Consider the following 69,209-nt stretch of genomic DNA (forward strand, 5'->3'; position numbering starts at 1 on the left):
CCGACTTTCTGGAGGGCGGCATGGGGTGGCTGCGGCTGCTGCCGCTGGTGACACTGAGGCCGACAGCCTCTTCTTCGCCTTTGAGTGGGTGCGCGCCCCCGCCCATATGCCCCCCGTCTGGCCGCCACCCCCATGTGCCCCCCCCTTGCAACTCCGCTTCCCGCCCGTGCCTCCCCTCCTCCCGCTTGCATACCGCCCCGCCGGCCACCCTCCGCCTGTGTTCTCACCCCTGCAACTCCCCTGCCTGTGAACCCCCCTAGCCCAGCTCCCCCCCCCCCGTGCTCCTGCCCACTGTCCCGTGACCTCACCCCCCCACACACACACACTTCCCTCCTCTCTTCTCTTCCCCTGGCTAGGCCTCTGCTCTCCAGAAGTGAAAGGCTATTGGGCAGGGTTTGGATGCATCTGCTCAAACCACTCTCACAAACTCACCGTTCCAAATTATCTAATTGGTTGCATCATAGAGCGTCAAGGTGCCAAAATCAATGAGATCCTCCAGATGTCTGGGGCGTAGATCAAAATTGCTAATCCAGTGGAAAGATCTACTGGCAGGCAGGTTACCATAATCTGCAGCCAGCAGTGGCCTGGCCCAGTATCTAATTAATGTCAGGCGTTCTTCGGAGACTGGTGGAATGGGACGCAGCTAGGACCATGCAAACGCCTCATTACCCCTTTGACTGTTCATCCCCATGCTCTATCTGTGTAGTTTCTACTCAGTCAGATTCCAGGTTTTAACTAGTTTGTAAATTTCTGTTTCTACACTCTTTACCCATCCACTCATGATTTTTTTTTTAATTACACCATTTTAATTCCTTTCTCTGTTCAGCTATTAAAATGCTGAGATTCATAGCTTAGTTTTTTGAGCTTTTCCTGGCTCATGAAGTGTTCTGTTTGTCATGAAATGTAAGAGTGGACTATTAATGCATTTCAGTTTAGTTCTGTAATGTCAGGAATTAAAAAAAAAGATGGACTGGAAGAAAAAAAAACCACTCCCCACCTCCTGGCCCACTGCAACCCTGCTGGGACCCCATCTCTTCCTCTCCTCCCCGCCCATCTTCCTGCTGCCCACCTGGATCCCCATCTCCTGTCTGGCTCTCTAAATAATCTCTCCTCCCTCTACTCTCAGAGCCCTGAACCCTCCCCCCCACACACACACACTTGCCCAGGAACCCCGCCCCCTTGTGCTGTGTTCTGACAACCTCACCCCTGCCTGGGACCCAGGTGATTCTCCCTCCCCCTTTGTCTGAGGAAGGGGAACTCTGGTGCTCCCAGCACCCGTGTCCCCAAGTCCCTTCCTGTCTGGGGCAGGAGAGCTTTACTAAAACTGGAATTGTGATCCCATTTAAATAGGCTTTGTTTTAAATAATATACCTTTAAAATTAAATTAAAAATTGTGATGGCCTACATATATCATAACCTATTTAAATAACTTATGAATTAAATTTACACATTAAATAGAACATGTCTCCTGTCAACTTTTAAAGAAATTCTACCAGTTCATTATAGAATAGTGATAAGAGATACAGCCATGTTAGTTTGGTCTAGCTGAAACAAAACACAGGACTATGCAGCACTTTAAAGACTAACAAGATGGTTTATTAGGTGATGAGCTTTTGTGGGCCAGACCCACTTCCTCAGATTGATCTAATAAACCATCCTGTTAGTCTTTAAAGTGCTGCATAGTCCTGTCTTTTGTTTCTACCAGTTCATTGGCAGTAGCTTCTTCTGTAGGTGAAGAGAGAATGTTTTTATCACTTTGGTTTATTCAGCTAGTTCAATTCAATGATTAGTTCATTCACCCTTGCAAAACTGAGAGTTGACAAAGCAGAAAAACTTGTTTTAATCTTCTCTCAGTAAAAAACTGGTTATGAGCGCATTCTAACATCTTGAAGAACATGATGACTAGATTCGATCTGTTAAATTCACTAAGGATATTTCCTTTGTTTAACAAATGAATTTTAGACGCAAAATGTGTTTGGATACTTTTTTGTTATGTGTCCTTCACATTTAAGGTTGTTTTATTTCATACAAAAATTAAATGCTGATTTTGTTTATTTTGAATTGAATTTCTGTCCAGACAGAAGTAGATGCAAATTGTATGGTTTTTTTCTTTTTAAAGTAGCCACCACTTGGCAAATAATAAATGGGGTAAAACCGGTCTCTTAAGTGTTCCTGTTATACACCATTTTGTAATAGAATAAAAATGTAAAAATTAAGAATCTGATTACATGTAAGTTACACAATTATTTGGGCATTTATTTAGTTGGTAGCTGTACTCAGTGTATTCTCCCGGTTAGTAAATAGAAGCATCAAATTTGGCACAAAGGTTATATTAGTTGTAAATCAACATGTTTTAAAGAATCAATAAGATTCAACCATCCTTTGGGAAAATATTTTAAAAGTATAATTTAAATGATAAATTGCTCATTTAAACCAAGGTTTTCTGCTTGCCCGTTTAAATCATGATTACAATTAGAGATTTAAATCAAAGCTATTTAAATCAATCCACCCTGCTTCAGAGGCTGTTTGGTCCTTCCCTGAAGGAGACAGCACAGGGCTGTGCTCATGGAATAGGTCCTAGGATACTGGGGGTTCTGTTGTCTGGTGCCTGTCTTGTTCTGGACTGTTGCGCTTTGGAGTTAAAACAAAAGTTCTGTGACGGAGCGTGCCCGCCCCGCACGGGAGAGGCAGTCTGGGACGCGCTATGTAGCTGGCCGCCCGGGGTGCTTTCTCCCTGCCCGGGCTGTTCGGCCACCGCGCGCCTGGCCCGACCGAGGAACAGGACGCCCGGCATCAGGGCGGAGCTGCCGGGGTGTCCGGAATGTTGCCGCGGCAGCAGCAAGCGCCGCGGACGCAGGGGCAGGGCCTCCGGGGGCAGATGGGGTCACGGCCCCGGCGGGACTTTTAAAATGGTTCCCACACTAGAGAGAAGGAGGAGGGGAGGAAGAGAGCCTCCTCCTTCACAGGTCCCGGCAACAGGGACGAAAAACCAGGTCCGCAAACTAGAAACCACCCTACCCAACGGACTGAGCGCACCTCCAGCCCACGAGCTTGGGGTAAGGGAGCCGTCCGGGGCCCCGGCCGCGGGGTACCCCCGGGAGTGGCAGGGAAGGTATCAGCCCAGGGCAGAGCCTGGGTGGGCTGGTGGGCTGGCGCGTTACGGTCTTGAACCCCGTCAGCCGGGCAGAGTCTCGTTAGATCCTAGCCCTTAGTGCCCTGGGCTGGGGCCCTTGAGTGGGGGTGGGCCCGGGCCCCCCTTCCCCTCCCTTCATACCAAGGGTGCGGAAAACGAAGACGGGCCACCAAGCGTGAAAGGTGTGGATTTAATTAACTGCGCGCGGGACTGACACGCGGGAAACGTCACAGTGTGGATTTAATTAACTGCGCGCGGGACTGACACGCGGGAAACGTCACAGTGTGGATTTAATTAACTGCTCGCGGGACACGTCACAGTGTGGATTTAATTAACTGCGCGCGGGACAGACACGCGGGAAACGTCACAGTGTGGATTTAATTAACTGCTCGCGGGACAGACACGCGGGAAACGTCACAGTGTGGATTTAATTAACTGCGCGCGGGACAGACACGCGGGAAACGTCACAGTGTGGATTTAATTAACTGCGCGCGGGACTGACGCGGGACACGTCACAGTGTGGATTTAATTAACTGCTCGCGGGACACGTCACAGTGTGGATTTAATTAACTGCTCGTGGGACAGACACGCGGGAAACGTCACAGTGTGGATTTAATTAACTGCTCGCGGGACAGACACGCGGGAAACGTCACAGTTCTCTTAATCCCTTTGAACTGTCTCATTGTATAGTGAGGCTGACTCTTGTCTATGGACACCAAGGCTGTGTCTAGACTGGCAAGTTTTTCCGCAAAAGCAAGTGTTTTTGCAGAAAAACTTGCCATCTGTCTACACTGGCCGCTTGAATTTCCGCAAGAACACTGACTTCCTACTGTCTGAAAGCTTTTGCGCAAAAGGGCCAGTGTAGACAGCTCAGATTTGTTTTGCGCAAAAAGCCCCAATCGCGAAAATGGCCATCGGGGCTTTTTTGCACAAAAGCGCGTCTAGATTGGCACGGACGCTTTTCCACAAAAAGTGCTTTTGCAGAAAAGCGTCCTGCCAATCTAGATGCTCTTTTCCGCAAATGCTTTTAACGGAAAACGTTTCCATTAAAAGCATTTGCAGAAAATCAGGCCAGTCTAGACATAGCCCAAGAGTTGGACAGCCTATGTGTTGGGGTTGGAGTCTGATTATAAGGCGCATCTAGTAATTAAATCCCTTTGAAGAGTGAGGAGTGGGACCGGCACTCCAGCACTAGGTGATGTGAACAGCTGCATGCCTTGGAAGTCTTCAACTGACTTGCTGTGGATGAACCTGCCCTCCCAGTGTCCTCATGTGGGGAGTCCCTGGCGCTCTCCTAGGAGATGAAAATGCCCCAAAGTTTGAGCTTCTCCTGGAGCGCGCCCCCACCTCCCAGGAAGCCGCGCAAGCCGCATTTGCGCGGACACCCTCCCCGGCCAAAAAAAGGGGGGGGGAATGTTTTTGCTCAGGTTGGAAAAAAACCTAGAGCCAGCCCTGTGTGTATGTCAGAGAAATGGCTACGGGGAGCCAATTGTGATGGCAGCTGTTTGTGACATCACACTGGCCCCGCCCCCGGGACTGCGGAATCCTCCAGTAGCCGGTGAGAATTCACGAGTCCATCGACTGCTCCCTGAACCGACATTGACCAGCCCCGCCCCCACCAGCTCTGCTTCCCCTGGCCGGCACCTGTGCCTCAGTTTCCTCCTCTGCAAGCACGTCATCACCTCCCCACCCCTGGATCCGGCACCTGTGCCTCAGTTTCCTCCTCTGGAAGCAGGTCATCACCTCCCTCTCCCCTGGATCCGGCACCTGTGCCTCAGTCTCCTCCTCTGCAAGCAGGTCATCACCTCCCTCTCCCCTGGATCCGGCACCTGTGCCTCAGTTTCCTCCTCTGCAAGCAGGTCATCACCTCCCCACCCCTGGATCCGGCACCTGTGCCTCAGTTTCCTCCTCTGCAAGCAGGTCATCACCTCCCCACCCCTGGATCCGGCACCTGCCTCTCAGTCGCCAGCGGGGCACAGGCTGCAGTTCAGCCCCGCCGGCAACACCCGCTCCCCCAGCCCGCCTCTGCCGCAGGACCAGCCACGGCCCCACCCCCTGAACTGCACTGGCCGGGCACTCCTGCCTGGCTCCTGCCTAACCCTAACCCTTGGGGTGGGAGGGCGGAGGGAGCCGCAGTGGCCTGTGGGAGATGGAGGCCCAGGCAACTACATCTCCCAGCAGCCACTGCGGGGTCAGCAGCACGTGAGAGGGGCAGGGACTGGAGCCTGCTCGCCCAGCGGCCGGTTAGGTGCGTCCTGATTGGGTGGGGAAGGCTTCGGCTAAACTGCCATTTGCTAAATGAGGCGGCGGAAATGGGGGAAGAGGAAGTGACGTTGCCGCGCCGGATGCCTCCTGGGAGTTGTAGTTTCCAGGAAGTGCGCTGCCTTCCCTGTTAAGTTTCTCCCGGGTGCGTCCGGTCCAGAGGTCCCTGCCTAAGCGCGTGGGCTCCGGCTGCTGCGGCCCCGCACCGCCCATGTTTCAACGCGTGGGCGCCCAGACCGGGGGGGGGAGGAGGGAGAGCGAAGGAGCGCCCCCACGCAGCGCGGCCCCGCGGGGGAGTGTCCCTGCTCAATAGGCTTTCTGGGGTGGCTGTTAACTGACTGGTCCGTCCGCGAATGGGCTGTGACTGAGGGGCGTGTCCTCAGGCTAAGGTGGCCAATAGACTGTCCGGGGTTGATCATCAGACACTTCTCTCCGCGAATGGGCTGTGACATAAGGGCGTGTCCTAACACTATGGTGGCCAATAGGCTGTCCGGAACAGATCATAACAGACTGTTGTGTTCGCGAATGGGCTCTGACTGAGGGAGGGGCGTGTCCCGGCTGGGTGCCAGCCAATGGGCTTTCGCAAGAAGCTTTGACAAAGGATTGTGTCGGCCAAAGGGTTGTCAGGAAGGGGCGTGTCCTGTCTCTGGTTCGGCCAATGGGCTCTCCCCAGGAGCCCGAAACGCGCGGCCCTGTCGGCCAATGGGCTCTCCCGAGGAGCCCGTAACGCGCGGCCCTGTCGGCCAATGGGCTCTCCCCAGGAGCCCGAAACGCGCGGCCCTGTCGGCCAATGGGCTCTCCCCAGGAGCCCGAAACGCGCGGCCCTGTCGGCCAATGGGCTCTCCCCAGGACCCCGAAACGCGCGGCCCTGTCGGCCAATGGGCTCTCCCCAGGACCCCGTAACGCGCGGCCCTGTCGGCCAATGGGCTCTCCCCAGGAGCCCGAAACGCGCGGCCCTGTCGGCCAATGGGCTCTCCCCAGGAGCCCGAAACGCGCGGCCCTGTCGGCCAATGGGCTCTCCCCAGGAGCCCGAAACGCGCGGCCCTGTCGGCCAATGGGCTCTCCCCAGGAGCCCGAAACGCGCGGCCCTGTCGGCCAATGGGCTCTCCCCAGGAGCCCGAAACGCGCGGCCCTGTCGGCCAATGGGCTCTCCCCAGGAGCCCGTAACGCGCGGCCCTGTCGGCCAATGGGCTCTCCCGAGGAGCCCGTAACGCGCAGCCTGTCGGCCAATGGGCTCTCCCGAGGAGCCCGTAACGCGCGGCCCTGTCGGCCAATGGGCTCTCCCCAGGACCCCGTAACGCGCGGCCCTGTCGGCCAATGGGCTCTCCCCAGGAGCCCGAAACGCGCAGCCTGTCGGCCAATGGGCTCTCCCCAGGAGCCCGAAACGCGCGGCCCTGTCGGCCAATGGGCTCTCCCCAGGAGCCCGAAACGCGCGGCCCTGTCGGCCAATGGGCTCTCCCCAGGAGCCCGAAACGCGCGGCCCTGTCGGCCAATGGGCTCTCCCCAGGAGCCCGAAACGCGCGGCCCTGTCGGCCAATGGGCTCTCCCCAGGAGCCCGTAACGCGCGGCCCTGTCGGCCAATGGGCTCTCCCCAGGAGCCCGAAACGCGCGGCCCTGTCGGCCAATGGGCTCTCCCCAGGAGCCCGTAACGCGCAGCCTGTCGGCCAATGGGCTCTCCCCAGGAGCCCGTAACGCGCGGCCTGTCGGCCAATGGGCTCTCCCCAGGAGCCCGTAACGCGCGGCCCTGTCGGCCAATGGGCTCTCCCCAGGAGCCCGTAACTAGCGCCCCTGTCGGCCAATGGGCTCTCCCCAGGACCCCGTAACGCGCGGCCCTGTCGGCCAATGGGCTCTCCCCAGGTGCCCGTAACGCGCGGCCCTGTCGGCCAATGGGCTCTCCCCAGGAGCCCGTAACGCGCGGCCCTGTCGGCCAATGGGCTCTCCCCAGGAGCCCGTAACTAGCGCCCCTGTCGGCCAATGGGCTCTCCCCAGGACCCCGTAACGCGCGGCCCTGTCGGCCAATGGGATCTCCCCAGGACCCCGTAACGCGCGGCCCTGTCGGCCAATGGGCTCTCCCCAGGAGCCCGTAACGCGCAGCCTGTCGGCCAATGGGCTCTCCCCCAGGAGCCCGTAACGCGCGGCCCTGTCGGCCAATGGGATCTCCCCAGGACCCCGTAACGCGCAGCCCTGTCGGCCAATGGGCTCTCCCCAGGAGCCCGTAACGCGCAGCCTGTCGGCCAATGGGCTCTCCCCCAGGAGCCCGTAACGCGCGGCCCTGTCGGCCAATGGGCTCTCCCCAGGAGCCCGTAACGCGCGGCCCTGTCGGCCAATGGGCTCTCCCCAGGAGCCCGTAACGCGCGGCCCTGTCGGCCAATGGGCTCTCCCCAGGAGCCCGTAACGCGCGGCCCTGTCGGCCAATGGGCTCTCCCCAGGAGCCCGTAACGCGCGGCCCTGTCGGCCAATGGGCTCTCCCCAGGTGCCGTAACGCGCGGCCCTGTCGGCCAATGGGCTCTCCCCAGGTGCCGTAACGCGCGGCCCTGTCGGCCAATGGGCTCTCCCCAGGTGCCGTAACCCGCGGCCCTGTCGGCCAATGGGCTCTCCCCAGGAGCCCGTAACGCGCAGCCTGTCGGCCAATGGGCTCTCCCCAGGAGCCCGTAACGAGCGCCCCTGTCGGCCAATGGGCTCTCCCCAGGAGCCCGTAACGCGCAGCCTGTCGGCCAATGGGCTCTCCCCAGGAGCCCGTAACGCGCAGCCTGTCGGCCAATGGGCTCTCCCCAGGAGCCCGTAACGCGCAGCCTGTCGGCCAATGGGCTCTCCCCAGGTGCCCGTAATGCGCGGCCCTGTCGGCCAATGGGCTCTCCCCAGGTGCCCGTAACGCGCAGCCTGTCGGCCAATGGGCTCTCCCCAGGTGCCCGTAACGCGCGCCCCTGTCGGCCAATCGGCTCTCCGCAGGTGCCCGTAACGCGCAGCCTGTCGGCCAATGGGCTGTCGCGGGGGCGTTGTCTGACTGGGCGGGCAGCGCCGCCATGGCAGGAAGGTCCGAGGAGCGCGCGGATCCTGGGTCGGAGTGGGAGGCTCCCCGCGCCCGGACCGCCCCGCCCCTTGCTCGCTGGGCCCGGGTCGCACCCGGCCCCGCCGGGGTCCCTCGCGGCAGTGTAGCATGGGCGGGAACCTGCCTGGCGGGGGTCACTGACCCACAGAACAATCAGTGGGAGAGGGGGCACAAGAGTAGCGACCCCCCCGGCGTGCGCCCCCCAGAACGTCTCGCTGGCCTGGTTGGGGGGGGCAGGGGAAGGGAGGTTGAAGCCTTTTCAAGCCAGATTCGCTCCTCTGGGGTCCCGGGGCCGGTGGGTTTTGTGGCCCTGAGGCTCTGGGCGCAGCCACAAAGGAGGGGACCAGTGTGCGGGACGGGCAAGGGGGTGCAGGTGGGTGAGGGTGGGAGGTGGGGGGCAGGAGCAGGCTGGGGTGGGGTGTCTGGCCAGGGGAGGAGGCAGGCATGAGGGAAGGTGTGGGAGCAGGCTGGGGTGGGGTGTCTGGCCAGGGGAGGAGGCGGGCATGAGGGAAGGTGCGGGAGCAGGCTGGGGCTGGGGTGTCTAGCCAGGGGAGGAGGCGGGCATGAGGGAAGGTGCAGGAGCAGGAGCAGGCTGGGGTGGGGTGTCTGGCCAGGACAGGAGGGGGGCATGAGGGAAGGTGCGGGAGCAGGCTGGGGTGGGGTGTCTGGCCAGGGGAGGAGGCGGGCATGAGGGAAGGTGCGGGAGCAGGCTGGGGCTGGGGTGTCTAGCCAGGGGAGGAGGCGGGCATGAGGGAAGGTGCAGGAGCAGGAGCAGGCTGGGGTGGGGTGTCTGGCCAGGACAGGAGGGGGGCATGAGGAAAGGTGCAGGAGCAGGAGCAGGCTGGGGTGGGGTGTCTGGCCAGGACAGGAGGCGGGCATGAGGGAAGGTGCGGGAGCAGGCTGGGGCTGGGGTGTCTAGCCAGGGCAGGAGGCGGGCATGAGGGAAGGTGCGGGAGCAGGCTGGGGCTGGGGTGTCTAGCCAGGGCAGGAGGCGGGCATGAGGGAAGGTGCGGGAGCAGGCTGGGGCTGGGGTGTCTAGCCAGGGCAGGAGGGGGGCATGAGGGAAGGTGCGGGAGCAGGCTGGGGGTGGGGTGTCTGGCCAGGGGAGGAGGCGGGCATGAGGGAAGGTGCAGGAGCAGGCTGGGGGTGGGGTGTCTGGCCAGGGCAGGAGGGGGGCATGAGGGAAGGTGCGGGAGCAGGCTGGGGGTGGGGTGTCTGGCCAGGGGAGGAGGCGGGCATGAGGGAAGGTGCGGGAGCAGGCTGGGGCTGGGGTGTCTAGCCAGGGCAGGAGGCGGGCATGAGGGAAGGTGCGGGAGCAGGCTGGGGCTGGGGTGTCTAGCCAGGGGAGGAGGCGGGCATGAGGGAAGGTGCAGGAGCAGGAGCAGGCTGGGGTGGGGTGTCTGGCCAGGACAGGAGGGGGGCATGAGGGAAGGTGCAGGAGCAGGAGCAGGCTGGGGTGGGGTGTCTGGCCAGGACAGGAGGCGGGCATGAGGGAAGGTGCGGGAGCAGGCTGGGGCTGGGGTGTCTAGCCAGGGCAGGAGGCGGGCATGAGGGAAGGTGCGGGAGCAGGCTGGGGCTGGGGTGTCTAGCCAGGGCAGGAGGCGGGCATGAGGGAAGGTGCGGGAGCAGGCTGGGGCTGGGGTGTCTAGCCAGGGCAGGAGGGGGGCATGAGGGAAGGTGCGGGAGCAGGCTGGGGCTGGGGTGTCTGGCCAGGGGAGGAGGCGGGCATGAGGGAAGGTGCGGGAGCAGGCTGGGGGTGGGGTGTCTGGCCAGGGCAGGAGGGGGGCATGAGGGAAGGTGCGGGAGCAGGCTGGGGGTGTGGTGTCTGGCCAGGGCAGGAGGGGGGCATGAGGGAAGGTGCGGGAGCAGGCTGGGGGTGTGGTGTCTGGCCAGGGCAGGAGGGGGGCATGAGGGAAGGTGCAGGAGCAGGAGCAGGCTGGGGCTGGGGTGTCTAGCCAGGGCAGGAGGCGGGCATGAGGGAAGGTGCGGGAGCAGGCTGGGGCTGGGGTGTCTAGCCAGGGCAGGAGGCGGGCATGAGGGAAGGTGCGGGAGCAGGCTGGGGCTGGGGTGTCTAGCCAGGGCAGGAGGGGGGCATGAGGGAAGGTGCGGGAGCAGGCTGGGGCTGGGGTGTCTGGCCAGGGGAGGAGGCGGGCATGAGGGAAGGTGCGGGAGCAGGCTGGGGGTGGGGTGTCTGGCCAGGGCAGGAGGGGGGCATGAGGGAAGGTGCGGGAGCAGGCTGGGGGTGTGGTGTCTGGCCAGGGCAGGAGGGGGGCATGAGGGAAGGTGCGGGAGCAGGCTGGGGGTGTGGTGTCTGGCCAGGGCAGGAGGGGGGCATGAGGGAAGGTGCGGGAGCAGGCTGGGGGCGGGGTGTCTGGCCAGGGGAGGAGGCGGGCATGAGGGAAGGTGCAGGAGCAGGCTGGGGGTGGGGTGTCTGGCCAGGGGAGGAGGCGGGCATGAGGGAAGGTGCGGGAGCAGGCTGGGGCTGGGGTGTCTAGCCAGGGCAGGAGGCGGGCATGAGGGAAGGTGCGGGAGCAGGCTGGGGCTGGGGTGTCTAGCCAGGGCAGGAGGCGGGCATGAGGGAAGGTGCGGGAGCAGGCTGGGGGTGTGGTGTCTGGCCAGGGCAGGAGGGGGGCATGAGGGAAGGTGCGGGAGCAGGCTGGGGGTGGGGTGTCTGGCCAGGGGAGGAGGCGGGCATGAGGGAAGGTGCCGGAGCAGGCTGGGGGTGGGGTGTCTGGCCAGGGGAGAGAGGCGGGCATGAGGGAAGGTGCGGGAGCAGGCTGGGAGTGGGGTGTCTGGCCAGGGGAGGAGGCGGGCATGAGGGAAGGTGCGGGAGCAGGCTGGGGGTGGGGTGTCTGGCCAGGGGAGGAGGCGGGCATGAGGGAAGGTGCAGGAGCAGGCTGGGGGTGGGGTGTCTGGCCAGGGCAGGAGGGGGGCATGAGGGAAGGTGCGGGAGCAGGCTGGGGGTGGGGTGTCTGGCCAGGGGAGGAGGCGGGCATGAGGGAAGGTGCGGGAGCAGGCTGGGGCTGGGGTGTCTAGCCAGGGCAGGAGGCGGGCATGAGGGAAGGTGCGGGAGCAGGCTGGGGCTGGGGTGTCTAGCCAGGGGAGGAGGCGGGCATGAGGGAAGGTGCAGGAGCAGGAGCAGGCTGGGGTGGGGTGTCTGGCCAGGACAGGAGGGGGGCATGAGGGAAGGTGCAGGAGCAGGAGCAGGCTGGGGTGGGGTGTCTGGCCAGGACAGGAGGCGGGCATGAGGGAAGGTGCGGGAGCAGGCTGGGGCTGGGGTGTCTAGCCAGGGCAGGAGGCGGGCATGAGGGAAGGTGCGGGAGCAGGCTGGGGCTGGGGTGTCTAGCCAGGGCAGGAGGCGGGCATGAGGGAAGGTGCGGGAGCAGGCTGGGGCTGGGGTGTCTAGCCAGGGCAGGAGGGGGGCATGAGGGAAGGTGCGGGAGCAGGCTGGGGCTGGGGTGTCTGGCCAGGGGAGGAGGCGGGCATGAGGGAAGGTGCGGGAGCAGGCTGGGGGTGGGGTGTCTGGCCAGGGCAGGAGGGGGGCATGAGGGAAGGTGCGGGAGCAGGCTGGGGGTGTGGTGTCTGGCCAGGGCAGGAGGGGGGCATGAGGGAAGGTGCGGGAGCAGGCTGGGGGTGGGGTGTCTGGCCAGGGGAGGAGGCGGGCATGAGGGAAGGTGCAGGAGCAGGCTGGGGGTGGGGTGTCTGGCCAGGGGAGGAGGCGGGCATGAGGGAAGGTGCGGGAGCAGGCTGGGGCTGGGGTGTCTAGCCAGGGCAGGAGGCGGGCATGAGGGAAGGTGCGGGAGCAGGCTGGGGCTGGGGTGTCTAGCCAGGGCAGGAGGCGGGCATGAGGGAAGGTGCGGGAGCAGGCTGGGGGTGTGGTGTCTGGCCAGGGCAGGAGGGGGGCATGAGGGAAGGTGCGGGAGCAGGCTGGGGGTGGGGTGTCTGGCCAGGGGAGGAGGCGGGCATGAGGGAAGGTGCCGGAGCAGGCTGGGGGTGGGGTGTCTGGCCAGGGGAGAGAGGCGGGCATGAGGGAAGGTGCGGGAGCAGGCTGGGAGTGGGGTGTCTGGCCAGGGGAGGAGGCGGGCATGAGGGAAGGTGCGGGAGCAGGCTGGGGGTGGGGTGTCTGGCCAGGGGAGAGAGGCGGGCATGAGGGAAGGTGCCAGAGCAGGCTGGGGGTGGTGTGTCTGGCCAGGGCAGAGAGGCGGGCATGAGGGAAGGTGTGGGAGCAGGCTGGGGGTGGGGTGTCTGGCCAGGGCAGGAGGGGGGCATGAGGGAAGGTGCGGGAGCAGGCTGGGGGTGGGGTGTCTGGCCAGGGGAGGAGGCGGGCATGAGGGAAGGTGCCGGAGCAGGCTGGGGGTGGGGTGTCTGGCCAGGGGAGAGAGGCGGGCATGAGGGAAGGTGCGGGAGCAGGCTGGGGTGGGGTGTCTGGCCAGGGCAGGAGGCGGGCATGAGGGAAGGTGCGGGAGCAGGCTGGGGGTGGGGTGTCTGGCCAGGGGAGAGAGGCGGGCATGAGGGAAGGTGCCAGAGCAGGCTGGGGGTGGGGTGTCTGGCCAGGGGAGGAGGCGGGTATGAGGGAAGATGCGAGAGCAGCCTGGGGGTGGGGTGTCTGGCCAGGGGAGAGAAGCGGCCATGAGGGAAGGTGCGGGAGCAGGATGGGGCTGGGGTGTCTGGCCAGGGGAGAGAAGCGGGCATGAGGGAAGGTGTGGGAGCAGGCTGGGGCTGGGGTGTCTGGCCAGGGGAGGAGGCGGGCATGAGGGAAGGTGTGGGAGCAGCCTGGGGCTGGGGTGTCTGGCCAGGGGAGGAGGCGGGCATGAGGGAAGATGCAGGAGCAGGCTGGGGGTGGGGTGTCTGGCCAGGGGAGGAGGCGGGCATGAGGGAAGGTGCAGGAGCAGGCTGGGGCTGGGGTGTCTGGCCAGGGCAGGAGGGGGGCATGAGGGAAGGAGCAGGAGCAGGCTTGGGCTGGGGTGTCTGGCCAGAGCAGGAGGGGGGCATGAGGGAAGGAGCAGAAGCAGGATGGGGGCGTGGTGTCTGGCCAGGGGAGGAGGCGGGCATGAGGGAAGGTGCAGGAGCAGGCTGGGGGTGAGGTGTCTGGCCAGGGGAGAGAGGCGGGCATGAGGGAAGGTGCGGGAGCAGGCTGGGTGTGGGGTGTCTGGCCAGGGCAGGAGGGGGGCATGAGGGAAGATGCAGGAGCAGGCTGGGGGTGGGGTGTCTGGCCAGGGGAGGAGGCGGGCATGAGGGAAGGTGCAGGAGCAGGCTGGGGCTGGGGTGTCTGGCCAGGGCAGGAGGGGGGCATGAGGGAAGGGGCAGGAGCAGGATGGGGGCGTGGTGTCTGGCCAGGGGAGGAGGCGGGCATGAGAGAAGGTGCAGGAGCAGGCTGGGGGTGAGGTGTCTGGCCAGGGGAGAGAGGCGGGCATGAGGGAAGGTGCGGGAGCAGGCTGGGGGTGGGGTGTCTGGCCAGGGGAGAGAAGCGAGCATCAGGGAAGGTGCGGGAGCAGGCTAGGGCTGGGGTGTCTGGCCAGGGGAGAGAAGCGGGAGTGAGGGAAGGTGCGGGAGCAGGCTGGGGGTGAGGTGTCTGGCCAAGGGGAGGAGGCGGGCATGAGGGAAGGTGCGGGAGCAGGATGGGGGTGAGGTGTCTGGCCAAGGGGAGGAGGCGAGCATGAGGGAATATGCAGGAGCAGGCTGGGGGTGGGGTGACTGGCCAGGGGAGGAGGCGGGCATGAGGGAAGGTGCGTGAGCAGGCTGGGGCTGGAGTGTCTGGCCAAGGCAGGAGGGGGGCATGAGGGAAGGGGCAGGAGCAGGCTTGGGCTGGGGTGTCTGGCCAGGGGAGGAGGCGGGCATGAGGGAAGGTGCAGGAGCAGGCTCGGTCTGGGGTGTCTGGCCAGGGCAGGAGGGGGGCATGAGGGAAGGGGCAGGAGCAGGCTGGGGGTGTGGTGTCTGGCCAGGGGAGAGAGGCGGGTATGAGGGAAGGTGCAGGAGCAGGCTGGGGGTGGGGTGTCTGGCCAGGGGAGAGAGGCGGGTATGAGGGAAGGTGCGGGAGCAGGCTGGGGGTGGGGTGTATGGCCAGGGGAGAGAGGCGGGTATGAGGGAAGGTGCGGGAGCAGGCTGGGGGTGAGGTGTCTGGCCAGGGGAGAGAGGCGGGCATGAGGGAAGGTGCGGGAGCAGGCTGGGGGTGGGGTGTCTGGCCAGGACAGGAGGGGGGCATGAGGGAAGGTGCAGGAGCAGGCTGGGGTGGGGAGTCTGGCCAGGGGAGGAGGCGGGCATGAGGGAAGGTGCGGGAGCAGGCTGGGGGTGGGGTGTCTGGCCAGGGGAGGAGACGGGCATGAGGGAAGGTGCGTGAGCAGGCTGGGGCTGGAGTGTCTGGCCAAGGCAGGAGGGGGGCGTGAGGGAAGGTGCAGGAGCAGGCTGGGGTGGGGAGTCTGGCCAGGGGAGGAGGCGGGCATGAGGGAAGGTGCGGGAGCAGGCTGGGGGTGAGGTGTCTGGCCAGGGGAGAGAGGCGGGTATGAGGGAAGGTGCGGGAGCAGGCTGGGGGTGAGGTGTCTGGCCAGGGGAGAGAGGCGGGTATGAGGGAAGGTGCGGGAGCAGGCTGGGGGTGAGGTGTCTGGCCAGGGGAGAGAGGCGGGCATGAGGGAAGGTGCGGGAGCAGGCTGGGGGTGGGGTGTCTGGCCAGGACAGGAGGGGGGCATGAGGGAAGGTGCAGGAGCAGGCTGGGGTGGGGAGTCTGGCCAGGGGAGGAGGCGGGCATGAGGGAAGGTGCGGGAGCAGGCTGGGGGTGGGGTGTCTGGCCAGGGGAGGAGACGGGCATGAGGGAAGGTGCGGGAGCAGGCTGGGGCTGGGGTGTCTGGCCAGGGGAGGAGGCGGGCATGAGGGAAGGTGCGGGAGCAGGCTTGGGGTGGGGTGTCTAGCCAGGGCAGGAGGGGGGCATGAGGGAAGGGGCAGGAGCAGGCTGGGGGTGTGGTGTCTGGCCAGGGGAGAGAGGCGGGTATGAGGGAAGGTGCAGGAGCAGGCTGGGGGTGGGGTGTCTGGCCAGGGGAGAGAGGCGGGCATGAGGGAAGGTGCGGGAGCAGGCTGGGGGTGGGGTGTCTGGCCAGGACAGGAGGGGGGCATGAGGGAAGGTGCAGGAGCAGGCTGGGGTGGGGAGTCTGGCCAGGGGAGAGAGGCGGGCATGAGGGAAGGTGCGGGAGCAGGCTGGGGGTGAGGTGTCTGGCCAGGGGAGAGAGGCGGGTATGAGGGAAGGTGCGGGAGCAGGCTGGGGGTGAGGTGTCTGGCCAGGGGAGAGAGGCGGGCATGAGGGAAGGTGCGGGAGCAGGCTGGGGGTGAGGTGTCTGGCCAGGGGAGGAGGCGGGTATGAGGGAAGGTGCGGGAGCAGGCTGGGGGTGAGGTGTCTTGCCAGGGGAGAGAGGCGGGCATGAGGGAAGGTGCGGGAGCAGGCTGGGGGTGGGGTGTCTGGCCAGGACAGGAGGGGGGCATGAGGGAAGGTGCAGGAGCAGGCTGGGGTGGGGAGTCTGGCCAGGGGAGGAGGCGGGCATGAGGGGAGGTGCGGGAGCAGGCTGGGGGTGGGGTGTCTGGCCAGGGGAGGAGACGGGCATGAGGGAAGGTGCGGGAGCAGGCTGGGGCTGGGGTGTCTGGCCAGGGGAGGAGGCGGGCATGAGGGAAGGTGCGGGAGCAGGCTTGGGGTGGGGTGTCTAGCCAGGGGAGGAGGCGGGCATGAGGGAAGGTGCGGGAGCAGGCTGGGGGTGGGGTGTCTGGCCAGGGCAGGAGGCGGGCATGAGGGAAGGTGCGGGAGCAGGCTGGGGGTGGGGTGTCTGGCCAGGGGAGAGAGTCGGGCATGAGGGAAGGTGCAGGAGCAGGCTGGGGGTGGGGTGTCTGGCCAGGGGAGGAGGCGGGCATGAGGGAAGGTGCAGGAGCAGGCTGGGGCTGGGTTGTCTGGCCAGGGGTGGAGGCGGGCATGAGGGAAGGTGCGGGAGCAGTCTGGGGGTGGGGTGTCAGGCCAGGGGAGGAGGCGGGCATGGGGGAAGGTGCGGGAGCAGGCTGGGGGTGGCGTGTCTGGCCAGGGAAGGACGCGGGCATGAGGGAAGGTGCAGGAGCAGGCTGGGTTTCTGGCCAGGGGAAGAGGCAGGCATGAGGGAAGGTGCAGGAGCAGGCTGGGGTGGGGTGTCTGGCCAGGGAAGGAGGCGGGCATGAGGGAAGATGCAGGAGCAGGCTGGGGCTGGGTTGTCTGGCCAGGGGAGGAGGCGGGCATGAGGGAAGGTGCGGGAGCAGGCTGGGGGTGGGGTGTCTGGCCAGGGGAGAGAGTCGGGCATGAGGGAAGGTGCAGGAGCAGGCTGGGGGTGGGGTGTCTGGCCAGGGGAGGAGGCGGGCATGAGGGAAGGGGCAGGAGCAGGCTGGGGCTGGGTGGCTGGCCAGGGGAGAGAGGCGGGCATGAGGGAAGGTGCAGGAGCAGGCTGGGGCTGGGGTGTCTAGCCAGGGCAGGAGGTGGGCATGCGGGAAGGTGTAGGAGCAGGCTGGGGGTGGGGTGTCTGGCCAGGGGAGGAGGCGGGCATGAGGGAAGGTGCGGGAGCAGGCTGGGGCTGGGGTGTCTAGCCAGGGGAGGAGGCGGGCATGAGGGAAGGTGCAGGAGCAGGAGGTGGCTTCCTGGGTGAGTGTCTTTGAGGCGGGATGTGTGGTTTCTGGAAAGAATTTGTTTCAGGGTAGGGGGGTGTCTGTGAGCGAGGACCAGCCTGTGTCCCAAGGCCTGTGAGAGTGAGGGATTGTTTTCCAAGGTAAGTTGTAGATTGTTAATGATGTGCTGTAAAGGTTTCAGATAGGGGCTGTAGGTGATGACTAGCGGGGTTCTGTTGTTTTGCTAGGCCTGTCTTGAAGCTGATGCCTGGGTACTTGTCCAGCTCTGTCAATCTGTTTTTCCACTTCCCCAGAGGAGCATTGAACTTTTACAAATGCCTGACAGATCCTGTAGGTCTGTGTCTGTGGGCCTGGCACGAATCCTGTTGTCTCTTAGGGCCTGGCGGTAAACAATTGGATGGAAGCTAGAGGCTTGGCACTGGGGGGGCAGGAGGGGGTGAGGGGCCGGGGGGGTGCTTGGCACTGGGGGGGCAGGAGGGGGTGAGGGGCCGGGGGGTGCTTGGCACTGGGGGGGCAGGAGGGGGTGAGGGGCCGGGGGGGTGCTTGGCACTCGGGGGGCAGGAGGGAGGGAGGGGCCGGGGGGGTGCTTGGCACTGGGGGGGCAGGAGGGGGTGAGGGGCCGGGGGGTGCTTGGCACTGGGGTGGCAGGAGGGGGTGAGGGGCCGGGGGCTGCTTGGCACTCGGGGGGCAGGAGGGGGGGAGGGGCCGGGGGGGTGCTTGGCACTGGGGGGGCAGGAGGGGGTGAGGGGCCGGGGGGTGCTTGGCACTGGGGTGGCAGGAGGGGGTGAGGGGCCGGGGGCTGCTTGGCACTCGGGGGGCAGGAGTGGGGGAGGGGCCGGGGGGGTGCTTGGCACTGGGGGGGCAGGAGGGGGTGAGGGGCCGGGGGGTGCTTGGCACTGGGGTGGCAGGAGGGTGTGAGGGGCCGGGGGGTGCTTGGCACTCGGGGGGCAGGAGGGGGGGAGGGGCCGGGGGGGTGCTTGGCACTGGGGGGGCAGGAGGGGGTGAGGGGCCGGGGGGTGCTTGGCACTGGGGTGGCAGGAGGGGGTGAGGGGCCGGGGGGTGCTTGGCACTCGGGGGGCAGGAGGGGGTGAGGGGCCGGGGGGTGCTCGGCACTGGGGGGGCAGGAGGGGGGAGGGGCCGGGGGGGTGCTTGGCACTAGGAGGGGGGAGGGGCCAGGGCGCGGCAGAGCGCAGGCGCGGGCGGCGCTGGGTGGGCGGGAAACTCCCGGGACGCTCGCGCTGACGAGGCGGGCGGGAAAACGCTGCGGGGGGCGCTGAGGGGCGGAGCCTGGGGGGCGGGGCAGGAGCTGGCAGTGACGTGGAGCCCCCCTTCCCCGCCTGCTTCTCTCCGGGCCCCAGGCTGGACATCGGCGGGGCGGCCCCTGGAGGAGGTGGGGGGGTGAGGAGGAGGTGGCCCCCCCTTTGGGGCGCGGGAGCTGACCCGGGCTCCAGTCACGTGGGTGTCTCGGGGAGGGGGGGCTGCGGGCCACCGGGGCGCGGGAGTGTCACGTGCCCCCTCCCCCCGCCGGGGAGCCGCGCGCCCTCGAGGGGTGGTTCCCGCGGGCGGGGCACGCACAGAACGTGTCCCGCACGCGGGGGGGCGGGGCGGCCTGAGCCCTGCTCCCCGCGCTGCTCGCTGCCTGGGGGCGGGGCCGGGTGCCCGCTGAATCCCCCCTGTGCCCGGGGGGCAGTTCGGCGGGGGGCGCTGTGGGGGGGGATGCTCTGGCCCTGGCTGCCCGCAGTGCTGCCCAGTGCCCGGCTGTGCCTCCTGCAGAGGCCGAGAGCATCCTGGGTGGGGGCGTGTGGGGAGAGGGGGGGAGTGGCTGAGAATTGGGGGGCAAACAGGTGACAGACAAACCAACGGACAGAAAAGCCTCCCTGCCTGGCCCCCAGCTGAGCGGAGAAACGTCCCCCTGGCGCCAGAGCACTGCAGGGCCCAGCCTAGTCGCTTTGTGCGTTTCACGAGGAGTAACGGTAGTTCGGAATAGGCACCCTATTCCGAACTACCTAGTTCGAGCCCCGTATAGCCGCGCTGCACGGGGTTCGAAGCAGCGGGGATTTAAAAATGGCGGCTCCCCGCTTATGCTAATGAAGCCCGGGAAATTCAAATCCCGGGCTTCATTAGCAAGTGCAGTATGCATACATTACCCCGCTAGTTCGAACTAGCGGGGTAGTGTAGACATACCCTTTGTGCGCTCCAGCCCCACGGCGTGGGGAGGGGGCGACGGTGGAGGAGCCCCAAGCACCCAGGCCTTAGGTTCCCCACCCGCCTTCTAAGCACTGAGCATTTTAGGCCTGGCTGGACTAGAGAAGGGGGCACCAGGGGAGTTGCCGCTGAAGGCGCGCGGCCGCGCACAAACACCCCTCTGCCGCCCACCTCCGTTGCGGAGCCTTGCAGCGGCACTCGCCTTCCTGCTGGACGGGGAATGGCGCGGTTGTTTTCCTGATCTGGTGGAGGGCGGCTGCCCCGTTGTGTCCCTGCTGGGGCAGCCTCGCCCCACCTCCAGCTGCTATTGGGGCTTCTGTTTGTTTCTGTTCATACAGTTTGCTGCAGTTTTCCATCCACGAGGACCTGCATGAAGCTGGTCCAACCAGAGATACGGGGATCGATTTTTAAGAGTAAGAGGTTTTGTTTTTAAAGCAGGGGTGAGGAACCTAATACCCCAGCTCACGTGAGTGTGGCCCTCGAGACTCAAGGTTCCCACACTAATGCTCTAGCTCCCCTCCAGATTGGAGCAGACAAAATCTGCTAGCCTGCCCCCCCCCCTCCTCACAAGCTCCGTTGTGCGAGGGGAATGTGGGAAGCCTCTTCCTCCTTCTCAGTTGGGGCATGTGTTAATGCGGATGGTGGGGTTTGGGATTTTTTTTTCTTCACACTTGTGTGTAGGGTTGCCAGGTGTCTAGCACTGAGCCAGACAGCCCGGTATTTGCACTTTTTGTCCGGTAAATAAATTTAGAAAATACCGGACATACAAAATGTCCAGTATTTTCTGCTTTTCCTCTGCGCCCAGCAGAAATAAGCCTGGGGCGGGGAGATTGGCTGACTAATTAAAGGGGTCACAACTGGATTTTGCTCAACAAAAATGTTCCTGGTGGGGTTTTTTTTTGTTTGGTTGGCTTTTTTTCCTCAACAAAAATTTTCCTGGCGCTTTTTTTTTGCTGAAACCATCTGGCAACCCTACTAGTGTGTGCCTTCCGCCCCCCCAATAAGGTTCCCCACCCCGTCTGAAAGCGAGAGTTGGGAGAACAGGTTACCTTGCGTTCCTGTGTCCTTATAAGGAAGTTGAAGGCTACTATAAAATCCCCCCTCATGGTCTCCTCTTCAGACTAAAGAAACCTAAATCCCTCAGCCTCTTCATAGAGCAATTGCTCCAGCCCCCTAATCATTTTGGTTGTCCTCTGCTGGACCCTCTCCAATGTGTCCACATCCCTTCTGTAGTGGGGGGCCCAGAACTGGACACAGTACTCCAGATGTGGCCTCACCGAAGCCGAATAAAGGGGAATAATGACATCTCTGGATCTACTGGCAATGCTCCTCTTAATGCAACCTAATATGCCATTAGCCTTCTTGGCTACAAGGGCACACTGTTGACTCATCTCCAGCTTCTCATCCACTGTAACCCCCAGGTCCCTGTCTGCAGAACTACTACTTAACCGGTTGGTCCCCAGCTTGTAACTATGCTTGGGATTCTTCCATCCCAAGTGCAGGACTCTACACTTGTCCTTGTTGAACCTCATCAGATTTCTTGTGGCCCAATCCTCCAATTTGTCTAAGTCATTCTGGACCCTATCTCTGCCCTTAGGCATCTTTTAGCCTTTTTGTTCTATTATTGTTTTTCTATTTGGTACTAGAAAATCAAACTTTCCTCCTGCTTGGGCCTCAAGTTTCACTCCAGCAGCCCTTCCACAAGTAGAATCGTCTGCAAAATAAAATGTCAGGGCTACCGTCATTAAGGTGCTTGTCCCTGTAAGGACATGTGACTGAACTGGTTGTTCAGAAGGTTTCTGGTGAATTGGTTTATGCACAGGTATGCCTCCCGTTCTTCTTTAACCACCGCAGTCTCTTGTTTTTGTCCGGAAGCAAATTCTCTGCCAGGCCACCTTTTTTCCCTTTCATGTAATTGTCCGCTCTTTCGTTCGGCGTGGTAGACTTGTTCTAGTGTGGCATTAGACAACCGAGCCACAGAAAAGTCTGCCTTGGTACAACTGAGTACCTGCCCAGACCAAAGTAGCTTTCAGACCCCTTCAGAGAGTCCTGATTTGCAATTCTCCCCTTTCTTCTTCTTGGATTTTCAACTAGGAAAGTGTGCTAATCTTGTTCCTCCTCTCCTCTGTATCGAACGACAACTATAGCGCAATCGAACACTAGGGAATAGCTGCTAAAAGGAAATTAGGAATCTTAGTTCCTAAGAATGACCAAAACACTGTGGCTGTGTCTAGACTGGCAAGTTTTTCCACAAAATCATCTGCTTTCGCAGAAAAACTTGCCAGCTGTCTACACTGGCCGCTTGAATTTCCGCAAAAGCACGGACGATCTCATGTAAGATTGTCAGTGCTTTGGCGGAAATACTATGCTGCTCCCGTTCGGGCAAAAGTCTTTTTCCGAAAGACTTCTGCGCAAAAGGGCCAGTGTAGACAGCAGAGATTTCTTTTCCGCAAAAAAGCCCCGATGGCGAAAATGGCCATCGGGGCTTTTTTGCGGAAAAGCGCATCTAGATTGGCTACGGACGCTTTTCCGCAAAAAGGGCTTTTGCAGAAAAGTGTCCTGCCAATCTAGACGCGCTTTTCCGAAAATGCTTTTAACGGAAAACTTTTCCGTTAAAAGCATTTTCGGAAAATCATGCCAGTGTAGACGTAGCCTGTATCTAGTGGTCATGTGAGCTAAGATCAGCTCATGTGGCTGGAGTCTGCAAACATACAGTTTTTCAAGACAATCCTGAGGAGACAACATTGATATGTGTATGTTAAAGGAGGAAAGTTTATATACCCAGTATCTTGTGAAGAACTTGTCACCTCAGCACAGGGTCCCGGGGCGGGTTTTACCATATGGGACCCGGAGAGATCATCTAGGCCAGCTGGAGGGGGGAGGGGAAGGGAGAGGAGAGGAGAGGAGGTTGGCCACTGAAAATGTTGCAGTATTAATTTTCCTTTTATTTGACTTCATATCAAATATTTACAGTCACGCACCTTGTTAATTCTCTCTTGTGTTAGTACTCTTTCTTCCAGAACGTTTTAAAAACACAGACGAGACATGTCTTCGCGTGGGTGGCAGGCATCCGAAGAAGGGCACGTGACCTCGATCTTGGAGCACGAGACAAAACTCACTCCGCTCCTGGAGGGGAAATGTTAGAGGCAACACTGAGCTCCAGTGAGCAGCAGCCAGGTGACGCACGTGTGTGTCCTTTCCACACATCTAGGGTGGCCTAGCTCCTAAGCGTTCTCTGTCTCTCTTTCGGTCCCTGTAGACTTGAGGTAGATGAGAGGCTGGCCACGTGGTGGCAGAGACCGAAAGGAGCCACCCCCCCGAGACCCTGCCGGCAGATGGAAACCAGACAGCGATCTATGGAAGAAGAGCAAATGGCAGTTGGCTCAAGGTAAGTATCGAGGGAGGGCCGCACAGACGTTTGCGAGCGTGGCACGGGTCCCTGAGAAAAGGCCCTCTGGCTCGTGGTGGAAGAACTTGAAAACACGAGCTACGAAAGTCACAGTGTTGTTCTTAAAATAAGTACTCGGGATCTTTTTCAGAGGGATAAGGCAACATGCCACATTTATCGATCACACATAAATATATATATTTATCAGAATAATCCATACTTATCATATGCATATATGTCACTCAGGCACTCACACACAAGAGCACACTCTGTCTTGCTGTTGTTACCAGCTAGTTGCTCCCTTTAACTTCACTGGCCAGGTGAGTTAGATGGGGGAGCGGTGGAGCCGGGCTTCTGCTGATCCGGATCGATGCTCCGATGGTGACAAGATGAAACCCGGGGTCCTCTGCAAGACAACTCACTTTTATAGCGGCTTCCCTCTTATGCAAATATATCCCAGATTCAAACTCTGGGTCTGTGTCCGTTGGTCCCTTTGTGGGGGTTGTCTGTTCAGAGAGGGTGTTTTCCAAAGAAGGTGCCTGCTTCTAATCCCCAAGGCCGTCAATATGTCATTCCTACTTTCAAGTGGGCTCAAGAAAGAAGAGCAAAGGTATCTTCCGGAAAAGGGTTTATTTTCCGCAAGATCCCATCTAGACTGGCGCTTTTCTCCAGCAAAACCCCGAGCCGGAAAAAAGCGGCAGCCACGTTCATGCAAATGCCGCGGGGGATATTTAAATTGATTACAGCGTGGGGGAAAGTTCTTATTCTATTCCTAGCAAAAGACATTTTTACCTCTTTAACTATATACTCTGTATTAGAACCTGAATCCATATAACCTCGTCACTTAGAACCCTTTGTAGAAAACTTGTAGAAAACTAATACTATGTTACACGGTTATATGGAGAGGCACAATGTCAAGTCATATGAAGTAATATGTTTAATACATAGATTTATCTAGAACAGAAACTGAACTCCGATTTTTGTATTTTTAAAAATGTCATTAATCGCCCCGCCCGCCCGCCGCATCTCCTGGCTGGCGATACTTAATGCGTCTAGGATCATACGGAAAACGAAGTGAGTAGGCTGCCAAGTGACCTAGCGTCACGCATGCTGAGAGTTGGCAAAACTGGGATTGAAATAAAGACTTGGTCTCCCAGCATGGAGCCCCAGACATGGAGGAGCCCCAGACATGGATTAGGGCCTCGTGGGAATAGTTCTCTCCTAATTGATCTAATCTTTGGCTTTTGAGTTTGATATTATTGCTGAGTCCTTCTAGGCGACTGTTACTTGGTGTGCATGCGTGCGCAAGAAAGTATGAGTGCAAGTGTGTGCGTCCCTGGGTGTGTGCGTGTGCAAGTGTCCATTTGCATGTATGCGAGCATGGCTGCGTGCAGGCACATTGTGCGGATGCGTGTGTGTGCGTCTGAGCGAGGGCCTGAGTATACACATGAGTGTTCGTGCAAGCACGAGTGGGCTGTCAGGCGTGTTAATCTGTTAATTCGCGTTTGTGCGTGTGTACACGCATCCCTGCGTGTGAGCATTTGGCGGGGTGTGTGGCTGTTGCACGGGCGTGTGCGTCTGACGTGTTCCAATCCGACGGTGCCCTGGCAGCGGTAGCTCCTGGGGAGCGACACCCCTCCCCTCCCATCTGGAGCATGCAACTGGGATGAACTGCTGCAGCGCGTTTCAGCACGAGGCTCTAACTGCCGCGCGGTAGCTGCTCCTTTTGTGTCCGACGTGGAGCAAGAAGGAGCGGCCTCGCGTCTTGCCGGCGCCACGCGCGTTCAGTCCCACGGACCGGAAGAGACGTTTGCTCGGTCCACGGCCTGACAGCAACTGACTGGGAACCGTGACCGGAAGGTGCCCAGGTACGTGTCCAATTGGGTGCCCCCGGGGAACAGGGCCTGGAGTCGATTGGCTTCGGCAAACACTCAGCTGGCGCCGGGTCTGCCAGTGGGAGGCAGAGGGAAACACAGGACCGGACGGGACGGGTTCAGACTCGGGGCACCTGGCTGGGGCTGGCTCTGGAGTTGGGGTTTCCTGCAGCAGCGCAGCCAGCGTAGCCCACCAACTCCGGTGGTGCGCGAGGCAGAGGAGGGACACCAGAGACCGTGGTGATGGAGGCTGGAACCGCTCTGACAAGGCGCTGCTCTGCTCCTTGCTTGGGCGGGGTGGTGCCCTGCCTCTGTGGCAGGCCCTAAGGTCACAGGGAGCTGGTCTGCCAAGAAATCCCACCCTGGGCGGGTAGAGAAGGGAAACAGTGCATGCTGGGAGATGTAGTCTTTCCACAGGTCACTATGGCTCCCATCACGCCACAGGAGCTGTAGCGTCTTCCGGACTGCATTACCCATCAGCTCCCGCGGCCCCATAGCCCCAAGGGAGTCGTGGTATTTCCCGGGCTAAGGGCTGTGGTATTGGGGTGTGGCAGCGTAGGGAGGGGGCGGGGCACCCACCAGTGGCACTGCTCCCAAAGAGTGTCTCCCACCGTAGAGACGCCAGAGTGGTTCTCCCTCCCCCCCCCCCACCTTGTTAGGACCCAGGGCCTTGTCCCAGGCAGCACCCCACCCCCTCGTGAGTAGGTGAGACTTGGCCCCTCCTTCCCCCAGGGAGTGCCACTCCTGGGGCAGGCTGTGTGCAGGGCCAGGTCTGTCCTAGGCTTCTCCCCCCAGAGCTGGCCTGAGAGTCCCTGCCTTTGGCAGAGGGGAGCTGCTGCAGCCCCCAGCATTTGCAGGGAGTGGGAGCCTGGGAGCCAACAACATGTGGGGAAGCAAAGGTGGGGGAGCTGGCACGGGGCTCGGAGGGCAGAGGGGGAGGGGGAAGAGGGTTGCAGGGAGCTCTGCCCCAGAAGCAGCTGTACCGCAGTCCCGGCTCAGGCAGCCGCCTGCCAGGCAGCCAGCCCTGGGAACGGGGGAGCAGCCGCCACGTGGGTCGCCTGTGGCTCCAGTCTTCGGGCAGAAGTCCTGGCCCACTCCACTTCTGGATGGAAAGTCTTAGAGGAAACCCTGCCCTGGACCTGGAGTTGAAGGTGGGTATAGGGGGCCAGGGTGAAACTCTCTGAACCAGAGGTGGAGGGGATGGTCCAGGCAGCCAAATGTGTCGTAGCGAACCTCCATCTATCACAATCGGCTTCCCCTCTGTGCTTGCAGAACTGCGCAGCTAAAACGGTTAGAAGCCAAATGTGACTGGCCCGTGTGTGTGTCAGAAATGGCTATGGGGAGCCAAGTGTGATGGCAGCTGTTTGTGACGTCACACCGGCCCCGCCCCCGGGACTGTGGAATTGTTGAATAGCTGGTGAGTCCATCGACTGCTCCGTGAACCGACATTGAACATCTTCGCCTCAGCCCCACCCCCACCTGCTCTGCTTTCCCTGGCTGGCACCCGTGTGACGTAGTGGGGGTACTTGCTGGGCTGTGGTGACCCCTGCTGTCTGGAGCAAGACCCAGCAGGGAAAGCCTCACTAGGCAGAGGTAATGCCAAACTTGTTGAACCAGTGGCCAGACACCCCCCATGGAGAGGAACAAAGGAAGGTGGAATGCTGCCCTGGCTGGGGGGCAGGGCTGGAAGAGGGTTAGGTAGTTCCTGTCTGGAAGGCAGGGAACAAGGAGCTGGGGAGGGGGCTGGGACTCCCCTATCTCAAGGGGGGGCACTGAGGCCTCTTAGCCCCAGTTCCTGTAACCAGATTACATCTGTGCTGCGCTGTGCTGGAGGAGCAATAAACCACCCTCAATTCCACTGGCTGGTGCAGTCTGTTTGTGCCATTTCGGGGTGCAGGAGACGGGGAACCCCCAACGCGCCATCACACTGGTGTCAGAAGTGGGATCCACTGCACCCCGTGGATGAAGCTCCCAGCGGCAAGCAACAAGGCGCCGTAGAAGCAAGAGCCCTGGAGCCAGGCATGCTTGAGGCAGAGCGAAGCGGTTCCCTGGAATCATGGGGCGCTGCAGCACTAGACTGGTGAGTCTGCACCAAGGGGACCAGCGGGCAGATGGCCTACGCCCAACTCTTGAAGGCAGAGCTAGTGGGGCTGTGCAGAGAGAGGGGCTTGCCTGTGCGGAAAGCAACCAAGGCCCAGCTGATTGCCCAGCTGGAAGATAATGACCAGCCACAGGGCCAGGATCTTGTCCCCAGGGGAAGCAGCCAGACCCCCCCCCGAGAGTGTGTCAGGCTCAGAGAGGGGGAGGAGCGCTGGAACCCAACGGAGAGATGAGACAGCGTCTCCCGGGAGGCCTGCAAGCCGTAGCCCATCTAGGGCAGGGGCCAGCCCAGCGGAGCTGCGGCGGCTGGAGATCCAGCTGCGGATGAAGGAATTGGAAGTACAGGACCGAGAGCAGAAGCGCCAAGACCGAGAGAAGGAACGCCAAGATCGAGGCAGCGACAGCATGAGCTGGCCATGGCAGAGCGGAGAACCTGCGGGGCCCCAGCTGCGCCAAGAGTGGATGGGCCCCAGGGTCCCGGGGCTGCCAGGCACTTGGAGAGGCTCACGGTGGCCCAATTGAAGGACGTGGGCGACATAGACGGGTTCCTCAGCTCCTTTGAGAGGGCCTGTGGGCTGCAACAGGTCCCCCCAGCTGACTGGCTACAGGAGCTCGTCCCCGCACTGAACCAGGAGGCGGCCGGAGTGCTCAGTCAGCTGGAGGACCTACAGCCAGGGGATTACAACAGAGTCAAGGAGGCCCTGCTGCACAAGTTTGGGCTGACCCCCGAGATGTACAGGAAGAAGTTCCGGGGGGTACAGAAAGGGCCACGGGAGACCTATGTGGACCTGGCCTCCCGCCTGGCGCAATACTGCCGCAAGTGGGTGTCTGGAGTCGGAGCCCAGACTGCAGAGGAGCTGCGCAAGCTGGTCATAATGGAGCAGTTCTATGAAGCGTGCCCACCCAAACTGAGGCTGTGGCTCAAGGACCGGAGACCAGAGAACCCCCAGGAGGCCGGGAGACTGGCGGATGAGTTCATGGAGAGCCGGTCCGGGGGTGAACGGGAGTCCCGGAGAGAAAGAGAATCGCGCAGAGACCGGTTCTCGGCGGAGCAACGGAGAGAGACACCTCCGAGGCGAGCCCCAGGGACCAGGACCAGTCATCGATACCCCAGAAAACCAGCCAGGGCCCGGGCAGAGCCGACCCGAATGGGCCCACAGAACCTAACTTGCCATCGCTGTGGGCAACGAGGCCACAAGAGGGCTCAATGCACCAGGCGCAAGAACAGGTCCCATGACCTGGGACATTCCAGGGTTAACTGGCTGGGGCGGGAGGAAGGGCAGGCTGCCCCAAAGGCAGGGGCTGGCTGGCAAACCTCCGCTCGGGGAGGGCGGAAGGATGCTCAGTGCACCTCCCCTGGGAGGTCTGACCCTCGGGAGACAAATTTATCCGTGCACCGGGTGGGGGCGGGGCGGCCCCTACGGAGGGACTGCCTCGTACCCCTGGAGGTGGATGGTAGGAAGGTTACGAGTTTCTGGAAAACGGGGGCGGAGGTGACACTGGCCCGGCCCGACATATTGGCCCCAGACCGTATGCTACCCGACACTCAGCTGACACTGAGGGGCATAGGCGGCACCCCCTTTAAGGTACCCGTAGCCAGGGTGCATCTGAAATGGGAGGCCAAGGAGGGCCCCAAGGAAGTGGGGGTGCACCCGCACTTGCCCACCGACGTGCTAATGGGGAGTGACCTAGAGGAGTGGCCAGACGGACCCCACAGGACGCTGGTCACCACCCGTAGCCAGAGCAAGCGAGGGGCTTGCGGCCCGGAACTCGAGGAGGTTCCCCAACAGGGGGCCCAGGGCCCCGTCCCAGCAGACCTAGAGTTGGACCTAGGCAGTGGGGGGAACCATGGCCCTGTCCCAGCCCCAGCCGCTGAATTCCAGGCGGAGGTGCGAGCGGATCCCTCCTTGCAGGCCCTGAGGGACCGGGCTGACCTGGGTGCCGCTCAACCCCTAGGAGGAGATTGCCAGGAGAAGTTCCGGTGGGAGAGGGGATTTCTGTACCGGGAATGGCTTTCCCCCGGGACGGTAGGCAAGTGGGGGCTCCAGCGGCAGCTGGTGGTTCCCCAAAGGTATCGCCGCAAGCTGCTACACCTGGCCCATGACATCCCGTTCTCGGGACACCAGGGGATCCGGCGCACGCGGCTGAGGCTGCTCCAAAACTTCTACTGGCCGGGGATGTTTGCAGCTGTCCAGCGGTACTGCCGGTCCTGCGACTCCTGCCAACGAGTGGGGAAGGCCCAAGACAGGAAGAAAGCTGCATTGAGACCCCTGCCCATCATAGAGGAGCCTTTCCAGAAGGTGGCGATGGATATTGTGGGGCCCTTCAACAGAGCGACCCGGACAGGGAAGAAATACATCCTAGTGGTGGTGGACTTCGCCACCCGCTACCCCGAGGCCGTGGCCCTGCCCTCCATCGAGGCAGACACGGTGGCAGACGCACTGCTGACCATTTTCAGCAGGGTGGGGTTTCCCCAGGAGGTTCTCATGGACCAGGGATCCAACTTCATGTCGGCCCTGCTCCGGTGCTTGTGGGAGAAGAGTGGGGTGCAACACACCTGGGCCTCGGCGTATCACCCCCAGACCAACGGGTTGGTGGAGAGGTTCAACGGGACTCTGAAGCAGATGCTACGGACCTTTATGCACAAACACCCGCAGGACTGGGACAAGTACCTACCCCACCTGCTGTTTGCGTACAGGGAAGTGCCCCAGGAGTCCACGGGGTTCTCGCCGTTCGAGCTGTTATATGGGAGGCGAGTGAGGGGCCCCCTGGACTTATTGAAAGACGAGTGGGAGGGGAAGGTCTCCCCGGAGGGTGAGCCGGTCGTGGAATACGTCCTGACATTCCGGGAAAGACTTGCCGAGCTCATGGGCCTGGCCAGAGAGAACCTGAGCAGGGCCCAGAGGAAGCAGAAGGTCTGGTACGACCGCAATGTACGGGCCCGCGCCTACGCTACCGGGGACCAGGTGATGGTCCTGATCCCCGTGCGGAAGAACAAGCTGCAAGCCGCCTGGGACGGCCCCTTCAAGGTGGTTAAGCAGCTGAATGAGGTGAACTACGTGGTGGAGCTGACGGGCCGGACGCGCGGCCAGCGGGTATATCATGTTAACATGATGAAGCCGTACTGGGACAGGGAGAACTTGGTGCTGGTCGAGTGTAAGCCCTGGGAGGAGCAGGGGGAGGATCCCCTGGTGGGCCTGTTCCCTGGGACCGGAGAGGACTCTTCGCTGGAGTCAATTTCCCTCTCGGACCAGCTCACCCCGGCCCAGAAGGCCGAGATCCGGGAGGTGCTGCGCTCCCACCAGCAGCTGTTCTCCGACAAGCCTGGTCTCACCAGCCTGGCTGTCCACCGGGTGCAGACGGGCACTCACCCCCCGGTGCGCTGCTCCCCATTCAGGGTCACAGGGAAAACAGCCCAGGACCTGGAGAGGTCCAGGACATGTTGGCCCTTGGGGTGATCCAGCCATCCTCCAGCCCCTGGGCCTCTCCCGTGGTGCTGGTTCCCAAGAAGGACGGGTCGATCCGGTTCTGCGTGGACTACCGGAAGCTCAATGCCATCACGGTGTCTGACGCCTACCCAATGCCAAGGCCCGACGAGCTCCTGGACAAGCTGGGGGGAGCTCGCTATCTCACCACCCTGGACCTAACCAAGGGCTACTAGCAGGTGCCGCTAGACCAGGAGGCCACACTGAAATCAGCTTTCATCATGCCACTGGGGCTCTGAGTTCCTGGTCCTGCCCTTTGGCCTCAAAGGGCCACCTTCCAGCGCCTGGTGGACCAGCTGCTGAGGGGAATGGAGAACTGTGCCCTAGCGTACATCGATGACATCTGCGTCTTCAGCCAGTCCTGGGAGGACCACGTGGCCCAGGTCAGCCAGGTACTGGATCGGCTGAGGGAGGCTGGGCTGACTGTAAAGGCTGGGAAGTGCAAGGTTGGAATGGCCGAAGTGTCCTACCTGGGCCATAAGGTGGGGAGTGGCTGCTTGAAGCCAGAGCCGGCCAAAGTGGAGGCCATCCGGGACTGGCCTGTGCCCCAGACCAAGAAGCAGGTCCAGGCTTTCATTGGGATGGCGGGGTACTACCGGAGGTTTGTGCCCAACTTCAGCTCCATCGCTGCCCCGCTCACGGAGCTGTGCAGGAAGGGGAGGCCAGACAGGGTGGTCTGGACGGAGCAGTGCCAGAGAGCTCTCTGTGCGCTGAAGGAAGCCCTGGCCAAGGCCCCAGTGTTGGTAAACCCAGACTTCGACAAGCCCTTTATCGTGTTTACGGACGCCTCGGACACCGGGCTGGGGGCGGTGCTGATGCAGGCGGACGAGAAAGGGGAACGTCACCCCATCGTGTACCTGAGCAGGAAGCTGCTGCCCCGGGAGCGGAGCTACGCGACCGTAGAGAGGGAATGCCTGGCCATGGTGTGGGCCCTGCAAAAGCTGCAGCCGTACCTGTTTGGCCGGCGTTTCACGGTGTTCACCGACCACTGCCCCCTGACCTGGCTACACCAGATGAAAGGGACGAACGCCAAGCTGCTGCGGTGGAGCCTGCTCCTGCAGGACTACGACATGGAAGTGATCCACGTCAAGGGGAGCGCCAACATCATCGCCGACGCGCTGTCCCGTAGCGAGGGGCCCGAACTTCCCCAGGTCACGAGCGGAGTGACCCTGCTCAGTTCGCTCTCGGAGGACTCGCCCCCGGGACTGTGGAATTGTTGAATAGCTGGTGAGAATTCACGAGTCTATCGACTGCTCCATGAACCGACATTGAACATCCTTGCCTCAGCCCCGCCCCCTCCAGCTCTGCTTTCCCTGGCTGGCACTCGTGCCTCAGTTTCCTCCCCTGCAATCATGTCATCAACTCCTCCTCCCCGCCCCAAGCACTCGCCCCTCCTCCTTTCCTGGATCTGACACCTACCCCCCCCCCCCCCCGACCCCTATGCAGCTCCTCCACCTGCTCCTGCTCCTGAGGGGGACCTAGGCTGCGCGTCAGCCCGGCAGGAAACACCAGCTCCCCCAGGCTGCCTCTGCCCAGCCACGGCCGTGCTCCTGCTCAGCTCCAGCCAGGCGGGCCTTGGGGCGGGAGGGGCGCCCGGGAGGGCGGAGGGAGCTGCAGTGGCCTGTGGGAGATGGAGGCTGGGTCAATGCACGTATAATTCCGTAGCGCCTCCACAGTGCCACTCGGTGGTCATTGCCGGTAATGCACGTGTAATTCCGTAGCGCCTCCACAGTGCCGCTCGGTGGTCATTGCCGGTAATGCACGTGTAATTCCGTAGCGCCTCCACAGTGCCACTCGGTGGTCATTGCGGGTAATGCACGTGTAATTCCGTAGCGCCTCCACAGTGCCACTCGGTGCTCATTGCCGGTAATGCACGTATAATTCCGTAGCGCCTCCACAGTGCCACTCGGTGGTCATTGCGGGTAATGCACGTGTAATTCCATCGCCCCCAGCTGCTGTCCCTGCTCCGCACGCCAGGTGGCCCCAGTCTTGCCCTTTGACAGCAGGCAAAGTAAGATGCTCGTTATTTCCAGGCTCTGCACAGCCCTCTCCCCTGCTGCCCATGGCCCCCTCATCCCGCAATCCAGGCTCTGCGCAGCCCTCTCCCCTCCTGCCCCCGGCCCCCTCATCCCGCAATCCAGGCTCTGCGCAGCCCTCTCCCCTCCTGCCCCCGGCCCCCTCATCCCACACTCCAGGCTCTGCGCAGCCCTCTCCCCTCCTGCCCCCGGCCCCCTCATCCCGCACACCAGGCTCTGCGCAGCCCTCTCCCCTCCTGCCCATGGCCCCCTCATCCCGCACTCCAGGCTCCGCGCAGCCCCCTCCCCTCCTGCTTCCTCTCCCCAGCCTGCACCCCGTCCATACTCTTATCCCGGGGCCCTTCCTCACCCCAGTCTGCACCCCCATTCATGGGAGCCATCAGTCCACCTTTTCCCTGCACCACATTCAGTAAAGTGTCTGATCAGGGTATGAGAGCAGCCCTGAGCCTTTGTCTCCACTCAGCAGGTTGCACCACACAGGATATGTGGATGGTCCTGGGCTTTGTACAGCACTCCAGACTGACCCCTGGGCACGGCTTCTGGGTCCTAGCCCTTTGCTGTCACTCCTGCCCGAGGGCTTTGCTGGCTCCAGACTGGGTAACAGCTGGGAAACTGGCTGGGCAGGGGGCTAATGACAGGGAGCAGAAGTCTTCCCAATCAGCATTGAGACTTGATGGGAGGCTGAGAGGTCACAGCAGATGTCCTAAAGGATGGGCCAGCTCACCATCTGAGGGGATCAGTCTCAGAGCAATTCCAGCCCTGCCTCTTTGGGAGAGCCTCCCACAAAGCCATAAGGCAGGGTCTCTGAGGTTGCCCCCACCTTGCACCTCTGTCCTGTGTGTCTGATGTCAGGATCTCTCTACGAGGTCACCGCCTCCCCATCGCCTTTCCCCAATAGACTGAGATTCTACAACAGGCCTTTGAGATGTCATCGCCCCCCCACCCCGACCGTCTCCTGCAAGGATGGCGTTCTGCCCCTAGTCCGCCCCTGCCCCTCGGGACACACTGACTGATAAGAATACAGTACTCTCAGATAGACATGTAAAGGGGTAACGGGTTAATGAGCGCTAGAGCAATTCCACCCACAGGATCCTGCTCAACCTTAACTTAGTGATTTCTATGCCTAGAGCTCAGGTGGATCAGAAGGAACAGGCTCCAAACCTCTCTGCGGCTCTTACCTTCTGAACAGGTAACATCAACTCCGTGGGTAGGAAAGGAGAAAACTCTGACGAGATTCCTCCTCGTGCTCCCATAATTAATCCTAATTCTTTCTCCGCCCTCGACGAGAGACCTTGAGAAGGAGCCTTGCTGCTGCAAAGCCATTAGAATCTCTGAGCTTGTCCCTGCCTTGCACCTCTCTTCTGATTGGCTGATGTCAGGTTAGGGTCTCTCTGTGAGGTCACCACCGACCTATCACTATCTCCCAGTAGGCTGAGATCCTGCAACAGGCCTTTGTGATGTCACTACCCCCCTTCCATCCCCTGCAACGCTGGTTTCCTGGCCCTGGTGAGCCTCTTTGGATGTGTGAGTGGGATGATGTAGGGCAGTGGTCTCCAACCTTTTTACACCCAAGATCACGTTTTAAATGACAGAACAAGCCAAAATCTACCGTCTTGCCCCTTCCTTGAAGCCTTGCGCTCTCTATTCTCCTCCTCTCCATCACTTGCTATCCCCAACCCTTATACTGCTGCTTTTTTTTTTTTCAATTCTTCTGTAGGAAGAGGTTTTTCCAACATTTGGCCTGTCTAGACTGGACCAAATGTCAGAAAAAACCCTTCTTTTGGAAGCGCCCTTATTCCTCGTGGAAAGAGGAATATAGGGGTGACCAAAAGAGCATGTTTGCTCTTCCACTAAAAAAAGCAGAAGAACAAATGCATCCCTGGATTCAGAAGAGTTTTTCTGGGATATTTCCAGAATCCTGAAAAACTCCTGGGCTGTGTCTAGACTGGCAAGTTTTTCCGCAAAATCATCTGCTTTTGCGGAAAAACTTGCCAGTTGTCTACACTGGCTGCTTGAATTTCCGCAAGAACACTGACGATCTCATGTAAGATCGTCGGTGTCCTTGCGGAAATACTGTGCTGCTCCTGTTCGGGCAAACACCCTCTTGCACAAATCATTTGCGCAAGAGGGCCAGTGTAGACAGCACAGTACTGTTTTGCGCAAAAAAGCCCCGATGGCTAAGATGGCGATTGGGGCTTTTTTGCACAAAACCACGTCTAGATTGGCCACAGACACTTTTCCGCAAAAAGTGCTTTTTCGGAAAAGCGTCCTGCCAATCTAGACGCGCTTTTCCGAAAATGCTTTTAACGGAAAACTCTTCCGTTAAAAGCATTTCTGGAAAATCATGCCAGTGTAGACGTAGCCCTGCAGTCTAGCCGTACACTTGCTGGGTTGAGACAGGATGTGTAGGATTTGAGTGTGGGAAGGGGTTAGAGGTGCATGCTCTGGGAGGAAATCTGGACGCAGGAGGAGGTGGAGAAGGGGACGCTGGCTCGGGGAGGGGGCTCTAGGCCGGGCAGTGTTGGGGTCAGATGGAGGGTTGGGGTACTAAGCAAGCTACAGGCTTGTGGATGTGAGGGATCAGGAATTTGGTTTGGGGTTATATGAGGGGCTCAGGGCAGGGGGTTTCAGTGTATGATAGGCTCAGATCTGGGGTCTGGTGGAAGGGGGAGTGCAGGAGTGTTATGATGCTGTGGCCAAATGGGGGCTTGGCCCCAGTTGGGGGTTTGTTGGCCAGGCTTCATTTTTAAATAAAATACTGTCAAACACAAAAACTTTCTGCGTTGTCTTTATTTCTGAGAAGGGCAGGGAACCTGTTTTGAGTCAGGGGTCACTGACCCAAGAAAAGTCAGTTGGGGCCACACAAGTGAGATGCAAAGAAAACCTCCTCCAACACTCCCTCCCCCCCAAGCTTCACTAATGTGGCCCCAACTGTGTTGGTGGGAGCAGGGGACATAGTACTGGGAAGGGTGGTAGTGGGTGCTTTGGCAGGGGACAGGGTGCCAGTGGGGACAGAGTTCTGCGGCTGGGGGTAGGGGAGAGGGAACAGGGTGCTGGGAGGACAGAGGATGGTTCTGCAGCAGGGGACAGAGTTCCAGTGGGACAGAGTTCTGTGGCTCGGGACAGAGGAGTGGGGACAGAGTTCGGGGAGTGGGGATGGGAATGGGGACAGAGTTCTATGGCAGGAGAGTGGGGACAGAGTTCTGTGGCTGGGGAGAGGGGAGTGGGGACAGGGTGCCAGTGGAGACAGAGAGTCCCCTGCATCTGCCTCCTCCCAGGATTCCTCCCCCTGAGGGAAGCCAGCACGTGCCTCCTCTGGGCCCGACTCCCCTTCTCCCCTCTGCAGCGCAGGGAAACCCTCGCGTGCCTGCCCTGGGGCTCAGGGAACCCCCTTGCAGCACAGGGAAACCCCCGCACACGCCTGCCCCGGGGCCGAAACCCCCGCACACGCCTGCCCCAGGGCCGACTTCTCCCTCCTGCGACGGTGCAGGGAAGTCGCTGTGCTCCTCCTCCGGGGCTGACGCCCCCTCCCACAGTGTGTCCGGCAGAGCAGCCAGTGAACTTCCGGAAGCCCCGGAAGTGGCGCTAAGCTGCGGGACTTCCGTCCACCTGCGGGGAGCTGGCATACCTCCATTTTCGCTGGCGGTAGGTAGTGGGGCTCCTCGGGGGTGGGAGGAAAATGGGGGGGCGGTCTGCATGCTTCATGATCGACTGGTTGAGGCCTCGTGATTGACCTGTTGGTGACCACGGCCCTAACCCTTTGATTGCCAGAATCTGGGATTTGATTGTGGGATGCATCATTGACTGCCTGTATTGTTAATTCCCGCTGAAGTATCTAGCACTAGTCACTGCTGCAAGACAGGATACAAGACTGGATCAGTCATTAGTCTGATCCAGTATAGCCGTTCTAAGTACCATATGTCTTAAAGCTGCCCCAATGCCAATCTATCCCTGCACACTTCTACCCATGCCTGGGCTTTTTCGTGTGTCGGCTCCTTTTGATGTTGGTGATACTCTGTATGACATCCCCTCCCCCATATAGCCCTTCATCTGGCTGGTGAAGGCCAAAATCTGTATTGACTAAGAGGCTTAAAGGGAACTCTCTCCCTATAAGCAGCTGATAGGCAGGATGGGAACAATATGGCTGTATCCCCTCTAGCCCACCTGGATGCCATGGCTGGAGCTGAATTGGCTGTCACTTCCACACCCTCCCATGAAGTGGTCTGGTTTCAGACACCAGTGTGTTAGGGGGATACATTTTTAAAAGGATTGCACAACTGAGGGATGGTGCCAAGACTGTTTTAGGACTGAAAAGCTGTTTGAACAGATGGCTGCACCGAGGTACGGTGGTGATAATGACCAGTAAGAACCTGATAGAAAATGCAGTGGAGAAAGCCTATTGGGACCAACTGGGGAGAAGTGACTGCCAGGGCGGATGAGCAATAAACTATCTCCAAGAGCCTCTGGACAGAAACTCTCAAGGAGCAGCCAAGCACCCTGGCATGGCCACACCCAACTGCAGAAATGTATAGACCAGGTCTGGGCAAAGTACAGCTAAGGTTCGGACAATCCAGTATTTTTGCTGCTGTCTGGTAAAAAAATTCAGAAAATACCGGACACCTAAAATGTCTGGTATTTTCTGATTTTTTTCCTGGCCAGAAGGAGAAAATACCGGGTGCTTACCTGGTTCCGCAGGGGAGCTGTCTGGGCTGGAGCAGGAAGACGAGATGGTGGAGGGTGGCCAGTGGCCACCAGCAGCCTGTTAGGGCTAAAAAGCCTCAAAAGCATTTATTAAAGGGGCCATGCTATTTTAAAATATATATATATTATATATAAATATATATATTTTTTTTTGTTTTTTGCTTAGTAACTCTCGGGGTCCTTGGTTTTTTTTCCTCAACAACTTTGGTTCCCTCTCTCCCCCTTTTTTTTCCCCCTCAACAGAATTTTTTCCCTGGTGTTTTTTTGGGGGGGGAAGAGGGGCGTTCGGTATTTTTGGTTAAACCATTTGGTAACCCTAAATACAGCCCACGGGCTGGATGCAGCTCGCAGGCTGGATGCGGCTTACGAAACCACCAGATCTGGCCTACGGAGGCAGCAGGGAGCCCCAGGCAGGCTCCCCTACTTGCCCCGCAGCCCTGTGTGCTGTGCAGACACATGTCTGCAGGGCTCCATTTCTGTTTTAAAACTGGAGGAGAGGGGGAAGTTTCAGGAGCCAATGGGAGCTGCTTGTTGGAATAACAGACAGCCAAAAAGAACCACGCCCCTTCTCTAGTTATTCAATGAAGCACATGGCCAGGTAAGCAAGCAGTCTGTCTGGGAAAGGTTTTAAACTCTGCAAGCCTTAGCTCTACAGGCTAAGTTTGGCAGCTGGCAGGTAAGTCTCTTGGCCACAGCCTACTTCTGGCACCCCAGCCCTTTCCCACCCCCCCCCCCAACATACCCAAACCCTCTGTCCCTCTCTGCCACCCATACCCCCTCTCAATCACAATACCCTCCTACCTTAGGTTACATCCCAAACCCCTGCACTCCAGTCCCTTGCCCTAGTCACAACTGCCTCCTTCACTCAAACTCCCTCCCAGACTCCAGTCTCCCTCCTGCACCCCAGTCTCTCTTTTGCACCCAACCTCCTTCACAGACTCTGCATTTCCTCCATTAATATCATGGAAGAGTGCAGCTCTCGACCTCTTTCCAAAACCTTGGAGTTGCCCCCCCCTCCCCCATCAAAAATTATTGCCCACCCCTTGTATAGACACTGAGATCAGCTCTAGGAAGACTCATCTTAAGGGACTTGCCCCAGCCCCAGGTGTTCACCTGCCTTGGGTGTGCAAACCTAACATTATATGAAATTTGCCTCTGTGTGTGGAGGAAAGTATGCCAACTTCCTGCCCCCTCTTTCCAGTTAGAAATTATATAAATGGGGTTATATCGCACACCAGAAATAAGTTTGTTAGCTCCAAAGGTGTATTTAAGTGGTTAAAGAAAAAGCAAACAGAACACAGCAGGTTACAACCAAAATAATACAAAGCATGCAAACTAAACTGGATTCACTACACAAATTGGTTACAAGAAATAATTCCCCACCCTAGATGCTGTTTTAAATAGATTCCTTCACAGGCTCAGGGTATCTTTTTAGTTTGTGTCCAGCAGCCTTTCCCACTACTCCCTCAGTTTGTCTCTTTTGTCTCTCCAGGTGATTTCAAGTATCGCTTTGCGTGGGGAGGTGGGGGAGAAGCAAAGTGAAGACCCTGATTGTTTTGCTCCCCACCCTTCCATAGGATTTCCAGAAGGCAGTAATCACTTGTTCAATTCCCCCCACCTTCCAGTGGAAGAGTTCAGCAGTCTAAGATGGAGGTTAGTGTCAGGTGACTAGATCACCTGATTGTAGCATTATCCATGAGTCAGTGGCAGTATGGAGTGTCTACACAAGTCCAAACCTTTTAACGATTCATTATCCTTGCTGATGGGCTATCAGCCCTGTCTGGCTTTTCCATTGTTGCACCTGAAAGGTTAGCAGTGGCCATCACCCAAAACAGCATAGCTGAAATAAGATACATTAGTCAATATTCCTGACTTATGACCTAGTCATGCAACTAGGAAAATTGTACTCAGTAAACTTTGTGGAAGTTATTTTCCATAAAGAATATGGTGTAATGTCACTCCCATGAGATTACTGTCAGAGGATTAATCACTCACCAATACACAGGGGCTGTGTCTAGACTGCATCCCTTTTCCGTAAAAAGGATGCAAATTAGACACATCGCAATTGCAAATGAAGCAGGGATTTAAATCCCCCCTGCTTCATTTGCATAAACATGGCTGCCGCTTTTTTCCAGTTTGGCGCTTTGCCGGAGAAAAGCGCCAGTCTAGACGCGGATCTTTCGGAAAATAAAGCCTTTTCCGAAAGATCCCTTATTCCTCTTAAAAGAAGGAATAAGGGATCTTTCGAAAAAGGCTTTATTTTCCGAAAGATCCCCATCTAGACTGGCACTTTTTGCTGGCAAAGCTCCAAGCCAGGCAGTCTGTCTAAAATCCGTTTTTGGCTTTGGTTATACAACCCCCAAATGTTATCATGGGGAGTCTCCCAGTCCATAGCAATCTCCGGTGGTGGAGCAGGGCCGCTGCTTGCGCTGGGGCCAGGGCTAGGCTAGCAGAGGGCTGAGGGTCAAGATTGCCAGGCACAGAAAGAAGTCAGAGGGGCCATTGCTGGGCTACCAGGGGGCTGTGGGTTGAATGTGTCAGGCATAGGAAGAGGTCAGAGGAGCCAGGGCATGGCTAGCAGGGGCTGAGAGTCAGTTTTGCAGGGCACTAGCAGGGCTGATGGTGGGAGGAAGGACCAGATAGTGCACTGCCTTCATGCAGAGTCCCAGAGCCCCAGAGTCCCAGGCAAGTGGGACCTGGCAGAAGCAGAAACAGGAAAGGGAAGGGGGACTTATGTATCAAATTCCTTGTTACTACGCACATCAGGGAAGTCACGGCCAGAGCAACCGCCACCATGCACACTCTCGTCCAGCCCTGCAGCTGCTCCTGCCAGGCATTACGTGCCCAAGGGCTGCCCTTTCAGTCACAGCTGGCCAAGACATTGTGCTCTCTATATGGCAGCCAAGCTGAGAGCTACCCACAAGACACTGGCTTATGCTAGCAATACCAGGCACTTGTCAGAGCCATGGGTCAGCCAGAGCTGACCACCCGGCTAATATCATCTGCCTGCCTCCACTGAGCACCCCCAATAGCACTGGGCTTGCAGGACTCCCCAGTAGAAGTGCCAGGACTGTGATCCTGGCCTCAGGCAGGTCCCAAGCCATGGGAGACCCAGAGAGGAGGTAGCCAAGCCAGACTGGGAACATGGGCAGGAGGAGGAAAAAAGAGCAATGAGGCAGGAGCTGCCCAACATTCTCATAGGTCAAAGGCGGGCACCCCTACTTGGCTGAGCGGCACACTGACATGGCCTAGCCATGGGGCATGCTTGGGCTACCTGGGGACAGGTGTGTTCCTCAGCCTTGATGCTTAGCCACACCTGATTGGAATGCATCCGTGCCTTCCCCCAGCCAAACAAGGGCAGTGGCTTAGTTATGGCCATCATGGAGAGCTTGAGCCAATGAATAGATGGGGAAGAAGGGGATGGGGAACAAGCCTGTGAAGATTTGGAGAGGGGAGGAGAATGAAGACAGCCCAGGAGCTCTCAGCGTATTGGCAGATGGGGCTGCCCAAGAGGTTTGCACCTGTGGGGACAGAGAGTCTGGTGTCTAGCCAGGTGCTGTACCAGGGGAAGGGCATTGAGAACTGCTGCCAGAGCTTGACCTGGGGCTGCTCCTGGCCAGGGTTGACTCTAATCCTGCTTGGGAGGGAGGGCTGGAGTTTGTGCAGACCTGGGACCCATCTCCAACCCTAGGATCTCCCCACCCCCAAAAAGCTGTGTGGGGGGGGGGGGGGGAGGGGTTCTGAAGAACCTGCTTTCACTAGGAATGGATTTGACACAAGCTCTAACTGCCAGGTGGCCAAGAAGCCAGAGTGGAATTGTAACTCTGGGACTCCATCCAGGCCAGTAACGAACAGCCTTGTTAGAAAACCTCAGCCTGCCCCTGACAGCCCTAGGTCATCTGCAGGTCAGACTGAAAGAGGGGCTCACTCCTGTCTAGGACCCTACCAAATTCATGGCCCTTCCTGCTGGTTATTTGGGGAATTAGCTCAGGTCCTTCCCTGGGACACCTTTGCCATTGCTCCCACTCTGTGACCTGCGTTGCTCCCCAGACCACAGCGCCCCCCCCGGCACTGCCCTCTGGGTGTGCCCTGCTCTGTTGCCTCCACCCTTTGAGGGGCCGGCAGCCCATAATCCAGACACTCATCTTGGGGGCCTGCTAGTGACACATGTCCAGTCCCTTATGCCAGTGCAAACCGCAGTCTGAGCAAGGGCCCTCCACCCCTCTGCCAGCTATAGGGTCCCTGGGTTAGGGCCCAGGCCCACCTGCTACTCTGGGTCCTGACCCAGGGCCCCTATAGCGGTCAGCCATTCACTGCTCCTCTTCTGTGGCCTCTTTTCCCTGGGCCTCTTCCATTGTAGCCCTAGCACTTTGTCTGCCCTTCCTATAGGGTCTCAGTCTGGCTAGATGCTCCTTGCCCTGCTCTGCCCTACCACAGTGCTCCTAGACAGCCAGTCCACAGGCCAGGGCGAGAATGCCTCTTCAGTGCCCTTTATATATGGCCCCTGCTGGCCCTGCCTGGCTTCTGCAACCAGCCCCTCCGGATTGACTCAGGGCATGTCAGCACAGCAGCGTTATTTCAATGGAGCAGAGGGCGCGTCTGCACAGCAAGCCCCTTCCTTGGGAATAACGAGCTTCTCACTCTGCCTGCTGGCCAAGGGCTGGCAAAGGGTGAGACTGGGGCGCTCAGCCCGGAGAGGGGCTGGAGCCGGGGGCCACGTGGGGTGCGGAGCAGAGACAGCAGCTGGGGGCGAAAGAAGCGGAACCGCTCCCACAATGCACCGCTGTGCTCACTCGAACGCTGTTGCGAGTCATGACGTCACACGGAGCGGGTCGCCAGAGATTCACGCCCTGGTGAAGCTGGGCGAGCGAGGCGCTGCGTGGTGAAAGATGCGCTTGGTGTCCCATCAAGCCAAGAGCGCCCGTCAGCCACTGCGACCCCCACGGCACCATGGGAGTTGTAGTGCCGCTGGGCCTGTATCCCATCAGCCCCTGCAGCCGCACGGCACCATGGGAGTTGTAGTGCCGCTGGGCCTGTATCCCGTCAGCCCCTGCAGCCGCACGGCACCATGGGAGTTGTAGTGCCGCTGGGCCTGTATCCCGTCAGCCACTGCGACCCTCACGGCACCATGGGAGTTGTAGTGCCACTGGGCCGGTATCCCGTCAGCCCCTGCAGCCGCACGGCACCATGGGAGTTGTAGTGCCGCTGGGCCTGTATCCCGTCAGCCACTGCGACCCCCACGGCACCATGGGAGTTGTAGTGCCGCTGGGCCTGTATCCCATCAGCTCCTGCAGCCGCATGGCACCACGGGAGTTGTAGTGCCGCTGGGCCTGTATCCCGTCAGCCCCTGCAGCCGCACGGCACCGTGGAAGTTGTATTGCCTCTGGGCCTGTATCCCGTCAGCCCCTGCAGCCGCACGGCACCGTGGGAGTTGTAGTGCCTCTGGGCCTGTATCCCGTCAGCCCCTGCAGCCGCACGGCACCGTGGGAGTTGTAGTGCCGCTGGGCCTGTATCCCGTCAGCCCCTGCAGCCGCATGGCACCATGGGCGTCGTGGGGCTCCGCGCGGCAGGGTGTGGCCGCGCACGCGGCGCTGGGCGGGCGGTGCCGCCATGGGAGGAAGGTCGAAGAAGCGCAAGGCGCAGCCAGGATCAGAGCCTGATGCTGCCAGCGCCGAGCCTGCCCCCGAGCGTGAAGGCTCCGGTTCTGCGCGCCGTGCCCCGCCTGGGTCTCAGCCCTTAGGCGCCCGGGGAGCTCCGCACAGCACGGCCCCACGTCGCGGCGGTGAGGGGGCTGAACATCCTCGGGGGGGCAGTTTGGGGGCCCTCTCCAGTAACAGTCTGCGGGGGGAGGTTTTTGCCATTACAGGCTATGACAAGGGGATGGCGGAAGAGGAAGTGACATCAGCAGTCTGGATGCCAAGCCTGGGTCGCTAGGGGCTTGGTCTCATTGTGCGTGAGTCACTCCCTGCATGAGCGATGCATGCCGGGAGTTGTAGTTTTGACAATGCTGGTTCCTCGGGTCCGAGCGTCACTAGTGTGTTGCAGCCCCCACCCCACCCAGCATGACAGCCCAGCCCTGCCCACAAACTGCATCACAGGCTGGCTCCATCCGACCCCTCCCTTCCTTAGCCAACCCCAGCCCAGCCTGCATCCCAATCCCCCCCTCTTCTCCAGTCCATTTCTAATAACCCCCAGTCCCGCCTGCACCCACATCAGTGTCCTTCCCTCCAGTCCATACTCTTATCCCAGGGGCCCCTCAGTTTCCCTTCCTCTCCACAACACCCAGCCCCACATGCACCCCCAGTCCATGCCCCCATTTGTGGGGTCCATCAGCCCTTTTCCTCCCTACGACATCCCCCAGCTCACCTTAACCTGCACCCTAGCTCTGTCTCTACGTTTCCCCTGTTCGTAGGACCCCCTTGGTCTAATTTGCTTCTTTCCCAACCCACAGTCCCTCCTCCCACGCTCCTATCCTACCAGCCATGGGACCTGTCAGCCTCCCTTATTCATTCTGTTCCTAGCACCCTGAATTTCCCCCCTCAGTCCTCCTCTTCCTCCCGGACATCCTCCAGCCTGCCATATCCTTCCCTAATCTGCCTCTAGTGGATCCCTCCATTCATGGGATCCCTTAACCCCCAACACTCCCCAATTCTTGTTCCCCTTTGCCAAGTTCACCTTCCCTGCCAATGTGGGGTCCTCAAATACTCCTCCACCCTGCCCTTCATCATGGGGCCTCTAAATCACCCCAATCCCTCAGTGCCCTTGTGTACTTAGATCCCTCCACGCAACAGTATAGCCGCCAATACAGGCAGTCCCCGGGTTACGTACAAGATAGGGACTGTAGGTTTGTTCTTAAGTTGAATCTGTATGTAAGTCGGAACTGGCATCCAGATTCAGCCGCTGAATCTGGACACCAGTTCTGACTTACATACAGATTCAACTTAAGAACCCCAGGCGTCCCCAAGTCAGCTGCTGCTGAAACTGATCAGCAGCTGATTCCAGGAAGCCCAGGGCAGAGCAACTCTGCCTCGGGCTTCCTGTAGTCAGCCGCTGGTCAGTTTCAGCAGCGGCTAACTTGGGGACGCCTGGGGCAGAGCAGCTCTGGTGCTGCTGGGTTGGTCCAGTAGGGTGGCCACTCCTCGGCGCTACTGGACCAACCCAGCAGCACCCCAGCTGCTCTGCCCCAGGCGTCCTGATTCAGCCACTGCTGAAACTGATCAGCAGCGGCTGAATCAGGACTCTTGGGGCTGAGCAGCTGGGGTGCTGCCGGGTTGGTCCAGTAGCGCCAAGGAGCGGTGCTGCGGGACCAACCGGCAGCGTCCCACCTGCTCTACCACAGGCCCCGGGCTTTGCTCCACATCTCCCTGGTCTGCTGGGGGGGGCACTAGCTGCGTCCCCCCCAGCAGACCAGGGAGACGCGGAGCAAAGCGGCGGAGGACCCGGGCCGGACCGCGGCGCTTCCAGATCAGCTGGGAGCGCCGCGGGTCCGGCCACGGGTCCTGCGCTGCTTTGCTCAGCGTCTCCCTGGTCTGCAGACCCGTGGCCGCTTCCAGATCAGCTGGGAGCGCCGCGGGTCCGGCCCCGGGTCCTGCGCCGCTTTGCTCAGCGTCTCCGTGACCAGGGAGATGCTGAGCAAAGCGGCGCAGGACCCGGGGCTGGACCCGCGGCACTCCCAGCTGATCTGGAAGCGGCCGCGGGTCCGGCCCCGGGTCCTCCGCCGCTTTGCTCCCCGTCTCCCTGGTCTGCTGGCTCCCGCAGCAGACCAGGGAGACGGGGAGCAGCTTTTCTTGCCCTGGAGGAGGCGGGCGGCGGGACCAGGCGTCCCGCCGCTCGAGTCCTCCGGGGCGAGAAAATCCCCGTTCGTAACTGCGGATCCGACATAAGTCGGATCCGCGTAACTCGGGGACTGCCTGTATCATAAATTCAAGATAGACATATTTATGTGGGGAACCTAAATTGCTTATTGAACGTCTCCATTGTTCAGCCCAGCTAAGACTCTCCCCTTTCCTGTCCTGCTGTCTCCCTCCACAGAACAGGGGGGAGTTTGCTTGGCATGCATTCCCCACAGAGGTGGTCTCAGGAACCACAAAAAAGTAGGGCACACCTGGCAGTAGATTTCTTCACAGGCCATGAGCTTCTTTTATGGCATGGGGCCCTGTGGCATTGAGGCTGGGAAAGGGACAGTAGTCTACTCTGTAGAGTCACTGTTTTGGATACCGGCTCAATGTAGTCTACTCTAGCGTTACTAATTTGGATATCTTTCTACTCTAGCTGTATTCCTGCAGTGGCCATGAAAGGGCATGGCTGGTGGTAGGAGTCTGTGATATCTCATATGCGAGAAGAAGAGGTTATGCACCATTGCTAACTGAGCTGCTAACTTGTTTGTTCTTTCCCCCTTGTGCTGACTTCAATATCAAGGCATAAGAAGTCAGCCATTCGAGTCTCTTCCCATCACGCGAAGGAAAGACAGCATGAATGAGAGCAGTAAGGTTGGGAGAATGATGAATGGGAGGCAAGAACTGTCCAGTTGAAAGCAGAGCTACCACCACTGTCACTGAGATAAGTGTTTAATTTAGAGAAATCTGAGCTTATGGCCCACCTGGATGCAGGTAGTGACGTGCTGTTTGCTTAGGAAGCCAGCCCTAGCTGAGGTTCCCGACTAGCAACATTGGTTATGAGAGAAACGGGGTTTCCATTTGTAGGTGCTGCTCATTTCTTTGGGGAACAGTGTGTCCACCTTAGCAGAGACTTGGATTGAGGATGATGATGCTCAGTGGTGAGTTGTTTGCCTTCCTCCCACGTGTTTCTCTCTCCTCATTCTGTTGTGTTGGCCAGCAAGTTCTGTCTTTCTGTCTCTGTCTGTGTCTTTGTCCTTGCTCTTCTTCTGCTGTGTCCTTGTACGGCACACTTGCAGGCATTCCAGGTGAGCATCTCCACGGGTTAAGGGCTCAGGAGCCAACGGAAATTCTGCAGGTACGCCAGTCGCGCAAGGGAGAGCGGTGGTGCGTCATGGCTGACTGACTCAGTGTTCTTGTAGAGGGCCCGATACATAGGCGAGGGGGGGGGGGAAGGGCTAAAGGATAGAATACCCACAGCCACAGACCTTAGTGAGTGAGAGCTAACGCTGGGCTTTTTCGGCCACCCTTGCAGAGGAATCAGTGCGGGGCCGTGGGCGGAGAAGAAACCGCCCGAGATGGACTTGAGCTGCCTGGACGTAATTCTCGGAACACGTGAAGGGTCCTCAGCGTTCGGCCTTGCCATGGCTCTGTGTGAGTAAGAGATGCGTGCTTTGAAATCTTCAAGCGTCCTGGCAGTATGTTTCTTCTGAGGCAGAGAGCTTCCTGCTGGGGCACGGAGCCTGGTGGCTTGGGGACTGGTGAAAGGCCAGTAGGTGGTTCAACAGAGCGTGGATAGAGATTCAAGGCCTCCTTTCTCTCCCCGTTCCTGTAGTGGCAGCGGCAGGGGGTGGCCGATGGTGGGAGGCTGCGGTGTGATGGTGGGAGGAGAAGCGATGCTGCGTCCTTGCGGACTGAAACGCTAAGTTGTTTGTTTGTTTTTTCCCCTCTGCAGTGTTCGGTAGCGAGCGATAAGAAGTCAACTCTCCCGGTGTCCTCCCTTCTGGGGATGGAACAGAAACGAGAACAGCCATTTCAGGAGCTTGATCGAAGCGAGAACCGTCCGTCTGGCAGCGGAGCAGCCATCGCTGACACAGAGATAAGTGTCGGGTCTAGAAATCTCTCGGCTTACGGCCCACTCGGGTCTAGGAAGGGAAGGCACTTTTGCTTAGACAGCGAGTCCGAGCGGAGGTTTCCGAGGTGCTTCCTTGGTAGTGGGAGAAACAGGGCTCCCGTTTGTCAGGGTGCTGGTTTCTTTGGAACACGGTGTCCTTCTCAGCAGATGCTTGGCTCGAGGAGGAAGACGCAAGGTGGTAAGGTTTCTGGCTGCCACTCCTGTGTTTCTCTCTTGTTGCTCTCTCGTATTGGCCATTACGTTCTGTCTGTCTGTTCCTGTCTGTGTCTTTGTCCTTACTCTGCTTTTGCGGTGTCTTTGTACAACACACTTGCAGGCATTCCAGGTGAGCATCTCCAAGGGTTAAGGGCTCAGGAGCCAACGGGAATTCTGCAGGTACGCCAGTCGCGCAAGGGAGAGCGGTGGTGCGTCATGGCTGACTGACTCAGTGTTCTTGTAGAGGACCCGATACATAGGCGAGGTGGGGGGGGGGGGGGCGCTAAAGGATAGAATTCCCACAGCCACAGACCTTAGTGAGTGAGAGGTCTCTTCAGTCACGCCGCTCTCGGGTCTCGCTGCAGGGAGGGATTCTGGCGCCGCTCTCGGGTGGTGCAGCTTGGGGGTGTCTCTAGCGCCGCTCTCGGGTCTCGCTGCTGGGAGGGAGGGGTCTCTGGCACCGCTTTCAGGTGATGCTGCTGGGCGGGGTCTCTAGCGTCGCTCTCCAGTCGCGCTGCTGGGAGGGAGGAGTCTCTGGCGCAGCTCTCGGGTGATGCTGTGGGGGGGGGGGGGGCGGTATCTGTCGCCGCTCTCCGGTTGCCCAGCTGGGGGTGTCTCTGGCGTCGCTCTCTGGTCGCGCTGCTGGGGGGGGGGTTCTGGCGCCACTCTCGGGTGATGCTGCTGGGGGGGGCGGTATCTGTCGGCTCTCCGGTCGCACTATTGGGGGTGTCTCTGGCTCCCCTCTCAGGTCGTGCTGCTGGGTGGGGGGGGAGATCTCTGTCGCCGTTCTCCGGTGATGCTGCTGGGGGGGGGGTCTCTTGCGCCACTCTCGGGTCTTGCTGCTGGGGGGGGGGTTTCTGGCACCGTTTTCGGGTCACTCTGCTCGGGGAGGTCTCTCGCTTCACTCTCGGGTCACGCTGCTGGGGGGGGTCTCTGGTGCTGCTCTCTGGTCGCGCTGCTGGGGGGGGGTCTCTGGTGCTGCTCTTGGGTCTTGCTGCCGGGGGGGTTCTTTCGCGCTGCTCTCGGGTTTTGCTGCTGGGGGGGTCTCTTGCTTCGCTCTCGGGTCATGGTGCTGGGGGGTCTCTGGCACTGCTCTCGGATTGTTCTGATGGAGGGTGTCTCTGGCGCCTCTCTCGGGTGATGCTGCCGAGGGGAGTCTCCGGCGCCGCTCTCGGGTTTCGCTGCTCGGGGGAGGTCTCTAGCGCCGCTCTCCGGTCGCGCTGCTGGGGGGGGGGGCTTTGCAAGCGGGGCCGGGTACTAAAGGCACCAAGCAGCTGGCGGAATCACGGAGAACAAGGGTCGTGGGGTCGGGGGTTGGTTGAGACCCTTTGGACCAGAGGCAGGGGGTCCAGGCTGCCAAATGTGTCGCGGAGAACCTCCATCTATCAGACGCGGCTTCCTCTCCGCGCTTGAAGAACTGAGCAGCTAAAAGAGTTAGAAGCCAAATCAGAGCGGCTCGTGTGTGTGTCAGAAACGACTACGGGGAGCCAATTGCGACGGCAGCTGTTTGTGACGTCACACCGGCCCCGGGACTGCGGCGTCATCGAGTAGCCGCTGAGAATTCAGGAGTCCATCGGCTGCTCTGTGAACCGACATGGACCAGCCTCAGCCCCACCAGCTCTGCTTTCCCTGGCTCTCCCCCCCGTGCCTCAGTTTCCTCCTCTGCAATCACCTCATCCCCTCCCCTGGACCTGGCACCTGCCTCTCGCTCCCCAGTGGGGCCCAGGCTGCGCTTCAGCCCGGCCGGCCACTCCCGCCCGTCACCCGCAGGACCAGCCGCGGCCCCGCCCCCTAAACTGCGCCGTGGCCGGTGCTCCTGCCCAGCTCCAACCAGTCAATCTTAACGGACTGCTCTGTCAGCAAATGGGCTGTGATTAAAGGGCGCGTCCTTTATCTGAGGCGACCAGTAAGCTGACCCGGGAATGATCTTAACGGACTGCTCTGTCCGCGAATGGGGTGTGACTAAGGGGCGCATCCTGACACTGCTGTCGGCCAAAAGGCTGTCTCTGGTGGATCTTAACGGACTGCTCTGTCCGCCAATGGAGCGTGACTCAGGGGCGTGTCCTAATGCAAATGTTGTACCAATAAAAGCAAGCAGGATCTTATGAGGGGGATAAGGCAAAAAGCCACATTTATTGTAAAGATAAAGAATAAAGAAAAGATAGAAGCAAACAACGTTGTTTAGCTACTTAGTCCTATCACTGCTTAACCCTTATACACTTATATAGATAAATATTCAGTCAATCATTCATCCATTCATTCAAATTCTGTGTATTTGTTATAGTTCCCAGCCTGGAAGTTGCTTGTGACCAAATACTGGCCAGGTATTCTGTACACAAGTGATGGGAGTGGGGAGCGAAGTCCTGATCAGATGCGCATCTCAAGCTCCTGATGGGCTGGCAGCAGAACCTTGGACTCTGTCTCCATAGTCTTTTAGTCCAGTTCTTATAGGAATTTCTTCCTATGCCAGTCTATGGGAATTGCTGCATCATGCTGATGTCCAGGGTGGCTGCCAGGTGCTCGTCAGTGATCTCATCGGGTGGATCTCCAGTACTTGGTTTTCTCCACTTGACACCTTTTGGTTGCACTTGCACCTGACGCCTTCTTCAGCCCTTTGTTGCTGCATTCTCAGGCTGGCACCTCTCAGAACCATTCATTCATCGTCCAAGCACTCTCTCTCTTACGTACATTCCCTAATTAATGTTTCCCATACAGTATTTTGCATAATAATACAAGAGTTGTAGTTACAAAAAGTTACAAAAGTTTCTGGGTGGCATTTCTTAAACCATTCTCTCTCTGAGTGCTGAGTTAGTTAGTTACTGTTATAGTTACAATGCTTCACTTTGCGATTAGGGTTAAGTGCTTCACAATGCTTTGAAGAGAACGGTTGTCAATTGTGTAACAGTAAGTTTGAGCGTGCCCTGGCACAGAGAGGGGAGCTGTTTCTGGCTACATAGTAGTATATTTTTAACAGTTTGAAGTTACATGACCTAATATTACATTCCTAACAAATTATGTTCTAGAGGGGCAAAAATGTTTAGATTTATAATTAAACAATCCTAACAAATAATAATAATAATAATAAATCTAAACACTTATCAAGCTTGATAACACTAAATCTAAACACTTTCACAAGAATAAATCTAAACACTTCTATGCTTCTTCTACTTAACAAACTTCTCCTCCTTAGACTTTTAGTTGTGGGGAACAAATTCTGGGGAGTCACTTCCACTTGGGGGGAATCATTTTTAATACTTGACTATGTTATCCCTACACTAAGGCTGGCCGAGAGACTGTCCCAGACTGATCGTAACAGACTGTTCTGTCCGCGAATGAGCTGAGAGTAAAGGGCGTGTTCGGAATCTGTGGCGCCCAATCTGAGGCTGTCCGAGGTGAATCTTAACGGACTGCTCCGTGCGCCAATGGGCGGTGACTAAAGGCGTGTTCTGGGGCTGCTGGCGGCCAATAGGTTGTCCGGGGTGGATTATAACAGACTCTTCTGTCCGCGAATGGGCTGTGACTAAGGGGCGTGTTCTGAATCAGAGGCACCCAATAGGCTGACCCGGCTGCATCTTAACGGACAGCTCTGTCTGCGAATGCGGTGTGACTAGGGGGAACGACCTGCCACTGCTCTCGACCAATAGGCTGACCGGGGTGGATCTTAATGGACTGCTCTGTCCTCGAATTGTCTGTGACTTAGGGGTGTTTCCTGGCTGTGTGCCAGCCAATGGGCTTTCGGAAGACAGCCTTGGCGGAGGATAGTGTCGCCCAATGGGCTGTCAGCAAAGGGTATCCTGCCTCTGGTTCGGCCAATGGGCTGTCGCAGGGGGGCGTTGTCTGACTGGGCGGCCGGCGCCGCCATGACAGGAAGGTCCGAGGAGCGCGCGGGGCCGTGAGCGAATCCTGGGTCCGAGTGCGAAGCTCCCCGCCCCCAGCCCGCCCCTTGTTGGTGTCTGGCCCGGGGGAGGAGGAGGGGGCGCGAGGGAAGGTGGGGGAGTGGGCTGGGGGTGGGGTGTCTGGACAGGGGTGAGGTGTAGGAGCAGGCTGGGTGTGAGGGGTCTCAGTGGAGGGTGTGTGTGAGCAGGCTGGGGGCGTGGGGTCTCAGCCTGGGTGAGTGAGGGGCCACTAACTTCTTTCACAGTGCTGCCAGCACCATGGCCCAGGATCAGCCTCCCGCTGCTCCCATTGGCAGGATATTGGCAAATGGGAGTAGCAGGAAAATCCTCCAGGAAGCGGGTCCATGCCCTCCTGTGGGAGGGGGAGGAGAAAGGGAAGCATCAGTGTGCGGAGCCGATTCTAGCTCCGCTTCTTCCTTGCAAGCTGGATCCGGCAGGGAGCCTCGGGGCTTTTCCCCCGCCCCCGCCCTTTCACCTCCCCTCTCCTGTGGCGTGTGAGAATGGAAGAGCGTCATATAGAGAGTTAACTTTCTTTTAGGAGGAAACAAGGAATTTTTCCTTTTTTTGAGGGAGACTTAGGACAGGTTATTTAGAGCTTGTCAGAAAACTTCAGATGATGTCCACTAGCAGACATCAAGAAATGAAGAACCCGTCACTTGCTTTGGTAGTTTGTGCCAGTGGTGAATCATCCTCCCTGTGAAGTATTGGTGCCCTATGTCCAAGAGGAACGTGTCTGGTTTCACCTTCCAGCCGCTGGCTCTTGTCCTGCCTTTCTCTGCACCATGAACCGGCCCTTTGATACCCGACATGTTCTCTCCGGAAAGGCCCTTAGACGCCCGAGTAACGTCACCTCTCAGCTTTCCTTGTACAAGCCAACCACACGGAGCTCAAGAGCAGAGGAGAAGGACTTTCTCTGCAGCCCTCCAGACTTTTTGCTCTTTGCTGCCCCGTCTCTAAGTTTCCAACAGCTTTTCAAAATGTGGCCCCTGAAGCAGGCTGCAGTCTCCAATCTCAGTCTCATGGACGCTGCATCACCTCCCTGCCCTGCTCGCTTCTCTGCTCGTGGGGCAGAGCTGGCGGGCAGGGCAGCGGGTTGGTCACAGCTCAGCCTCGCAGGGTCAGTGATGCGGCTCCCCCGGCTCCTTCTTTTTCTGCTTGTCCAGGGCCGAATCCACTCGCCCCTCAGCAGGAGCCAGGTGATGGGAAACATGCTTCTGGGCAGGCTCTACACGCTGCTCCAGTTTCACACCATCCTCGCCGACTTTCCCTCCTGCTCCGTCGCCCCGGGTAGGTGGCAGCAATGGCGGGAGAGGCCCTCTAGAAATGGGCATAGGGGGGCTCTGGCCCGGCTGAGAAACGGGCACGGGGCGGAGGGGACATTAGAGCTGACGCTAGAGTCCCCTGTTGCCCAGGCTGGGCGGGGAGGGCCCCCCGGCGTACCAGAAGCCCACGGGCTAATCAGACTATAGAGGGTTTGTGGATTTAGGGTTTCTGCTCCAGAGGCCGTGGTGCCTCAGGCTTTAGCTGAAGGAGTTACAGCAGGAGGATTTTGCTCAGGAAGGCCAGGCAGGAATAGCTGGTGGGCGGGAGGGGTGTAGCCGGCCAGGCCTGCGGCATGGACAGTGGAGTATCGGCGGGTGACGCTAGGGATGTTCAGTGGAGCTGAATCAATGACCATAATTTAGCGAATATATCCCGCACCCGAATATACCCTGCAGTTTTTTCTATTTGAGTAAAAAAACCTCTTTTATACCCCGCGCACGAATATAACCCGCAGGGCATACAAGACTTTTCTGTGCCGGGGGTATATTTGCTGGGGGTATGTTTACGGTGTGGGGGGGGGGGGAGGGATAGCCACTCACGGCCCCAGGTTCCAGCACAGCTGCTAGCCTCCGGGCGGGGGAGCGCTCACCGCCCAGTTCCTGCCCAGCCGCAGGAAGGGGCACGGGCGTGAGCACAGGAGGGAGGGGCGGGGGCACAGGTGGCTCTCCATGACACTGGCTCCCATTCCCCCCACTTTACTGCTGATAGAGAGGCGTGGCGCGGAGGGTGAGGGGGGCAGACGGAGCCAGTACCTGCATGAAGTTTCAAGCCAGCTCCCCACACGTGCCAGCTATGGGAGGCAGCAGTGGCAGGCGGGATGGGGGTCGTCAGGGCTCACTGCGGACGGAGGCAGCTGCGTGAGATGCCGGGGCAGCGTCAAAGGAAGCAGTCCGTGCTGGGGGGGAGCCTTCCTGGGAGTGGGGGCTGGGAGCGCACTGGCTGCCGGCCCCACCTCAGGAGACTATCGAATAGTCGTGGAACCGACAGTATTTTGTGCGCTTCCAGGACTATTCACTTCATGGCTGCCTAACGTCCCTGCTTGCCTTGCGGTCAGCGCGGGCTGGGGAGTTGGATGGGGAGGGTTTGAAGGGGATATGCTGGTAGGGGTCCTGGATTACATTTCTGTTGCTATTGGGTTGGAAATAGCAGAGTAAATATGCCTTATCAAGGTAACGTCACAGCCAGATCCCAAGGGAAGTATGGTTCTGAGGCTAGCTAGACCATCGGGCTCCGTGGGTCACAGGAGACGGCAGTAAGGGAGGCTGCAATGGACAGGAGGAGCGCTGACCAGCACAGGGGGCAAGGGGTCACATTCAGGTAGTCAGCAAAGGGGCTGGCCAGGGGGCTGGAGAAACACTCCGGACAGTGGGTTGAAATCTGAACTGGGTCTAGGTTCCCTGCCTGCTCGCGGTGCGGGAGAGAAACCAGGAGTCGGGAGGCACAGGGCGATGTAAACCCAGGCAGGACGCCGTGTCCCTGAGGAATGGGGAGGAGGGAGTGGACTGAGCGGAGAGGGGACTGGGAGTAGGGAACGGGAACTAAGCGGACCCAGCTGCGTCCAGGGTATTTCCCGTGTATCTCGTGGGTGGGTTTGGTCTGAACTGCTCTGTTGGCATCCAGGCCCCCCCTCTGCCATCTCAGCTTCCCTCCGGAGACTGCTCTCTGTTGATTTTGCTTTCCACAGTCGCTCTGTCAGGTCGAGTCCAAGTCTGGTTGGAATCAAAATCACTTTTCTTCAGGGGATAATTGGATTCTTGTATCCTGGATGGGCTGGGGGGGTAGGAGGGGGAGGGAGGGGCTGGGGATCTTGGCACCGGGGGGGGGGGGGGCAGGACGGGAGGGAGGGGCCGGGGGTGCTTGCCACTGACAGGGCAGGAGGGGAGGGGGGCAGGGGGTGCTTGGCACTGACAGGGCAATAGGGGGAAGGGCCAGGGGGTGCTTGGCACTGACAGGAAAGGAGGGGAAGGGGCCAGGGGGTGCTTGGCAGTGGGGGGAGGGAGGGGCTAGGGGTGCTTGGCATTTACAGGGCAGGAGGGGGAAGGGCTGGGGGTGCTTGGCGCTGGGGGGCAGCAGGGAGGGAGAGGGGCCGGAGGGGGCTTGGCACTGGGGGGCAGCAGGGAGGGAGAGGGGTCGGGGGGGGCTTGGCACTGGGGGGCAGCAGGGAGGGAGAGGGGCCGGGGGGGGCTTGGCACTGACAGGGCAGGAGGGGGAAGGGCCGGGGGTGCTTGGCGCTGGGGGGCAGCAGGGAGGGAGAGGGGCCGGGGGGGGCTTGGCACTGGGGGGCAGCAGGGAGGGAGAGAGGTCGGGGGGGTGCTTGGCACTGGGGGGCAGCAGGGAAGGAGAGGGGCTGGGGGGGGGCCGGGGGTGCTTGGCAGTGGGGGGAGGGAGGGGCTAGGGGTGCTTGGCACTGACAGGGCAGGAGGGAGGGGGAGGGGCCAGGGGGTGCTTGGCACTGGCAGGGCAGGAGGGGGAGGGGCCGGGGGTGCTTGGCACTGACAGGGCAGGAGGGAGGGGGAGGGGGGGATTTCTGCCCCCCCCCCCGGCGCTGCAGCCCCCCCCAGGGAGCAGTGCCCTGTGATCCCTGTCATGGCTCCTTCCCCACTCTGGCATGATAAATGCAGAAGTGGGGGCCAGCAAGTATACCCCAAAGCCTTATCTACCAGGCTTTGGTATAAAACTTCTCCCAAGATCTTAAAAACCTAGATCTTGGGAATAAAACTTCCGCTGCCACCACCCAAATGTTGCTAAAGAAACCAGGGGAAAGATCATTTGGGAAATCTTCCCCCTAAAACAAAAATCAGGGCACACCATTAACCACTGCCAGGTTAATAAAAGAAAAGAAAGAACTTTTATTATTACAGCAATATTCTGGTTGCAAGTATAATGACTAGAGAGGAAGGTAACAAACTATACTCATGGAGAAACTCCATGGGCCTAGAACTTAGTTACAAAGAAAAGCCAAAACATCTTTTAAGCAGTGCCAGATCTCAGATCCCATACCCAATCCATAACACAATAAAACCTAACGAAACTACCTAAACTTTACCCTACTTACAGAAAATGAAGAATGGTGTCTTGGAGAGAGAGAGACATGCTTGTCCCTCTCTGTAGCTGCAGAGAGCTCTTTCAGCGAGACAAAAGGAGAGAAGAAAAAAAAACCCAAATTCCTTTGTCCCAGTTTGAAAAGTCCCACCTACATTCCTATTGGTCACTCCACCTGGCTAGGTGTAGTTAACCCCTTAATCCCCAGGCTGCTGGCTAACCCTCATAATCATGACATGCCCACCAAATCACAGACGGTGCTGGACAGCCTCTGGCCACACTGGCTGTGATTTCTTCCTGTAGGTCTAAGATAAAACATAGTAAATACATTATGCACACTTGACTAAACACTTGAAGACATGAAAAGTAAGCAAATGCTTCCATATCCATAAAGTACCCTCACAGCTATACAGAGAATATTAAGTAGTTGAGTCCAGAAATGCCTCATTAACCAATCAAACTCTCAGTCTCAAAATCAAATTTAGAATAGCGTGGGGTCTTGATCTAAAGTTCAATTGACCAGGTTCTGTGCCTCTTGCAAAATACATCACTGTCATACACCAGGCCAGGTCTTGGCACCACTGAGAGTGTCAGCTCAGGGCGAATTGCTTAAAACCAGGGCTATTTACCGCCCTCAACTGGGGTCCTTTCCCAGGCACCCCTCAAATTACACCGAGCACAAAACCAGGGCTATTTACCGCCCTCAACTGGGGTCCTTTCCCAGGCACCCCTCAAATTACACCGAGCACAAAACCAGGGCTATTTACCGCCCTCAACTGGGGTCCTTTCCCAGGCACCCCTCAAATTACACCGAGCACAAAACCAGGGCTATTTACCGCCCTCAACTGGGGTCCTTTCCCAGGCACCCCTCAAATTACACCGAGCACTTCAGCTGCCTCCCCGGTCAGCCGGAAGCCTCACCAGCAAAACCCCTTAGACACTTCAGCTTCCCGGTGCCATCACCAGACTTAGGCCTCCATACACAGGTGAGAGGTTACCAAAACCCACTCACCAACTCCAAACAGATCCTCCTGGTCCAAAGGACTCAGCCACAGTACCAAGCCAATTTTCACTTTAGATTTTACCCACAAGATCACGCTGGGCCAATCCTTTAGAATCTAAACTCTAAAGATACATTAATGAAAGGAAGAAAATGTAGAGAGTAAGATTGTTAATGAGAACCTTCATATATAAACATCACACATGTACACATGTCTCATACATAGAATCAACAGTGAACAAGCTTTCATTAGACACCTTACATGGGTTCCTTTGCACAAAATGTTGCCGTGCCTCAGTTTCCCTTCCCACACAGCATATCAATTTTGGAATGCCCCTTCTCAGGTGAGAAGCTCCAACACTAATTACAAGTATTAACAGTGAAATACCAGGGTCCCAAAGCTTTTGAACATCCAGTGTGTCCTTGGGTACATCTTGTAACAGTTTCCAGGGTTTTGGTACAAAATCATGCACAGTGGACATCGTTACCATTCTTAGTAACAGCAGTACAGTGGTTATGCAAGTTAACATAAGCAGTAGGAACACATCCACCCCAACTGTACATTGACAATTCTGGCTTTTTACATTTAAAAAGTTGCAACCTTCCTGGGCGCAAACAAGTCTTTTCCCTCCCCCATGCCCTGTGGGTTTAGGTTGTGAACGCCCTCCCACACAGACATAGGCCTGGCTGGGTGTGGCTCCCCTGCTCACAATGGCTATGGAATTCCTTTGCTCCTCACAGGATCTTTCTATCCCCAAGTCACTTTTACCCCCCTCAGGCACAGCAATCTGCTGGCCAGCCTCACCATAAGGATCCTCTTCCTTATGACTTTCTGCAAGCAAAAGCTCATCTTCCCCTGGCTCTACAGCAGCATCACCCTGCTGTGCCACCACCAACTCCTCCTGTGATCCCTCTATCCCCTGAACAGGCAGGTCTTCACACAACCCCCCTTCAGGAAAACACACAGACTCCTCTGGGGAAAGATCAGAGACCTCCCTCTCCCCCTTCTGGGCTTCAGCTGCCCCCAGAGCTAAATCGGGGCCCACAGCACTCTCCTCAGCCAATCCAGGCTGACAGGCACCTCCTGTAGACAAAGAACTGGGAAGAAACCCTTCCCCCACATTCATACTGCCCTCCTCAGCAGCCAAACTGCCAGGCTCCACACACAGAGGTTGCTCACACTGAACACCCTCCAGAATTTGATCTTTTTCCCCAACTAAACTTTCACTCTGGCCAGCCACTCCAGACTGCACCAGAGGGACACTTTCCTGAAATAGGGCAGGGAGAGCCCCAAAATCTGACCAAAAATCTGACTCCAGCCTCTCCTCTGAGGCTTCAGGCAGATATGTAGAGGCCTCACTCACAGACACACAACTATCTCCCTCAGGCAAACATTGAGGAAAACTTTTACCTGGCTCCCCATAGGCCTGACTAGCCACAGACAACTTCCCAGATTCACACTCACCCCCTTCCCAAACCTCATGCATGTTCTGGGGCTGGGTTAAGGTATCTGCCTGATTATACATACTATTCATGCCATAATCACACCCCATCCCCACATGGTTCTCCACTGAACCCCCCTGAGGATACAGTCTCTGTTGTTCTCCCACTCCCTGGATCTGGAGTTTCCTGGGATATTGAACAGGGACTGGAACATTCATGGGAGCAGGATAGTCAGTTGATGTGGCCTTCGCTTTAGCAATCCTCTCCTGTGTTTCCACTTCGATTCGCCTGGTCTCGGCCTTTATTTCCGCTAGTCTTGCCTGTGCTGCTGCTAGCCTCGCCTGTGTTGCTGCTAGCCTCCCCAGATGTTCTTGCTGGGCACACTTCTCCTCGGCCTCTCGTGCACGCCTGTCCTCGGCCTCTCGTGCACGCCTGTCCTCGGCCTCTCGTGCACGCCTGTCCTCGGCCTCTCGTTGTGCACGCCTGTCTTCGGCCTCTCGTTGTGCACGCCTGTCTTCGGCCTCTCGTTGTGCACGCCTGTCCTCCAGCTGTAGGAAAAACTCTATCTCCTTGTCAGTTAGAGGCCTGCCGATCTTACAGGCAACTTCCCATGTAGAAGGCATTGGTGAGGGGGGAGAAGCGCTGGTATACATTGCTCCTGCCCTCTCCTTGGGGAATGAATCTGTCCTAGAGTTGGACATCCTGTCTTAACTAGCCTAGCTATCCAGTGGTCCCGAAAGCTAGAAAAAAACAAACGGTTTGGGTAGGTCTGTGTCTGGCTTAAGGTCAGCCCCTCCCTGAGGCAGCCCAAAAACAAAAGAAAAACAAAAGGAAAACTGCAAAGCTTGCAACTCAAAAGAAAACTGTGCCCTTTTAAAAATCCTGGGTTCTCCAAATAATCCCACCGCTATGCCACCATGTCATGGCTCCTTCCCCACTCTGGCATGATAAATGCAGAAGTGGGGGCCAGCAAGTGTACCCCAAAGCCTTATCTACCAGGCTTTGGTATAAAACTTCTCCCAAGATCTTAAAAACCTAGATCTTGGGAATAAAACTTCCGCTGCCACCACCCAAATGTTGCTAAAGAAACCAGGGGAAAGATCATTTGGGAAATCCTCCCCCTAAAACAAAAATCAGGGCACACCATTAACCACTGCCAGGTTAATAAAAGAAAAGAAAGAACTTTTATTATTACAGCAATATTCTGGTTGCAAGTATAATGACTAGAGAGGAAGGTAACAAACTATACTCATGGAGAAACTCCATGGGCCTAGAACTTAGTTACAAAGAAAAGCCAAAACATCTTTTAAGCAGTGCCAGATCTCAGATCCCATACCCAATCCATAACACAATAAAACCTAACGAAACTACCTAAACTTTACCCTACTTACAGAAAATGAAGAATGGTGTCTTGGAGAGAGAGAGACATGCTTGTCCCTCTCTGTAGCTGCAGAGAGCTCTTTCAGCGAGACAAAAGGAGAGAAGAAAAAAAAACCCAAATTCCTTTGTCCCAGTTTGAAAAGTCCCACCTACATTCCTATTGGTCACTCCACCTGGCTAGGTGTAGTTAACCCCTTAATCCCCAGGCTGCTGGCTAACCCTCATAATCATGACAATCCCCCTCCCCGGCCGCGTGTCGCCCCCCCACCTGGTGCTGGGGGAACGGGGCTGTGGCCCCCCCTTTGGGGCGCGGAAACCCGGTGCCCGGCGGTGCCTCGTGCAGAGGCCGAGAGCATCCTGGGGGGGAGGGGCTGAGAATTGACGGGAGGGTCTTTGAGGAGTCGGGGGCCAAAATCAGTTGGGGGGGCTTGGCACTGACAGGGGAGGAGGGACGGGGAGGGGGCGCGGGGGGGGCTTAGCACTGACAGGGCAGGAGGGAGGGGCCTTAGGTTCCCCCCCACCTTCTAAGTACTGAGCATTTTAGGCCTGGCTGGACTAGAGAAGGGGGCACCAGGGGAGTTGCCGCTAAAGGCGCGCGGCCGCGCACAAAAACCCCTCTGACGCCCACCTCCGTTGCGGAGCCTTGCAGCGGCACTCGCCTTCCTGCTGGACGGGAAATGGTGCGGTTGTTTTCCTGATCTGGTGGTGGACGGCTGCCCCGTTGTGTCCCTGCTGGGGCAGCCTCACCCCACCTCCAGCTGCGATTGGGGCTTCTGTTCATACAGTTTGCTGCAGAAAATGGCCATCGGGGCTTTTTTGCGGAAAAGTGCGTCTAGATTGGCTACGGATGCTTTTCCGCAAAAAGGGCTTTTGCAGAAAAGCGTCCTGCCGATCTAGATGCGATTTTCCGAAAATGCTTTTAACGGAAAACTTTTCCGTTAAAAGCATTTTCGGAAAATCATGCCAGTGTAGATGTAGCCTGTATCTAGTGGTCATGTGAGCTAAGATCAGCTCATATGGCTGGAGTCTGCAAACATACAGTTTTTCAAGACAATCCTGAGGAGACAACATTGATATGTGTATGTTAAAGGAGGAAAGTTTACATACCCAGTATCTTGTGAAGAACTTGTCACCTCAGCACAGGGTCCCGGGGCGGGTTTTACCATAAGGGACCCGGAGAGATCATCTAGGCCAGCTGGAGGGGGCAGGGGAAGGGAGAGGAGAGGAGGTTGGCCACTGAAAATGTTGCAGTATTAATTTTCCTTTTATTTGACTTCATATCAAATATTTACAGTCACGCACCTTGTTAATTCTCTCTTGTGTTAGTACTCTTTCTTCCAGAACGTTTTAAAAACACAGACGAGACATGTCTTCGCGTGGGTGGCAGGCATCCGAAGAAGGGCACGTGACCTCGATCTTGGAGCACGAGACAAAACTCACTCCGCTCCTGGAGGGGAAATGTTAGAGGCAACACTGAGCTCCAGTGAGCAGCAGCCAGGTGATGCATGTGTGTGTCCTTTCCACACACCTGGGGTGGCCTAGCTCCTAAGCGTTCTCTGTCTCTCTTTCGGTCCCTGTAGATTTGGGGAAGATGAGAGGCTGGCCACTTGGTGGCAGAGACCGAAAGGAGCCACCCCCCCGAGACCCTGCCGGCAGATGGAAACCAGACAGCGATCTATGGAAGAAGAGCAAATGGCAGTTGGCTCAAGGTAAGTATCGAGGGAGGGCCGCACAGACGTTTGCGAGCGTGGCACGGGTCCCTGAGAAAAGGCCCTCTGGCTCGTGGTGGAAGAACTTGAAAACACGAGCTACGAAAGTCACACTGTTGTACTTAAAAGAAGTACTCGGGATCTTTTTCAGAGGGATAAGGCAACATGCCACATTTATCGATCACACATAAATATATATTTTTATCAGAATAATCCATACTTATCATATGCATATATGTCACTCAGGCACTCACACAGAAGAGCACACTCTGTCTTGCTGTTACCACCAGCTAGTTGCTCCCTTTAACTTCACTGGCCAGGTGAGTTAGATGGGGGAGCGGTGGAGCCGGGCTTCTGCCGATCCGGATCGATGCTCCGATGGTGACAAGATGAAACCCGGGGTCCTCTGCAAGACAACTCACTTTTATAGCGGCTTCCCTCTTATGCAAATATATCCCAGATTCAAACTCTGGGTCTGTGTCCGTTGGTCCCTTTGTGGGGGTTGTCTGTTCAGAGAGGGTGTTTTCCAAAGAAGGTGCCTGCTTCTAATCCCCAAGGCTGTCAATATGTCATTCCTACTTTCAAGTGGGCTCAAGAAAGAAGAGCAAAGGGATCTTCCGGAAAAGGGTTTATTTTCCGCAAGATCCCGTCTAGACTGGCGCTTTTCTCCAGCAAAACCCCGAGCCGGAAAAAAGCGGCAGCCACGTTCATGCAAATGCCGAGGGGGATATTTAAATTGATTACAGAGTGGGGGAAAGTTCTTATTCTACTCCTAGCAAAAGACATTTTTACCTCTTTAACTATATACTCTGTATTAGAACCTGAATCCATATAACCTCGTCACTTAGAACCCTTTGTAGAAAACTAATACCATGTTACATGGTTATATAGAGAGGCACAATGTCAAGTCATATGAAGTAATATATTTAATACATAGATTTATCTACAACAGAAACTGAACTCCGATTTTTGTATTTTTAAAAATGTCATTAATCGCCCTGCCCGCCTGCCGCATCTCCTGGCTGGCGATACTTAATGCGTCTAGGATCATACGGAAAACGAAGTGAGTAGGCTGCCAAGTGACCTAGCGTCACGCATGCTGAGAGTTGGCAAAACTGGGATTGAAATAAAGACTTGGTCTCCCAGCATGGAGCCCCAGACATGGAGGAGCCCCAGACATGGATTAGGGCCTCGTGGGAATAGTTCTCTCCTAATTGATCTAATCTTTGGCTTTTGAGTTTGATATTATTGCTGAGTCCTTCTAGGCGACTGTTACTTGGTGTGCATGCGTGCGCAAGAAAATATGAGTGCAAGTGTGTGCGTCCCTGGGTGTGTGCGTGTGCAAGTGTCCATTTGCATGTATGCGAGCATGGCTGCGTGCAGGCACATTGTGCAGATGCGTGTGTGTGCGTCTGAGCGAGGGCCTGAGTATACACATGCGTGTTCGTGCAAGCACGAGTGGGCTGTCAGGCGTGTTAATCTGTTAATTCGCGTTTGTGCGTGTGAGCATTTGGCGGGGTGTGTGGCTGTTGCACGGGCATGTGCCTCTGACGTGTTCCAGTCCGACGGTGCCCTGGCAGCGATAGCTCCTGGGGAGCGACACCCCTCCCCTCCCATCTGGAGCATGCAACTGGGATGAACTGCTGCAGCGCGTTTCAGCACGAGGCTCTAACTGCCGCGCGGTAGCTGCTCCTTTTGTGTCCGACGTGGAGCAAGAAGGAGCGGCCTCGCGTCTTGCCGGCGCCACGTGCGTTCAGTCCCACGGACCGGAAGAGACGTTTGCTCGGTCCACGGCCTGACAGCAACTGACTGGGAACCGTGACCGGAAGGTGTCCAGGTACGTGTCCAATCGCGTGCCCCCGGGGAACAGGGCCCGGAGTCGATTGGCTTCGGCGAACACTCAGCTGGTGCCGGGTCTGTCAGTGGAAGGCAGAGGGAAACACAGGACCGGACGGGACGGGTTCAGACTCGGGGCACCTGGCTGGGGCTGGCTCTGGAGTTGGGGTTTCCTGCAGCAGCGCAGCCAGCGTAGCCCACCAACTCCGGTGGTGCATGAGGCAGAGGAGGGACACCAGAGACCGTGGCGATGGAGGCTGGAACCGCTCTGACAAGGCGCTGCTCTGCTCCTTGCTTGGGCGGGGTGGTTCCCTGCCTCTGTGGCAGGCCCTGAGGTCACAGGGAGCTGGTCTGCCAAGAAATCCCACCCTGGGCGGGTAGAGAAGGGAAACAGTGCATGCTGGGAGATGTAGTCTTTCCACAGGTCACTATGGCCCCCATCACGCCACAGGAGCTGTAGCGTCTTCCGGACTGCATTACCCGTCAGCTCCCGCGGCCCCATAGCCCCAAGAGAGTCGTGGTATTTCCCGGGCTAAGGGCTGTGGTATTGGGGTGTGGCAGCGTAGGGAGGGGGCGGGGCACCCACCAGTGGCACTGCTCCCAGAGAGTGTCTCCCACCGTAGAGACGCCAGAGTGGTTCTCCCTCCCCCCCCCACCTTGTTAGGACCCAGGGCCTTGTCCCAGGCAGCACCCCACCCCCTCGTGAGTAGAAGGTGAGACTTGGCCCCTCCTCCCCCCAGGGAGCGCTACTCCTGGGGCAGGCTGTGTGCAGGGCCAGGTCTGTCCTAGTGTTGCATAAATTGCTGGTTTCGTCCCCTTGGAGGCTAGTCTGATTTACCCCAAGAAGAGAGTCATACTTTCAGGCTGGGTCCAACTCAAGTTTATTGGTTGCAACCAAGGTACGGCTAAGGAACTCAATGTTCAAAGCAGAGCCGACCCCCAACATCTCATAGGCAGGGGTTTTTATAGGGTTCACATCTTTCCTGGTTTAGGTGCCTTAACATGATAGGTTACTTCATCTTTGACATTTAGCATTCCTATAGGTCAGGTTAATTTTCCAAATGAGGTTAAATACAGTGCCTACTTGCTGACTTTGCAGTTACAGCTGTGTTACATTCATTCACTTTTGCTGAACAATGGGCAAGCCATACTTCCCTTTTTCCTTTCCTGCTTGAGCCGGTCACAAGTTTAAAGGATGTGGAATCTATCCATATCTCTACTTAACAGAAGACTGGTTTCACTTCCCCTCGTCTCCTTATTATAAGTTATTACCTGTGACAGGCCTTGACCTTTGTCATGTCTTACTCCTATACAAATAGCAAATATATCTAAGCATTAGCAATGTATGTATATTTTACGTGCCCCTCATAGGGGAATCAATGGCTCCGGGGGATTTGACTTCCCTTTTACACATCACTAGGCTTCTCCCCCCAGAGATGGCCTGAGAGTCCCTGCCTTTGGCAGAGGGGAGCTGCTGCAGCCCCCAGCATTTGCAGGGAGTGGGAGCCTGGGAGCCAGCAACATGTGGGGAAGCAAAGGTGGGGGAGCTGGCACGGGGCTCGGAGGGCAGAGGGGGAGGGGGAAGAGGGTTGCAGGGAGCTCTGCCCCAGAAGCAGCTGTACCGCAGCCCCGGCTCAGACAGCCGCCTGCCAGGCAGCCAGCCCTGGGAACGGGGGGGCAGCCGCCACGTGGGTCGCCTGTGGCTCCAGCCTTCGGGCAGAAGTCCTGGCCCACTCCACTTCTGGATGGAAAGTCTTAGAGGAAACCCTGCCCTGGACCTGGAGTTGAAGGTGGGTATAGGGGGCCAGGGTGAAACTCTCTGAACCAGAGGTGGAGGGGATGGTCCAGGCAGCCAAATGTGTCGCAGCGAACCTCCATCTATCACAATCGGCTTCCCCTCTGTGCTTGCAGAACTGCGCAGCTAAAACGGTTAGAAGCCAAATGTGACTGGCCCGTGTGTGTGTCAGAAACGGCTATGGGGAGCCAAGTGTGACGGCAGCTGTTTGTGACGTCACACCGGCCCCGCCCCCGGGACTGTGGAATTGTTGAATAGCTGGTGAGAATTCACGAGTCCATCGACTGCTCCGTGAACCGACATTGGACATCCTTGCCTCAGCCCCGCCCCCTCCAGCTCTGCTTTCCCTGGCTGGCACCCGTGCCTCAGTTTCCTCCCCTGCAATCATGTCATCAACTCCTCCTCCCCGCCCCAAGCACTCGCCCCTCCTCTTTTCCTGGATCTGACACCTACCCCCTGACCCTTATGCAGCTCCTCTACCCGCTCCTGGTCCTGAGGGGGACCTAGGCTGCGCGTCAGCCCGGCAGGAAACACCAGCTCCCCCAGGCTGCCTCTGCCCAGCCACGGCCGTGCTCCTGCTCAGCTCCAGCCAGGCGGGCCTTGGGGCGGGAGGGGCGCCCGGGAGGGCGGAGGGAGCTGCAGTGGCCTGTGGGAGATGGAGGCTGGGTCAACTACATCTCCCAGCAGCCACTGCAGGGTCAGCAGCACGTGAGAGGGGCACAATGGCCAGTGCGGGGTGGAGTGTGTCCTGGTTGGATGCGAGAGGCTTTGGGCAAACTGCCATTTGGTAAGCAAGGCGGAATGGAAGTGGTGGCGCTGTGCCGGATGCTTCCTCGGAGTGTGCTACCTTCGCCGGTGAGTTTCTCCCCGGCAAGTCCCGGACAGAGCCCGCCTCGTGGCAGCCTGGGCCCCTCAGTGCCCCCCCCCCGTCTGCCACCGCCCCAGAGGAAGTGGCGCGGCAGAGGCAGCACGCAGGGTGGGGCCCGCCCAGTGATGCAGGAACCGACAGAGCCAGGTTTGTCGGTGGGTCGTCATCGGCTCTTCCACACCCCCACTGCCTCCTTGTCGCCTGTGGGAGCCGGGGGCTGCCGGACCATAACTGGTGCATGTGGCGCTCCAGCATCTCCCCGTTTCCTGGCTGAAGAATTCAGTAGCACAAGTGGTGGAGATGGTCCCCTCCAGCCACATGTAGTGGCCACAGTACAGTGTGGAAATGAGGTCAGATCCCGAGGTCCTTGCTCAAGACAAGGATCCATTTACCTACGGAATGAAAATCCTGCAAGGGCCTCATGGTCTCACCCACAGTCTTTTAGGAGAGAGCTGGAGAGGATTTAGCGTGCTGCCTCTGCAGTGCAACAGTGTGGGTTTGCTTTCCTAGGCCTTTGGCTAATGAAAATAGGAAACACGTGCCCAGTGCCGGATACAGTGACTGTACAGTGATTACTAATGTCGTTTCCTTACTTAGCGCTGAAATTGGATAGATTCTTGTACCGCCATCAGGTAAAGTATGAGAACTGTGTTCAGTTGGGCATCTGAAGGTGCATGGTCGCAAAAATCCTACTTAAAAAATCACCCTCTATTTATAATGAATACGGCTAGAGCCACGTCACAAACACCCTAACCCTGCATGGCAAGTAGAGAGAGGGCAGTGGTCTCCAACCTTTGTACACCCAAGATCACTTTTTAAGTCTCAGAACAGGCCAAGATCTACTGCCCCGCCCCTTCCTTGAAGTCCCGCCCTCTCTATTCTCCTGTCCATCACTTGCTATCCCCAGCCCTTATACACTCTGTTAAACAGTTTATTTTTTAATTATGCAATATATAAAAGTAAAATCACGTTTATAGTTATGAAATAAATGGTCTCTTTTTAATGCATGCTGTTTAAATGTCAGATGAAGCATTTACAATTATACATTTTGTTCTCTGTTGTTGAAAGAAAAAATATATAATTATCAATACTTGATTTTAGATTTACAAAATAGCAAAGTCTCGGGGTGACACCCGTGACTGAACAGTATCTGCCAGCGTCTTGAAGTCTGGGTTGTAGTCTGAGATTGCTAGTCGTATACAGTCCATCAGATGGGCATCTGTGATCCTGCGCTCAGCCTGGGAAGCTTGCTCCAGCACAGCTGGAGCTAGATGCAGCCTCCCTGGGCTGAGTGCAGGGCAGCCGGGCTGGAGGGAAGAGAAGTGGCTGCCCGGCCAGCTGGCCACGGTGCTCAGCCAGGGTGCACCAAGCTCCACGTGGGCAGGCTCAGAGGAGAAGCCGCCGATTAACTGGAGCGCGGGGCAGCCTCTGTCAGCTGAAAGCCACAGTCAGCTTGCCGGGGTGTTTCAGCCCTCCAGACCTCCCAGCTCCCACCATTCCTTGCAGCTACTCACCTGTGTTGTTGCTCGGTGAGCAGCTGCTCCTCAAATGAGGAAATCTAATGTAAATGTACTGCGCAGGCGCACAGTTCAGAGAGGGCTCAAGAGCTACTCTTAGAGCCCCTGAGATCTACCGGTAGATCGCGATCTACTGGTTGGTGACCACGGGATGGTTTAGGTCTCTTCTCCTTTGCCATCAGACATCACTGTGGCATCTCTCAGGGCACACAGGGTAGAATGCAACTTCGACAATGTGGTCCACTGATGCCACCATTCCCAGTGCAAAACGCAGTAGAGATTTACAGCATCTGCCTGTCCCACACAAGCCGGCTGGGCAGTTGGGTGTCTGTGGGGGGGGGGGGGTATGTGGTGGGGGGAGCTGACTGCTGGGGGTAGGGAGGAGCAGAGTGGGGGGGTTGGGAAGGAGCAGACTGAATGAAGAGTTTGGTGGGGAGGCAGAGTGGGGGGGTTGGGGAGGAGCAGACAATGAAGAGTTTGGTGGGGGGAGCAGAGTGGGGGAGTTTGGTGGTGCTGGAGCAGACTGAAGAGTTTGGTGGGGGGCAGAGTGGGGGGTTGGGGGGCAGACTACAGGGAGGTTTGGTGGGGGGGTCAGAGTGGGGGGGTTTGGTGGTGCTGGAGTAGACTGCAGGGAGGTTGGGGGGGAGTAGAGTGCGGGGGGGCAGAGTGGGGGGTTGGGGGGCAGACTGCAGGGGGGTTTGGTGGGGGGAGCAGAGTGGGGGGGTTTGGTGGTGCTGGAGTAGACTGCAGGGAGGGTTGGGGGGAGTAGAGTGGGGGGGGGCAGAGTGGGGGGTTGGGGGGCAGACTACAGGGGGGTTTGGTGGGGGGGCAGAGTGGGGGGGTTTGGTGGTGCTGGAGTAGACTGCAGGAGGGGTTGGGGGGAGTAGAGTGCGGGGGGGCAGAGTGGGGGGTTGGGGGGCAGACTACAGAGGGGTTTGGTGGGGGGCAGAGTGGGGAGTTGGGGGGCAGAGTGGGGGGTTTGGAGGCAGACTACAGGGGGTTTGGTGGGGGGCAGAGTGGGGGATTGGGGGGCAGAGTGGGGGGTTGGGAGGCAGACTACAGGGGGGTTTGGTGGGGGGGCAGAGTGGGGGGGTTTGGTGGTGCTGGAGTAGACTGCAGGGGGGGTTGGGGGGAGTAGAGTGCGGGGGGCAGAGTGGGGGGTTGGGGGGCAGACTACAGGGGGTTTGGTGGGGGGGCAGAGTGGGGGATTGGGGGGCAGACTACAGGGGGGTTTGGTGGGGGGGCAGAGTGGGGGGTTGGGGGGCAGACTACAGGGGGGTTTGGTGGGGGGGCAGAGTGGGGGGTTGGCAGGTCCTGACGCCACAGGACAAGCCGGCTGGGCAGTTTGGTGGTGGTGGGGGGGTCTCTGAGGCGGGGGGGCCGAGGGGAGCAGGGAAAGTAGCCGCGGTGGCTTGTGGGAAATGTTCCGTGCCCCAATCCGCAGCTCCCATGGGCTGTTCGATTGGGCGGGAGCAGCGGAAGTGACATCACAATCCAGCCACTGATCCAGGGGTTGCTCTCGCGCGGTGTCACGCCCAGCGTGAGCGATGCATCCTGGGAGTTGTAGTTCCCACAGTGCGGCCTCCCGGGGCGTGTCTCAGTCCGCCCCGCCCCAATCATAGCCACGCCCCTCCCGCCCCGGCCGTCATAGCCACGCCCAGCGTGTTCCAGCCTCTCCCCGCCCCCAACGGCATCGTAGGGCGCCCCCGCAGCGCTACTCAGGCCCCGCCCCTGTCTGGCCCCGCCCCGCGGTCCTCAGCCCCCCTCCTCTGCACAGCCCCCCCCGAACTGCACCCCCCTCCCCCACCTTCCACCCGACCTGCCCCCGCTCCATTCTACACCCCCCACCCAACCTGCACCTGTTACCCCCCGGGGCCATTCTGCACCCCCCACCCAACCTGCACCTGTTACCCCCCCAGGCCATTCTACACCCCCCCACCGAACCTGCACCTGTTACCCCCCTCGGGCCATTCTGCACCCCCACCGAACCTGCACCTGTTACCCCCCTCGGGCCATTCTGCACCCCCCACCTAACCTGCACCTGTTACCCCCCTGGGCCATTCTACACCCCCGCCCAACCTGCACCTGGTACCCCCCCAGGCCATTCTACACCCCCCCACCTCCAGTGCATAGAACACACCCCACCCGAGCTGCACTCTCCTCCCACCCTCTGTGCACTCAACCCCTCAACCCAACCTGCACCCCCATTCTTCTCACTCTCCAGTCCATTCAAAACCCCTAGTCCAATGTACACCCCCATTTCCCCGCTTCCCAGTCCAACCTGCATCCCTAGCCCGACCTGCCCCCAGTGCATTCAACACCGTCAGCCCAACCCACACCCCCTTTCATCCCACCCCCAGTCTACCAGCACCCCCACTCCTTCTACCTCAGCCCAACCTGCCCCCCCCCCCCCATTATCTGCGCTGCAGCTGATCCGGCACCTCCTTTCCCTCACTTCCCCAGTGCATTACAACACCCCCCAGCCAATCTTATCCCTCATGTGGGCCCTCCCTCGCCTCAACCATATTTTTATCCTTCCTCTCCACAATGTCAAACCAACATGTCCCCCCAGCCCCTTTCTCCATTCATGGGGTCTATCAGTC

At 58.6% G+C, this 69,209-nt stretch overlaps 1 protein-coding gene across 7 annotated transcripts; it reads left to right on the forward strand.

Annotated features, from left to right (window-relative positions):
* Nucleotides 1–18,227: 18,227 nt before the first annotated feature.
* Nucleotides 18,228–30,089, forward strand: LOC142824215 (uncharacterized). Of its 7 annotated transcripts, none has more exons than XM_089772422.1 (3): nucleotides 18,228–18,453; nucleotides 19,607–19,681; nucleotides 22,274–30,089. In XM_089772422.1, the coding sequence occupies exon 3, from the start codon at nucleotides 27,047–27,049 to the stop codon at nucleotides 30,086–30,088; it is 3,042 nt and encodes a 1,013-aa protein (XP_089628548.1). In that variant the 5' UTR covers nucleotides 18,228–18,453; nucleotides 19,607–19,681; nucleotides 22,274–27,046; the 3' UTR covers nucleotide 30,089. The 7 variants fall into 7 exon arrangements, with proteins under 7 accessions (XP_089628548.1, XP_089628549.1, XP_075772055.2 ...); XM_089772423.1 differs by having other exon boundaries at nucleotides 22,289–30,089; XM_075915940.2 differs by lacking the exon at nucleotides 18,228–18,453 and having other exon boundaries at nucleotides 18,462–19,681; nucleotides 22,289–30,089.
* Nucleotides 30,090–69,209: the final 39,120 nt, after the last annotated feature.

The sequence above is a fragment of the Pelodiscus sinensis genome, chromosome 22 (genome assembly GCF_052426305.1).
Source record: "Pelodiscus sinensis isolate ZL-2025 chromosome 22, ASM5242630v1, whole genome shotgun sequence".
Taxonomy (NCBI): Eukaryota; Metazoa; Chordata; order Testudines; family Trionychidae; genus Pelodiscus; species Pelodiscus sinensis.

What these genes read in the sequence shown, in the direction of transcription:
- LOC142824215 (XM_089772422.1), top strand. Translation starts at nt 27,047, where the DNA reads ATGGCAGAGCGGAGAACCTGCGGGGCCCCAGCTGCGCCAAGAGTGGAT.